General features: G+C 49.3%; 1 protein-coding gene across 1 annotated transcript; it reads right to left on the minus strand.

Moving 5' to 3' along the window:
* Nucleotides 1-21,961: 21,961 nt before the first annotated feature.
* On the minus strand, nt 21,962-55,898 carry Cd9 (CD9 molecule). Its single transcript, XM_036180319.1, has 8 exons — nt 55,682-55,898; nt 33,454-33,556; nt 25,826-25,923; nt 25,315-25,389; nt 24,059-24,157; nt 23,822-23,911; nt 22,907-22,990; nt 21,962-22,428 (listed from the first exon to the last, which is right to left on the minus strand). Exons 1-8 carry the CDS (start codon nt 55,745-55,747, stop codon nt 22,363-22,365), a joined length of 681 nt encoding a protein of 226 aa, XP_036036212.1. The 5' UTR covers nt 55,748-55,898; the 3' UTR covers nt 21,962-22,362.
* Between the last annotated feature and the right edge of the window lie 15,425 nt (nt 55,899-71,323).

Consider the following 71,323-nt stretch of genomic DNA (forward strand, 5'->3'; position numbering starts at 1 on the left):
GTAGGCTAGGCAGGCTGGCTAGAGAACTCATGGATTTTGCCCATTTTGCTTGTTTCCATTTCCTTGATGCTGTATTAGAAATATGTGCCACCATATGGGCTTTTTTACATAAGTTCTGGGGGATCACATTCATGTCACCATGCTTGCAAGGCAAGGACTTTACCAACAGAACTATCATCACAGACTGCCCCACCCCCACAGCATTATTTTGAGAAAAAAATTGCCCAGGCTGGCCTTGAACTTTCAGACTTGCCTCAGCCTCCTAAGGAGCCAGGGTAGGCTGGGCCAACCACCAGGCTCTGACTCTACTATTTCTTATCTTTATCTTTCGCCCCATCCACCCGGTCTTGTTTCAGGAACACTCTGGTACCTGCTGCTCTCTCTGCCTGGAGCTTCCTCTTCTGCTGTCTGCAGTGAGAAGCCCTCTCCTGCCGTAGAGCCTTCTCTGAGGCTGGTTTCCATTACCACACAGGCACTTTGGACCACCTTTAACTGGCCTTGCGAGAGTGTTCATGGCGTTTATCACCTCCTCACATACTGTGTGACGTACTTGTGCACTATTATTGTTTTTTGTGGTGATGAGGGTGAAGCCTGGGACCCTACACATGTTAGAGAAGCGCTCTACTGCACCCAGCCCTGTACTATTAGTGTTCATCAGGTTTATTATCCTCCTCCACTAGCAGGCTGCAAGGTGCAGAAGAAAAAGGAGCTGGTCTGTCTTGTTTACTAATGTTTTTCCATGCCCAACACATGACCGGATGGACAGACAGCAGGTGCTTAAGTGGTATCTGGTGACTTAAGGAGGGAAAAAATACATCTCCAAATATACCTGACACTGAGGACGTCAGAGCTGACAATAATCCAAGACCAGACACTCCTCACTGGAGGCAGCAGGGGCAAGAGGAATCCTAGGTTCCATGGCCAGCCAATGAGCTCCGAGCCAGTGGGAGATGTTTGCTTAAAGGACATGGGTAGCATTTCTGAGGATGACACCTAAGGTTGTGTTCTGACCTCTACATGCATTTGCATCCGTGTGTGCACATACCTGCACACTCATGCACACACATATCAACACACATACACATATACACACCCATATATATGACACACTCGCATTTACAAAAATAAAGCCAAAACATTTCTGTTTGCACACTGGTCAGTCAGAATAGGGTGTACTATGACTATTGACCAAAGGTCTTGCAGTAATAGGTGCGGATAAAATGAGAAGTATATGACTATGACACTGAGGGAAGACAGAAAAGGGAACTACTGAGGGATATTGTTGTTGGTTGTTTTCTTACTCTTTGTCTCTTTGGGGGCCCGCCACCCAGCTCCCCAATAAATCACACACAGAGGCTTATTCTTAATTATAAATGCCTGGCCTTAGCTTAGCTTGTTTCTCGCCAGCTTTCCTTAACTTTAACTTAACCCATCTGTCTTTTGCCTCTGGGCTGTTACCTTTCTCTATTTCTTATACCTTTCTTTCTTACTCCATGGCTGGTTGTGCAGCTGGGTGGCTGGCCCCTGACGTTCTTCTCCTTCTCTTGCTCCTAGACCTCTTTGCCTCCCCCACCTCCCAGATTTCCCCTTTTATATATTTTCTCTGCCTGCCAGCCCTGCCTATCCTTTATCCTGACTGCTATTGGCCATTCAGTTCTTTATTAGACAATCAGGCCTTTTAGACAGGCACAGTAACACAGCTTCACAGAATTAAACAAATGCAACATAAACAAGAGCAACACATCTTAAAATAATATTCCACAACAGGATATGGCTCTTCGGTAAAACATTTTCTTAGTATGCATGAGAGAGTTGGATTAGAGCCCCTACTATGAGCAACTAGTAGTCTGGCTTTGTTGTTATGGGGAGCTCATAGAGATGACTGCCCAGACAGAGTCTAGAGAAGTCTTTATTCCAGCTGGCCAGGACCCAAGAGGAATGCCAAGTGTTTAGAGCAAGGGGGTTTAAAAGGCAAAAACCACATCCTGGTATCTAGCTCAGCAGCTGGAGGGGGAGGTTTTGTGCAAGTAAGCAGTTTAACAGAAGCTAAGTTAAGTTAGCTGGAACATCTTGATCTCAGGTTCCTAGAATAGAGTTGGGTAATTTTCCATTGGGCTTTCCGTCAAGGAGATCGAATTCTAGATAAACCTAAAATGGCCCCAGAAAATTGAATATAAGATGGAGGAAACTTTGCACTGTCTTGACCTATCTCATTGTCATGCATATTATTTTTTTTAATCCTTTGGATAGTTTGAGGAATTAGGTGTCATGATTCCTTCATCAATGAAGACACCGAATTTCTATGAAGTTCAATGTCTTGCCTAAAGTCATAATTGCTAATGAGTGGCATGGGTAGAAAACCCAGGACTTTTGATCCTATGTGCTTACTGTGTCTCTGTTTTTTTGTGTTCTGGATTACCCCAAACTGACAATCTTTCACCACCGCTAGAGTTTTGGCAAAGGGGGCAGGACAGAGCTGAGGAGAGGGACAAGGACCTTTTGCAGCCAGGTGTGTCTGACTGTGAACCTTCTTTGGAACAAAGATCACAGTCCATTGTATCCTGGCCTTTGTTCACCAGAACACATCTGGGAGAGGCAGTGCTCCAGGTCAGGTGAGGCCTGAGGAGGTAAACATAGGCTCCAGAATCCATGGTGTCCTGGGGCTGTTTGTGTACTGCAGTGTGACTACTCTGCCTATAATCATTTTGGGGAGAAACTTTGTAGGCTTTTGGCAACTGTCTCTAAGGCCTGCTTTCTCCTGTCCTGACCTACAACTGGCTGCTTATACAGGATTGGATGCCAGCCAAAAGGCAGCCTGACAGTAGGCTGACAGAACCATGATACAGATTTGATAGCCAGGGATGTGACCAGACAAGAGAGTAACAGTGAGCCTAGCCTCTTGGCAAAGGGCAGAAGCAAGAAGATAACAGAAAAAAGGAAGAAAAAGGCCACCTACAAGAAGGATGACCATATCCAAGGAGTTCAGGGTCCTGACCCCCAGCCCCCAGGCCTTTATTCTGTGAATCCCTGGAAGAAGTCCCCTTATGATGTAGTTTAGTGATGGAGCACTTGCCTGGCATGCATGAGACCTGGGTTCAATTACCAGCAACACATACACACAAAGGAGTTTGCTCATCTTAGAGCTCAGTTGTGGGGTACCTTAAGTAATCAGCTGCTTGTAGCATCAAGCACTCGTGTGCATTTTATATTTACTCCTTTTTTTCTTTCTCTCTCCAATGCTAAGGATAGAACCCAGGGCCAGCTAGGCAAGTGCCCGCCACTGAGCTGTATGCCAAGCCTCCGTGTTCCTTCTTCAGCTGTTTCCAAAAGTCCCAGAAGGGAACACACTGGAATGTCTCCTTCCTTCTCTTCTGGCAGGCTCTCTTCCCCGAGGCGACCGTCTTTACAGATTTTGGAGGCATCTTTCCATCTAAGCAAACAATCACATCCTGTCCCATTCTTCCCGTTTTTCACACAAATCTTAGCACACTATTCTCATTGTTCTGTGGCTTATTTATTTTTTCTTTGTGGTTGTGGAGGATTAATTAACTTTTCCTCTCAGTGAGAGCAAAGATTTGTGATGCCCTCTGTAGCAGGATTGCCATCCACTTTCACACTCCTTTGTTTCTTCCTGGGTGGAGGTGAGGGAGCTGGAGTGGGTGGGTAGCCATCCCAGCCTTGGCCTGGAAGTTCTAACACCGATTGAGGCTTGGGTAATGGTCACGCCCACAAGGCGGGGCGGAGAGAGGACGCTGAAGACCCAGGATGCAAAGGAGAAGGATCTCTTGGTTTCAGGACCCTGGACGCTGGAGGTAGACTGAGGAGAGTTCTCCAGAGAACACTGCCGGACTGCGCCATACCTTTCCCAGACCCTTCAACCTACCCCTTCATTTGTAAGTTACCCCACAAAATAAACCTCCCTTTTAACTACGTGGAGTGGCCTTAATAATTTCACCAATAGGGAGGGGCAGCAGAGGCCAGGACCCTTTGGGATGTTGTGCATTTGTATCCATGAATGCATGCACCTGAGTGTCTCCAGGAGGGGCTCCCAGAGAGCTCTACTGCGGATGCCTTTGTGAGTCAGCTTTCCATCACTGTGACAAAATACATGGAATAATCACCTTAAAGAAGGAGACATTTATTTAGGCTCATGTTTTTGTAGTTTTCTTCTGATGTCCTGGTCCTGACTATTGGGTCTGTAGTGGTCCATCACAGTAGGGGGTGTTCACCTTGTGATAGTTAAGAAGGGAAGGGAGAGGAAGAAGAGGATATTGGTTGGGGTCCCATTATCCTCTTCAAGGGTCCATCCCCAATGACCTAATTTCCTCCTATTGGGTTCTGCCTCCTGAAGATTCCATTTTAGCTCCAGGTGCTGGAGACCAAGCCTGCAATCCATAGGTCCTTGAGAAACACCTCAGATCTGGTTGAAAGGCCAGTTCCAGGGCTGAAGTCTCACTGACAAGCCTCAAGGCCTGACCCTTGCTTCAGTTTCTGCTGCACAATGAGGGATGATAAGAATATTTTCTGGACGTGTTGAAAGGATGGACTGAGGACAGGCCGAGCAGCTCTTTCGTGAGTTCCCAGGCCCTAGGCAGTCACAACCTAAAGGATGTCCTGACCTCTACTCCCATGATCATTGTTCACTGAGAGCAAGTCCCTATCCCTACTTCCTGGTGTAAATAGAAAGCATTCCCAGCTTCCTACCACTCAGGAAGCTGAGGCAGGAGGATTGCCTTGAGTTTGAGGACAGCATGGCTACACAGTGAGTTCTAGTTACAGTATGAGATTTGAAACAACAAAATGGTGTCTGAAGTGATATTTTAATGAGATCTGTCTGAGGAGATGGAGGGTAAGAACGGGAAGGTGGTGGTTTGGCCCTAGAGAAACCAGAGGAAGAAGGGAACAAGTAGATACCTGAGGCTGGGGAAACCCTGGTGGCCATGTGTCTGTGTCCTCCAGTGCTTGGGCAGGGGGCAGAAGTGTCTGGGTCCCCAGGTGTGGTGGGCCTGGTTCCCACCCTGGCCACCTGTGACCTCTGTCCCTCATCTACAGAGTGAGGCCTCTCTCGGGGCACCTCCATGTTTTAGTCACTTTGTCTGTTAGACTTTTTGCGTAGTTTGCCATCAGAAGCATGTGGACACAATGGGAACGTCTTTCTCTGAGTGTGAAGATAGGGCTATTTTACCTTTCAGTGATGTACCCAGGAGTCAGTGTGCCAGTGTGCCCCAACCAGTAGAGGGGCAATTAGAGAAACTGTGTGTCTTGTCTTATTCTTTTTTTTTTTTTTTTTCTGGTGGAGCTGAGGACCGAACCCAGGGCCTTGCGCTTGCTAGGCAAGTGCTCTACCACTGAGCTAAATCCATTACTACTACTACTACTTGTACTTCTTCTTCTTCTTCTTCTTCTTCTTCCTCTTCCTCTTCTTCTTCTTCTTCCTCTTCCTCTTCCTCTTCCTCTCCTTCTCCTCCCCCCCCCCCCCTTTTATTGAGAGAGGGTTTCTTTGTGTATCTGTGGCTGTTCTGGAACTAGGTCTGTAAACCAGGCTGGTCTCGAACTCACAGAGATCATCTCCTTACTTCTGCCTTCTGAGTGCTGGGATTAACTGTGTCCTTACCGGACACACCCCTTTCCACCACAGCCCCTCCAGAGCTGCTCGAGGGCTGAGGTGTGGCTCAGTGATAGGGAACTTGTGTGAAGCCATGGGTCTCACCAAAGAAAGCTGCTTGAGAACCACACTGAAGTTGGAAGGGACAAGTCTTGGCAAGGCTTTGTGTAAGGCATGCCGTTGACAACATTGAGAAGCAGTCTCGATATAGTGTGATGGCTGTGAGGCTGTATTAGTCAGGGTTGTACAGAGGGTAGATAATAGGAATGTGTAGGTGGGTGTGGGTGAGAGAGAGGAAGAAAGAGAGATGGCAGGGGCAGGGTGAAGGAGGCCTTTTAAAAATCCTTTTTAATTATGTCTCGGTGGGAGTATGTGCTCATGGGTGCAGTGGCCATGGGGACCAGGGGGGTCAGGGCCCCTGGTGCTGGGGTTAGAGAAGCAGTTGTGAGTCATGTGGTGTGGCTGCTGGGAACTGAACTCAGGTCTCTGGAAGAGCATTCTGTCCTCTTAACTGCTGAGCCAGAGAGATTGACTCTAAAGTATCTGACCTTGTAATTAGAGTTTTAGTGAGTCCAAACTGCAGCTGACCATCAGGGCAGAGACTGAGGAAGGGTCCATGCTTCAGTTCAAGTTTCCCCAGGTTCTAGTCAGTTCTTCAACAGACTGGGTGATGTGGATGATACCCACCTACTTAACCTGCTTTATCCAGAGTATGCAAATTTTAGCATAAATCTCATCCAACTAAAGGTTTGACCAGTTGAGCCCTGTTTTCCAACACAGATGATACATAAAATGAACAATCTCACACCTGTAATCCATCACTCAGGAGGTGGAGGCAGGAGGATGGAGAGTTTGGAACTAGCCAGGGCTACACAGTGAAACTCTCTTAAAAACCAAAACAAAACTTGGCACACATCTTTAATCTTTAAAGAAATCTTTAATCCCAGTACTTGGAAGACAGAGACAGGCAGATCTCTGTGAGTCCAAGGCCAGTCTGGTCTAGAGAGTGAGTTCCAGACAAGGCTAAAGACAGATTCTGTCTCAAGGGTGGGGTGGGGGGAACCTAACCAAAGACTGGGAATGTACTTCAGCGGTAGAGCATTTGCCTGGCAGGTACAAGGCTCTGGGGTCAGTTAAAAACAAAACAAAGTGAACCTCCAAGCAGGCACTAGCCTGAGCACCCACCCCTCAATATCTGGGTAAGATTGTCTCATTGTCTCATATCTTTGAGCCCCACTTTGTGGAAAGCCTAGAGACTTTCCCCAGATTTCAGAGACCATCGATGTGAGTGTGTGTCGGGCTGCGTTTTCTCAGTCTGTCTGGCCCCTGACTTCTACTTGTATCTAGGCAACCATCTTAACACTTTCATCATTTGTATTTGTCAACCCAGACACCGTCTTCCTTTATTTCAAAATCCACCCCCTCACGACCTCACCCAGAGTGGGGTGGGGTGTGTGTGTGTGTGTGTGTGTGTGTGTGTGTGTGTGTGAAACTTTCCAATGATCTAACAAGATGGGAAGAGTAGGCTGCAGTGACCATAACTTGAAAGTGGGTGTCAGCTCACAGGGCTTAGGAGCTGATTCTTGCCTGGTGTGTCCACCATTCCCGTCCTGTTGCTGGGCGTCCATCTCTTTTGTACCCATTCCTTCTTCTTCCGAGTTCTCTCATTACTACCTAAAGTTCCCCAGATGAAAATCAAGTTCCTCCATTTTCTTTGGCAGTGAAGTCCCGCCCTCTCTTGCCCCAAATGTCTGTCCTGGCTCCCAGCCTCCTTTTGGGTGCTCAATTATAGGCATCAAATGTCTTCCTTGGATGCCTTTGGGAGGGTGAGGCCAGAGTCCTCCCACAGGGGCTGGTAAGAGGTGACACTTGAGGCCACCTTGAACACTGGCCTTCGCAGTCCTTGGCTAGGTGAGAAGGTCACCTTCATTTTAGCTCATGGCAAGTGATTTGATCTTGTGAGGACAGATGCCAGGCCACTTGTGAGGACAGATGCCAGGTCACTTGTGAGGACAGATGCCAGGCCACTTGTGAGGACAGATGCCAGGTCACTTGTGAGGACAGATGCCAGGCCACTTGTGAGGACAGATGCCAGGCCACTTGGGCTGCAGACACCAGGCTTGACTTCAAACAACTTAATGATAAATCTATCCACCTCTGCGGTTCATCCATGGGGAGGGTGGCCACAGGACAGGAGGGTCTGGTCTGTAGGTTGTCCTTGATGTCTCTGATGGCCACTAGGAAGTCACAGTCCTTCTGCTGGGGTAGATGGACTCTTGTGCTCTGGTCTTTTGTGCCGCTGAGGTGTCTGCTCTCTGTGATGGCCAGACATCCTGAATCCTGGAGTTCAGATCCCAAGCTCTTAAGCCTTTGGGTTCCTGAGAGGTGTGCAGTGTGATGCTGTGGGTTTGCTAGGTAGACACAGACAGGGCTGCGATCCTGACTCCATCTCCTGCTTGTGGCTACTGAGTGCCGGTGGCATCATCAGAGATTGAGCCCCTGGGGAAGGCCCCAGTACACCAGACTGCAAGCAAAACCGGAGTTCCTTCCAACAAAGCTGCACAGTGACCTGCAGAAACTCAGTGGTAATCCGACCTCCCAAGAAACCAAGGCAGGTAAGAGCCAGAGTTCTCAAGCGGCCTGGATTCAATGGCCATGATAATGAAGTCTCTCTGCTTTCCTCCTTACAAAAAAACTCACCTGAAGCAACCTGACCTTAACCAGTTATTTCCTGTCGCTCTGTCTTCCTGTCCTGCCAGGCAAGAGAAGTCACTTTGATGTGGCCCTTTTCCATTCCTTCCCATTACTCCTCCAGACAAATCCTGTTTGACAGGATGAAGTGTGGTCTCACTCTAAAATCTCAAATAAAGCCAATTTAAGATCTTTACGTTTATTATCATTTGTTCGGGGACACTGCATTCCTTTTAGTGCATTCATCCCTTCATTTTAATTAGTATTGTGTGCATGTGATGTGTGTGTATGTGTGTATATGTGTGTGTGTGCATGTGATGTGTGTGCGTATATGTGTGTGTATGTGTATGTGTGTGTGTGTGTGTGTGTGTGTGTGTGTGTGTTGCCGGGATGGGGGTGGACATGCTCTGGGATGTGTGTGGAGGTCAGAGGACAACTTTGTGGAGTCAATTCTCTCCTTCCACCTTTCTGTGGATTTGGAAGCTTGAGCTCAGGTCACCAAGCTTGCACAGCCAATGCCTTTACCCACTGAGCCATCCTACCTGCTCCTAGAATTTATGTTTGTTTGGTTATCAAGACGGAGCATTGCTGTGTAGTCTATGCTGGCTTCCAACCCATGATCCTCTTGCCTCAGCCTCTCCAGGGCTGGTGTTACAGGCATGTACCGCATGTCTGGCTTTTCTGTCTTTTTCTTTTCTTCTTCTTTTTCTTTGTCTTTTGTTTGTGAGACAGGGTTTCTCTGTGTAACAGCCCTGGCTTCCCTGGAACTCACTTTGTAGACCAGGCTGGCCTTGAACTAACAAAGCTTCTCCTGCCTCTGTTTCGTGAGTGCTGGGATTAAAGGTGTGCACTACCACCCCCCAGCAATGACGGCAACTCTTATAAAGGAAAACATTTAACTGGGACTGGCCTACAGTTCAGAGGTTTAGTCCGTTGTCATCATGGTGGGCAGCATGGTGGCCCCCAGGCAGAAACAGTGCTGGAGAAGGAGCTGAGAGTTCTACATACCACAGAGAGCAGGAAGTGAATGCCACTAGACCTGGCTTGAGCTTCTGAGACCTCAAAGCCCACCCACTAATGACACACTTCCTCTGACAAAGCCACACCTACTCCAACAAGGCCACACCTCCTAATAGTGTCACTCCCTATGAGCCTATGGGGGTCATTTTTATGCAAACCACCACCACAACAAAATCCAGGGTGAAATAATGAAAAGTCAGGACAATGATTTTCAAATTGAAAGATAAGGCCCAATGGTGACTCATTCAATTATATTAGTGAGTTGCAATCAACATCTCTAAATGGAAAATAGTGTAATATATGTAGCAAGGGTAAGTATGATATAGTTGTTTCATTTCGTTTATGTGTGTGTAGACAGGATGTTTATATGTTGTGTATTTGTGTGTTCTGAGCCACACCTGTCTGGCTGGGTCATAAGACCCAACAAAGGTTTAAATGCCACTGGCTATGAGAGCAGGTGAGGAGATAATAGATGGGAAGGTCAGATCACTGGAAAGATCTTTTTTGGGAGAGAGGACAGGTCTCATGATTTGCCAGGGCTTTGTACTTGCTAAACCCATGCTCCATCCCCTAGAATGGAGCTACATGCTAGGCTACATCCCCCAGAACCCACTGGAAGGATTTTATTATGAACCCTGAACTCTCTAAGATTAAATAAGATATAGTGCTGGAAAGAAAAGTATTTTTCCAGGACCAAAACTCTCTAAGAGTTGGGCATGATGGAACATATCTATAGTCTTAGTACCCTGGAGATAGAGGTCGGAGAAAACCTCAAATTGGAGGCCAGCCTGTTCTATATGGAGAGATCCATCCAGCCAGGCTGATATAACAAAACCCTGTCTCAGAAAAAAATATAAAAAGCAAGGGATAGCGGAGGTGGCTCCGTCAATGAAGAGCTGTGCAGGCATGAAAACCTGACTTCAGGTCCCCAGCACCATGTCAAAACGTTGCTGGGTATGTCTGGGGTGTGTTTCTCACCCCAGAGCAGGCCAATTAAAACCAGCTGGGCCTCATTTCTGTGAGCTCCAGATTCAGAGAGCGACCTTGTATAAGGTAGAGAGTGACTGAGGAAGACATCCAGCGTTGACTTTTGATGTCCACACTCAGGGGTACACATCCACAAGACCATGACATGAACACACATATGACACACACAGAGAAACATAAGAAAACAAAAATAATCCATAAGACATGTCACAGGAGCCGGGAGAGAATTACTTCAAGGTGCCTCTAGTATTTGCTCTGGGGCTGACTTTCAACTGTTGTATCTTTTACATCGGAGCCTGTTGCTGGCTCTCTGCTCCTCGGCCATTGTAACCTGTGTTTGTAGTCATCACACCGCTATTACAATTCACCTCCAACCTACTGAGTCCAGCCTCATGCTGGATTCCTGGTTCCCCCCCCCTGCCCTCCCCTGCCCTCCCCTCCCCTTCCCTCCCCTCTGTTCTCTTCCCCTTCCCTCCCCTCTCCTCAACTTGCCTCTCCTTCCCTCTCTTCTCTTCCACCTCCTCCTTTCCCCCAACACCCCCCCCCCCCAAGGTCTCATGGTGCCAGGCTCACCTAGAGCTTGCTATGTAGCCAAGGATGACCTTGACCTTCAGCTCCTATTGCTTCCACCTTCCAAGTTCTGGGATTACAGGCAAGTGCCACCAGGTCCATTTCAAAAATGTAAATATTTTAATTATGGGTATGTGTGAGGGCATGTGCACATGAGTGTATGTATCCCGAAGGGCCAGAAGAGGAATTTGGATACCCTGGAGCCAGAACTACAGGTGATTTGTGAGCTGCCTTTCATGGTTGCTGAGACAGAACTCAGGTTCTCTGCAAAAGCAGTATTTGCTTTTAACAACCGAGGCCATCTCTCCATCCCTGCTGTCATGGTTTGATAAGAATGGACCCATATGCCCATATGTCTGAATGCTTAGTCACTATGGAATAGCACTATTTGAAAGGATTAGAAGAATAAAGAAAACGAGGAAGATGAAAGGCTGGCATTCAGGAGGCAGAGGCAGGCAGATCTCCATGAGTTCAAGGACAGCCTGGTCTACAAAGTGAGTTTCAGGACAGCCAAGGCTGTTACACAAAGAAACCTTGCCTCGAAAAACAAGAAAACAAACCACCACCACCAAACAGAGAGAGAGAGAGAGAGAGAGAGAGAGAGAGAGAGAGAGAGAGAAGGAAGGAAGGAAGGAAGGAAGGAAGGAAGGAAGGAAGGAAGGAAGGAAGGGAAAAGTGTGGCCTTGTTGGAGAAAGTGAGGTTTCAAAAATTCATGCCAAGCCCGGAGTCTGTCTGTCCGTGCGTGCGTGCGTGCGTGCGTGCGTGTGTGTCTCCCTGTGGACCAGGATGTAGCTGTCAGCTACTGCTCCAGTACCATGTGTGCCGCTATGTTTCCCTCCATGATGATAATGGACTAAACCTCTGGAACTGTAAGTAAGCCCTCAATTAAATGTTCTCTTGTACAAGAGTTGCCTTGGTCATGGCGTCCCTTCACAGCAATAGAATAATGACTAAGGCATCTGCTATGACTGGTTCCTAGATGAAATACTGGAGACTGAAGCCAGGGCTTCATGCTTGCACTCCATCAACTAGGCCACATCCCTAGTCCTTGGATTTCCTTTTTTTAAAAAGATTTATTTATTTATTATTATGTATACAGTATTCTGTCTGCATGTATCCCTGCCCACCAGAAGTGGGCGCCAGTTCTCATTACAGATGGTTGTGAGCCATCATGTGGGTGCTAGGAATTGAACTCAGGACCGTTGGAAGAGCACACAGTGCTCTTAACCTCTGAGCCATCTCTCCAGCCCTGGATTTCCTTTTATACCCCCACTGCTTATCAGTGACAACAACAACATGGAAACCAGGGTGGCCAATTTGTGCTCAGTCCTTCCCTGGGCTCTATTTAGTCACTACCCTTTAGCATTGAACGTTTTCCTATTCTACGGAGGAAAGCCAGGAGTTCGGAGTTACCTGACTTACCCAAAACCACTTTGTGAATGGCCCAGGCAGGGTTTGAACTTGAGTCTGCTCTGTGCTCACAGCCTCCCTCAGTAGCAGACTGTCCTCACACTCAGTTGACCAGTCCATTGGACCATCACACTGTATTGTGTGGGGGTTTTCTCCCAGCTGGAGTGTAAACACTTGTGAATGGCCACTCTCTTCACTGCAGGTCAACCCTATACCCAGAGCCGTATGTACATGGAGGAAAGGCAAAGACCAGGCTGCTGGCCTCGGGAGAGTCCAACCTTCAAGATTAGACAAATGATAAAAGTGTGTCACAAGGCAGGGACAGGTTAAGATCCTGACAGTGAGCAGTCAGGAGTGCCCCACCATTTCTTGATGTTTTTAACTCTCTGTTTTTCAGTGGTGGAGATGGATCCCAAGGCTATCACTGAGCCATACACTAGGTCTGCTTGAAGATTTTGGCACCTGTTAAAATATCTGTCTCTCCAACATGATTGTATAAATCCTTTTGTGGTGTTTGAAAGGAAATGGCCCCAAAAGGGAGTGACACTATTAGGAGGTGTGGCTTTGATGGAGGAAGTGTGTCACTGTGAAGGCGGGCTTTCAGGTCTTATATATGCTCAAGCTACATCCCGTGAGATAGACCACTTCCTGTTGCCTGCAAGATGTAGAACTCTTAACACTATGTCTGCTTGCATGCCACTATGTCCCACTGTAATGATAATGGACTGAACCTCTGAATTGTAAGCAAGTCAGCACAATGAAATATTTCCCTTTATAAGAGTTGCTGTGAGCCAGGCGGTGGTGGCACATGCCTTTAATCCCAGAACTTGGGAGGCAGAGGCAGGCGGATCTCTGTGAGTTCGAGGCCAGCCTGGGCTACAGAGTGAGTTCCAAGAAAAAGGCACAAAGCTACACAGAGAAACCCTGTCTCAAAAAACAAAACAAACAAACAAACAAAAAAAGAGTTGCTGTGGTCATGGTGTCTCTTCTCAGCAGCAGAAACCTTAACCACAACACCTTTCTTATTATTTTATGCATATATGTGGTGTGCATGCATGCATTCATGTTCACATGTTGTTGGCACATGCGTGTGTGAGTGCATGTTTGTAGGCCAGAGGTCGACATCAGGTGCCTGCCTCAACCACTCTCCTCTTTACGGCGGGATGGGTCTCCTGTTGAGGCTGCAGTTTGTGGATTCCACTAGTCTAGATAGCCAGCTTGCCTCAAGGGTCCTTTTCTACTTCCTAAACACTGGGATCAGACATGGACTGCCATGCCTGCCCAGCTTTTACCTAGGTTCTGGGAATCCAAACTCTAGTCCTCATGCTGGCATGGTAAACTCTTTAGCCTCTGAGACATCTTCCCAGCCTAATTGCTACACATTCTTGAATAGAGACATGTTGCTTAGCATTTATACCTTTTCCAGGCTGAGAATGGAGGAGGATAATAGTGGACTGGTGTATCTGACCTACAGGCAAGGCCCTGCCCAGGTACCGTGTCCTTTCTGGCTCCAGGTGTCCACAGGCCCCATGCCTCAGCTGAAGTCAGACCTTCTTCAGGCCTGGGCCTATTTAGTCCATCGAATCCAGTCGCTTTAATCCCACTCTCCTCCATTTGTCATAGAAAACAGCCACGTGGCCAGTTCTGACCAAGGAGATGTGATAGGATATCTTCTGAGAGAATCCTGGGAGTAATTTACGTATTTTTAGAAAGCTACATTTTGGGGGGTTGGGGGGGTGAGAGAGTGCTATACCTGTAATCTCAGCACTTGGGGAGGTCAAGGCAAGAGAATTATGAGTGTGAAATGACTTTGAACTTCCTGTCTGTGATACAATTTCCTCATTGCATAAAAGTCTTTGACTTGACTTGATGCGAGAGTATGAAGGCCTGGATTTGACCCTTGGAACCCAAATGGAAAAAGCTGGGCTTGGTGGTGTGTGCTTGTAATCCCAGAGAGGGCAAGGCAGGGACAGACAGGCCCCTGGGGCTTGCTGCACAGCCAGTCAGATCCACTTGGAGGCATGGCTTCTGGGGAATAATACCCAAGGCTGATTTTTGACCTCCACATGTACGTGTATAAATACCTGTAGACCCACATGCACACACACACACACACACACACACACACACACACACACATACACACACACCCTCATGTGCACACCTCTGACTTTGAGCTTCTCTGCTAATAAGTACTGGAGGGAGGATGGACAGAGAAAGGGGTACAGAGCCAGAGGCACAGGCTGGCTGCTGGAACAGAGACGCGAAAAACTTAGTGTGTGGTAAATATGAAGTCAAATAGTCCTCGCTGCTTTGTTGTCCATGCAGTCTCGCCAGCATGACGTTTGGGGTCTTTCCAGGCCCAGGGTACATGGGCGTATCTTCTCCATCCATGAGCTGTCTCTGTTGAGCCAGTGGATGGGGAGGCTCAAAGCTCCCTCAGCCCTCTGTGCTGCTAATGACACTCATCATTTCTACTTCAGTCTGCTGGCCAGAGGCAGTTACATGGTCCCTCCACATGAAGCCACTTCCTGTACGATGGTTGCCTACCCAAGAGAGGGCAGGGACCTGGAACCATCAGTTGTGGGTGCTAAAGATTTGGTGTCATGCGCGCACATGCACGTGAGAGGCCAGAGGCTGGCTTCAATTGCCTTCCTTAATCACTCCTATCTTGCCTTTTGAAACATGGTCTCTTACTGAGCCTGGAGCTCCCTGATTGGCTAGGCTGGCTGGCCAATGAGCTCCAGGGATCCTCCTGTCTTCACACTCTCAGCCCTGGGGGTTTCAAATGTGTACTGCTGTGTCTGGCTTTTTATGTGGGTGCTAAAGATTTGGTGTCATGGCCTCATGCTTGTGCGGCAGGCAGGTTAGTGACTGAGATATCTCTCCAGCCCTGGAAAGGGGGGCTTTGAGTGGGTGGTGGGCTCAGCGGGTGTTGAGGCTAGGTATTGATCCAGGGGAGAACCTATTGGGTGGGGTCTGCCCTCAAGGTGGAGAGGTATATAAACATGGTTAAGAGAATAGAGAGCCTGGAACTTGTGTCAACCTACCTCTGCCCTGAGTTCTCATGGTTAGGAGCTATGGTGTGAGCCGGGCTGTCTCTCATCAGTTAAGCACCTAGGACTCAGGATGAATTCACTGGATCCCACACTGGATCTTACACCCTGGGTAGAAGATAAGGCTCATCCCTTTGAGGGTGAGGCCTAGAGGAAGGAAGAGTCACAAACCCAGTCAGCAAGATGAGTTGGTTAAATACAGGAAATGTCATCGTTATCTTGCTAATGAAAGGACTCGTAGTCTGCTTTCATCCTCTGGGTTTGGGTATGCTAGCTCAGGGCAGCTGTGCAGAACAGTCCAGCATCTGTAGATCTCTGCTGCTGGGAAGTTGAGCTGGGGAGAGCCCTGCCCACAGAGCGGGGGAATTCCAGGTCCTTTCTGAGCTTTGGGGTGTAACCCACAATGAGTGTCCAGTGACTTCAGACAACCCTGCTTTCAGCTCCCTGGAACCTGAGGACTTTGTAATCTTTCAGGGAAGTGTGTGTGTGTGTGTGTGTTCCTAACTATCCCCCTACCCCCAGTTCTGGGGACTGAACCTAGGGTCTCATACATGCTGAGCAATCAATTTACATTACAGGCAGTAAGGTATTGCAGGAGTGGTCAGGACCAGAGATCCCAACTAGGCATGGTGGTGTCTGCCTGTAACCACAACACTCAGGAGCCAAGGGGTGGGAGGTGGAGGGGGGATCAGGGCATGTTTGAAGCCAGCTTGGTCTTAACATACTGAGTTCCAGACCAACCTGGGCTGCACAGCAAGAACTGGAAAACAAAATATGAAGGGTTGGAGAGATGTCTCAGCAGTTAAGAGCACTCACTGTTCTTCCAGAGAACCTGAGTGTGGTTCCCAAGCACCCACCCTGGGTGGCTTACAGTTGTCTATAGTTCCAGCTCCAGGGGATCCACTGTCTCTGACACACACACACACCCCAAACACTCCCAAAACAACGACAATGAACCAAATGAACTTCAGTCACAGCCTCATCATTGTGTGGCTGTGCTCTCTTCACATTTGCATACAGTGGGCCAAATCAGCTGGGCCCACAGTTGCCCAGGATCCACATGTGGTGGTCTCAGATTTCTCCAGTCACTTCCAGGTGAAGTCTTGTGACAATTTTGGGTAGCACAATAAAGTCTCAATTTCCTTGTTCAAAATGACCTTTGTCACAGGGAGTCGGCAAAGCCTCTAATTATAGTTAAAACAATGGCTGCTGTCCCTGTTCAGGGCAGGGACCACCTTAGGGAAGGGAGCTGGAAACACTTTTTCTTTTCTTTTCTTTTTCTTTTTTTCGGAGACAAGGTTTCTCTGTGTAGCTTTGTGCCTTTCCTGGAATTCACTTGGTAGCCCAGGCTGGCCTCGAACTCACAGAGATCTGCCTGGCTCTGCCTCCCGAGTGCTGGGATTAAAGGTGTGTGCCACCACCGCCCGGAAGCTTTTCTTTTCTTGCTTGCTCATTTCTGTTCACCTAACTGCATTTATTGTTTTTTATCAACATCTACTAACTGGACATGTTAGCGTGGTTCAGTGTGATGTATCTGTGTGCACACAGGTGTACTGACCACATCAGACTTCTCTCCTACTCCTTCCCCACCTTTCCCTGTCCCGTACAGTCACAGTTTTACCTCCAGGACAACCTTTAGTTTCCACACAGGACAAGGGACACGGGAAACTTGTTTTTTCTGAAACTGGGCCCATTTCATGCAATACCATGTCCTTCAGTTCTGTTGTGTGACAGATGGCAGATCTCTTTCTTCTTTGGGGCCAAATAATACTCTGCTGAGTATGCATACCACAGCTTCTTTATCCCCTTACCGGCTGATGGACATCTAGGCTGAATCTGCTTGTCGACTGTTTTGAATAGTGCTGTGATAAACACAGACGTGCAAGTTATCTGTGTAGCAGGCAGATTACATTCCTTCAGGTATGAATCCAGGAGTGGTATGGTGGGATCATGCGGTAGTTCTATTTTTAGTTGTTTTGAAGGAGAGTGCTGATTTCCATAGTGGCTTACATTCTAACCAGCAGTGTATGAGAATTCCCATCAGCACAGCCATTCTAGTGGGAATGGGGTGGTGCCTTGTAGTTTTGATTTGTGTTTCCTCATGGCTAATGATATCAAGCATCCACCCCACAAATATTTGCTGGTTATTTGAGCCCTCAGGGAACTAGAAATCACCAGCCAGCATTCAGAGAAGTGTGTGGTGTGATGGGTAATATTTCACGTGGACTCCAACATTCTGAGAATTAGCCTCTCCCAGTCCCCCTAAAGGAACCTACAGCTGGAGGAGCATGCCTTTCCTCCAGGCTGTCCTGCTCTGCAGGGCACCAGCCACAGGGCTGGCAGCTGTTTCTCCATCCTCATTACTGTCTTGTTCTCTGGGAGATCCCTCAGTCTGCCAGGACTTAACCAATTTCCCAGATTAAATTTATCCTGATGAATGACCTATTTTACATTTTGTTTTCCCGGCTAGACCCTGACTCCTCTGGTCATTTAACAATTCCCAATCAACTACAATTGAAAGGAGATATAAATTATATACTGCATACAGTGGCCGAACTGCTTAAGGAGAAAATGATTAATCTTTGCTCTCTTCGGTCAGAGGCTCCCAGGTGACCTACACTGAACCACTTACCTTCACCTTAAACCCAGCAGGTGGCCGAATCACTCAGTTTGACCTAAGGCTGTTCTGTGTGCTGCTTGGGCATTGCCTGGAGGATGTGGGGGGCAGCAGTTGGTGGGAACTTCCAGTCTTGCCCAGAAGGAAACAAGAGGGTAGCCGGATGCAGAGGGTGTGGTCGCTGACCTTGGGCTGGGTTTTTCCAGGTCTACTTGAGGCCGGGCCTTTGTGGGAAGGGCTGAAAGTTCTCTTACCTCAAAAACATTTTTTTAATAAAATATTTTTATTTACGTGTATGTGTGTATGACCTCTGTGTAAGGCAGCTGGAGTTGTGTTACAGGTGGTTAGGATTCTGGGACCTGAGCAAGAGCAGTGTTCTTAACTGGACTCAACTGTCCCGGCCCCTGCTGTCTCTTTGGTTGCCACAAGATTATTTTCCCAGACAGTCAGGGGAGTCCTACCTTTTTCAATTTGTGTATTTCATCAGCCCCTTCTCTTCATCCTCTTAGCTACAGCAGGAGAGCTGCTCCATGTGGTCAGCAATGTTTCTGTGCAGGTGTGTGTGTGTGTGTGTGTGCGTGTGTGTGTGTGTGTGTGTGTGTGTGTGTGTGTGTGTATGTGTGTATGTGTGTATATATGTGTATGTCACGTGGGTGCATGTGTCCTGGCTTTAATTCGAGGATGCTTTCTCTTTCTCCTTCCTTTGAAATGCCTTCAGTGTACTATTTTATTTATTTTGGTTTTTTGAGACAGGGTAACCCTGGCTATCTTGGAACTTGCTCTGGGACTAGGCTGGCCCTTAAACTCAGAGATCATCCACCTGCCTTTGCTTCCTGAGTGCTGAGATTAAAGATGTGCATCATCATACCTGGTTTACTTATTTATTTTTGAAACAGGGCTGTGGCCCAGGCTCATCTCAAACTTACTTCCTAGCCCGAAGCTAAATTCCTTGATCTGCCTGCTTTGGCTTCTCAAGTGCTGAGATTAAAGGTGGGTACCATGATGCTCTGGCTTAAGTATATTCTTTAATTGTGACAGCAACCTTAATCTAAGCCATACCCTCTGACACTGTGGTGCATGCATGTAATACCAACACAGGAAGCTTACACAGGACTGTGAGTTCAAGGCCAGACTGGGCTAGATATTGAGATGCCATCTCAAAAAAACAAAAACAACAACACAACAACCAGAACCAGCTTTGCCATCCCACGTGTCAGATGCCAAGACTCATCCTGACAGAAATTCAGGTAAGCCACTGCCTCCCACACTCCCAGGCTACCTTCGGGGCTATGGAACCTAGTCATCAGATGAGTCCTGGATTTCACACCTGTTGGGCCTTGATGTGTTGAGGCTGCCATGTTGCCACCTGGCTACACACAGTTCATACACCCAACCATGGCACACACAGAAATGCTCATGACTGTTTTTCTCAGTACTAGGGATTAAATCCATGGCTTCACTCAAGACATTCATTCAAGCCCTCTACCACCGAGTCACACCTCAGCCCTGGAAATGCTTATTCTAACTACTGCCCTGATGTCTCATGACAGGCGACTGAACATGGATCCAGGGTCTCTGTTCCTGCCACGAGAACAATGCTTTTCCAGGCTTTCCTGAGTGCTGTGGTCCTGTGAGCCCACAAGCACCTGTGAGTCAGTCTGGAACCTATAGGTGCTAGAGACTGTCCAGGTAGGTAGAGGTTGGTAGAATACACCCTGCCCACACAGGGGAAGGAGTCCTCAAGGTCTTGCCTGGCCAGAAAGGCAGGTCTGGCTTAGGGGCTTTGCAGAGTGGAGGTTCTATGGCAGGAGAAGAGCTGACCTTGCCTGTGTTTCCATAAGGGAAGCAGATGGTTTGGGAAAATCCAATTTAAAAGGAAAGAAATTGAATTAGTTTTCCAGGGGTCTGATGGCCAGGACTTGAGTGGGGACAATTGCATTATCTGGCCAGGACTCACCAAGCCAGCATGAAGGCTGGGGGTGGCTGCACCCGCCCCCCCTCCCCGGTCACTGTCACTTAGGCCTGCAGAGTGAGGGTTAGAAGAGAACAGCTTCTGTGAGGAGTCCTTATATGGACAACCCTGTCATGTGACTTCTCCTTTTTCCTCAGACCTGTTCTGCAACTTACACAAAACTAATGGCTGACCTGTTTCCACAACCAGAACCATACTACTGTCTTCAAATGCTTGAATGGAGAAGGGATCTGGGGCCACAGTGAACTGTGGGATTTGAGAAAGCGAACTTGACTCGCTCTCCTTTTGGCTTGTCTAGCAAAATATACCCAACATACAACATGCCATTTTCACCATTTTAAACCATACAACACATTAGCCCTGTTTCTTCCTATTTATTTATTTATTTATTTATTCATTCATTCATTCATTCATTTACTTTTGGTTTTTCAAGACAGGGTTTCTCAGGTTTCTCTGTGTAGCTTTGCGCCTTTCCTGGAACTCACTTTGTAGCCCAGGCTGGCCTCGAACTCACAGAGATCCACCTGCCTCTGCCTCCCGAGTGCTGGGATTAAAGGTGTGCACCACCATCGTACGGCATTAGCCCTCTTTCTTTACACCTTCCCTAAACTTTGTTATCCCAAACAGAATCTCCGGACTCATTAAACTCATTAACTCCTGGGCCAGCAAGATAGATGGACGGCGGCTCAGTGGTAAAGGCGCTGGCCACTGGACCTAAGGACTTGAATTCAGCCCCTGGAACCCACGTGGTGGGAAAAGAAGTAACTCTCACAAATTGTCCTTTGAGCTCCACACATGCATGAGCTGTGGTATGAATTCCACTGAGCCATCTCTCCAGCCACTACTCTTTTCTTATTTTTAAAGAATGTTAAAAAGAATCTAAACCAAATCAAGGAGTGGGAAATGACAGCGTTTCCTACGCTTCTTCTGTTCCTCACCTCTCTGCACTGCCCGTGGACCAGACTGTGCATGGTCTGAGTTGGAGTCACTGCCTGTACTGTGGGGCTCTGTGATCTCTCCATCTCCATCTGATGATGCTGAAGCACACCTCCCAGAATTCCCCATCCTGGTATTCCTGGTTTGGAGAGGACTGAAATAGTAGATTCCCTGGGGCCTACATTCTGCCCCTACCCACCCTGGCCACACCTCATATTAGCTCTAGACCAACTCAAGCTCAGCTTGCTCAGCCCTCTTGCCGAGGACCCAGCCCAGGCAGGACTCTCCCAGGGTCAGAGAAAAGAACTGGCACAGTTGCCTGCCACTGGGCACCAGCGGGAGCTTATGGTTCTCCCCTTGACATCCGTCAGTCTACTTGACCAGCTCCAGGGACCGTGCTGGGACAGATTTCCTGTGATGAAGCCACATATAGGAGTATCTTAGAGTGGTTCTGTTCCTTTGACTAAATCCTGATGGATGTGTACACTCAACCGTGAGTATAGAACAGACTCATGAGACCCTAAGACACCACCCACTGCTGAGTTGGGGACTCATCAGTTGTGTAACATCAGATCAAAATCTCTCAATCTATTATGCCTCAATTTCTTTACTAGTAGGCCAGGAGACCCACCTTCCAATATGCTTCTCATTTAGTGCCATTAGAATACAATGTAGCTGGAATAGCTGGATGTGGTTGTGTACAAGGACAACCTCAGCACATAGGAGGCATGGGGGCTTCCTGGAACCCGAGGCCAGGCTGAGCTACAAAGAATTCCCTGCCAGCCTGGATTACAGATTTCATTTCATTTATTGATTTTTGGCTTTTCATTTCATTTATTAATTGATTTGGTTTTTCGAGACAGGATTTATCAGTGTAGCTTTGAGGCCTGTCCTGGAACTCACTCTGTAGACCAACCTGGCCTTGAACTCACAGAGATCTACCTATCTCTGCCTCCTGAGTGCTGGGATTAAAGGTGTGTGCCAACAGCACCCAACCAAGGACTACAGATTAAAAAAAAAAAAAAAAAAAAGCTGAAAATACCTTCAAACTAAGCAGCTCCAAAAACTAAATTAAAGAAAGCAATACCCCAAGCAGTCCTAGACATTGTTATAATCTTTTATTATGTATCAAATTGTCTTCAATATAACTTACAACCTGATTAAATCTGATAGATACTTTTATATATTTAAAGGCAAAAAAATTCTCTTTATGTACAATATCTTCTGTCTAGAGTCTGGCAAATATAGTACCTTTCATTGCAGGATTTTTCGTTTAACATAACAAGCAAAAAATAAACAACCAAAAAAAAAAATCAAATTGAACCCCCAAATCCCTCGACTACAAATGTCAGTGATGAACAGAGCATTAAAAAGACAAACACAGAATGACTTTTGTTTAGAAATGCATGGTAAATACTACTGTTAGTGGCAAAAATCCAAACAGCCCAGGCGACAGTGTTCAGGGGCCATCGTTCCTGCTCGGGGTCGGGGCAGACTCTAGACCATTTCTCGGCTCCTGCGGATGGCACAGCACAGGATCATGCTGAAAATCATGCCGAAGATCTGCAAAGACAGGAAGAGCCGGGGTTTGCCTGAGTGAAAGGGGAAGAGCGGCACAAGAGACCAGGGCAATGAGGTCCAGGAAGGGCTCTGATGCGGGAGAGATGCAGGCAGGGATAACAGAAAGGACGGCCGACTTGGATTCCAACCGCCAGCCAGCCGCTGAGCCATTTCCTCAGAGAACATTCAGCTTTAAATGCTCAATTCAGCGTCTCCAACACAATATGCAGATGAGGACACTCCCCACCCTCTTTCGGTGCTGGGAATGAAACCCAGGGCTTTGCCCATTTTAGCCAAGTGCTCTACCTCTGAGCCACAGTCGCAGAGCTCCTACTTCTTAGTAGTAAAAAGGAAATGCTGATAGCACCCACCTCGCCAGGACAGCCAGGGCTGCATTAGCTGTTGACCCCACAACACTCCTGACAGTGCCTGGGCAGGGCTTAGGAACAGCGTTTCTTCCGTGGACCCACCCACCACTTACCATCACCACGGCAATGCCGATGCCCACGGCTCCAATGATGTGGAACTTGCTGTTGAAGACGTCATTGATGGCTTCTGGGCAGGACTTAGGGAGGCAAACAAGACACAGGTCACAACCAGCTTTCACTTTGGGAGTGTGTACCTCTTCTCTGCTGACTCGTTGACTCCTGTCTCAAGGTGGGAGGCCTGGAGGCCAGAGAGCCAACTGCGACAGGTGTGTTTGGGTATAAGGGCTGTCCTGGATGGACAGAAGGGGAAAGGAGAGATACGGGAGGTGTGGGTACCTCAAACGTGAAGACTTCAGAGCAGGGGGAGGTTTGAGGTCTTTCTTCCTTTCCGTTTACTTTTACATGTGAGTGTTTTGTCTGCATGTGTGCGTGTGTGCACCACGTCTGTTCCTGTGTCTGTGGAACTCAGAAGTGGGCACGGGATCCCCTGGGACTGGAGTTACAGATGGTTCTGAGACACAGTGCTGGGAATGGAACCTGGGTCCTCTGGAAGAGCACCAAGTGCTCTTACCAAGGGGTCAACTCTCTCAGCAGCACCCCCCCCCCACTTCTTTCTCTACTTGGCAGTACTGGAGATGAAACCTGAAGCTTCAGCCCCCAGGCGAGTATCCCTCTGGGGTCTCTTCCCACGAGGCTGGAGAATCACCTATTATTCTGCTTCTGGATGAAGGAAAACTGACCCACCAGGACCTATTTCTTTAGAAGCAGGCTTTCCTTAAGGCTTGGGACTTGGGCAGCAGTTGAGTGGTTCCAGGTGCTAGAGGACCTTGTATCTCTGATCTGGACTTTGTCTTGCTGCCCCTTGGGGAAAGAAGCCCCAGGGAAGAATGTTGCTAAATTCACCCTTGCCTTTGCAGTGATTTGCCTAAACAGTAGGTCTGGGTGCCAGAAGTTTGCTCAAACTTTACCTTAACCTGGATGGATTCAAAAAGTTGCTTTTTGGGGCAAGTGTCCGAGATAAACTGTTCCACGCCGCCCAGTACGCCACAGCAGTTCAACTGAACAAAGAAAGCAGGGATGGGGATGAGAGGGGAAAAAAAAGATAATTAAAAGAGGCATGCCAGCCTGGTATAGAAATACCAGAGTGTGGCTCTGTAGGGGTGTAGCCGAGGGGTCAGTGGTTTCCACTACAGAGGTTAACCTACCGCCATGTGGATGGCTTTGAGTGTTTCCCGCTGGGGCTCATCCTTGTTCTTCAGCTTTTGGTAGGTGTCCTTGTAAAATTCCTGGACTTCCTTAATCACCTACGAGGGACAAAGAAATCAGTAGTAGAGATGAGTTTCTAGAAAACTTCTTCACAGATCTCTTTCAGTATTTGGTTAACTGCCACCAGTAACAGCTCTCTCAGCCTCATTCCTGCTTCAGCCTCCAGACAGCTTACAGGAGTTTACCATCTTGCCTGGCTAAGTTTCTTCTGAGGTGGTGGTGTGGTACTGGGGATCCCCAGCCCCTATCTCTCCTTAAATTCTTTTATCAGTTGGATAGTTTCTTGAAACAGGGAAACTGCCTCAAGTGTCCATGTTCTTTTCCTCGGTCACCAGAAGGTGCCCCGCCTTCAAATACTGCACTAGTCTGGGCCAGCCTGGCCTACAACTCCTTAGACCTCACCATAGAACCTCAAGCTCAGACACGCTCATCCCAGCAGTTCCCCCTTCCATTCCCCCCACAACCCTATATCATTCAAGTCCATATTCCCTTCTCTACAAACCAGAAGAGACCCCCTGTCCAACCTCACCTTTTAAATCTCAAGGTACTTTTGGTTATAAATGACTTGCGTGACATTTGTCAAATATGTTTCTCCCACACTAGATGGCAAAATTCCTGAAAGTGGGCATCTGGAACTCAGATACTTGGGGACCTGGCAGCATCTGGTGTAGCACTTGTGGTGTGTAGTTACAGATTAGAGCTTTCTTTCTTTCTTTCTTTCTTTCTTTCTTTCTTTCTTTCTTTCTTTCTTTCTTTCTTTCTTCTCTTTCTCTCTCTCTCTCTCTCTCTCTCTCTCTCTCTCTCTCTCCTCCCTCCCTTCCCCTTCCTTCCTTCCTTCCTTCCTTCCTTCCTTCCTTCCTTCCTTCCTCCCTCCCTCCCTCCCTCCCTCCCTCCCTTCCTTCCTTCCTTCCTTCCGATACACAGATGGGTACATATATACAAATGGCTTCCAAAATGAATAGTTCTTGAATGTTTACTATGTGGTACCCACACAGGGCAGGCTAAGCTCCACGTTCCCAGCCCTGAGGAGCGCCTGTCCTGCTCCTACGTGGAACCATACTGGACAAAGAGGTGTGTTCTGTGGAAAGCCCAAGCCAGTGACTAGCCTAGGCCCTTCAAGTCTTCACCAAGCCCCTTCCCAGCTCTGAAACGCCAACCCCTGCGGGACCCACGGGTTCTTTTGGGAAACTCTTACCTCATCCTTGTGGGTGTAGCCCCAGACGGCTGCAGCTATCTCAATGGCGAATATCACCAAGAGGAATCCGAAGAACTAGAAGACATGTGGGTCGGGGTGAGAGGGGTTCCAGCAGGTCAGTCAGAAGCACCAAGGGGTGTAGAACAGGCAGCATGTAGGTAGGTGCACAAATCAACAGGCAGGAGGCGGGAGACAGGGAAAGCGGAGCGTCCCATGGCATTCTGGGGGAAATGTGGGCTCAGTCCACTCTAAACTGCTATTGGAAGGGTGTTAGTCTGGAGTTGGGCAGCAGTATGACTCCACTGCCTAGGGCCATGGGCAAGATGGCGGTGGGAGCCAGGCAGATGCTATTGGGGCTGAAGTGAGGGCCCAGGGGAGGCTGAGCAGAGCCCAGCTGTCTGGGCGCCTTCGTCACTTGACCTGTCCTATGCATTGGGTCTGGTGACTTTGGGGAAAGGACTAGGATTAAGGTAAGACCGACTTGATACTGGGAGTAGAGAAGAATACTCACCAATCCCAGCATGCACTGGGACTCTTGCACAGCTCCACAGCAGCCCAGGAAACCCACCAGCATCATGAGGGCCCCAGCTCCAATCAGAATGTACACTCCTGAGGGGAGGGTGAAGGACATAGGTTTGGAAACATCAGTTTGGAGGCCCAGGCCTCTTCCTCCCTGAGCCTCCATGTTTATTGCCCTCACTCCAGGGAAAGAGCTCCCTTTCTTAACCAAACAGCATGCTCCACCTCTGCTCCTGGTTCTTCTCTGCTCTCTCTTCCCCAGAACTCCGCTCCATCATGTCTCTACTCTACCTGATCCTTTGTTTTCCTAGAAGGGGTCCGAGGACACGAACGCTCTGTTCTACTTAGGACACAACTCTGGTTCAGTCAGTTCCTTCCCATTAGCTTCCCACTTGAGCTCATTAACTCAGACCCCTCAAACATGAGTCGCCTTAGAAACCCCTTCTGCACGCTGCCAGACACATAGTAGCCAAGTGTCCACGTTGGAAATGCTGTTTCTTGTTCTAGTGCAAAGGACACACATGTGGGCATCAAATCAGAAGGTCCTGTCTTAGCCTCTACACCACTGCTAACTGCTGTGTGACCTTTAGTTAAGGTTTGTTTCTTAGGGCTGGAGAGGTGGTTCAGTGGTTAAGAGTACTTGTTGCTTAAGGACCAGAGATGGGATCCCAGTACTCACGTTGGGCAGGTCACAAATGCCTGTAACTTCAGCACCCACGATCTGATGTTCTCTCTTGGCCTTTGCAGGCACCTCGTATTGCATGCACATGCACACTCACATGCACACGCACACTCACACTCACATGCACACGCACACCCATCTTAGTTGCCAGGAAGAAATGCTATGGTTGGAAGGAAGTTACTCTAGATTTAGGGTGAATGGATTCGTCACGCTGGGGGACAGTGAGTGACGCCATGCCTAAGTCTTCAGTGGGAGTGGCTAAGGGGGGGAAGGGGTAGGAGGAGAGGGCAATGAGCCTTTAACTCTCACCCACACCCAGAGAATGCAAACCCCCGCATCTGGAACCACAGTGGAGATGTATAGATGTAGCCGCAGTCCTGTATACATGTAGCAGTCCAGCTCATCATGGCTATGCCCATAGAGGCCATCATACAGTGACATTCCCAAGGAGCCATACAGCTGCTGAGCAGGGACTACACCTGTGAAGCCCCCTTCTGTCCTAAGTCCCCTAGGAAAACCAAGGAAGGTTGTAGTGCCTCCCATAACTAAAGAAGAGCATATATGTATAAAATTTTTGAAAATGTATTTTAAAATTACATGTGTGTGTGTGTGTGTGTGTGTGTGTGTGTCTGTTGGTGTATGTGCTCATACATGCAGTTAGTTGTCCTTGGAGCTAGAGATACAGGCAGTTGTCAAGCCACCTAACATAGGTTCAGGGAATTGAACTTGGGTCCTCTGCAAGAGCAGCATGCACTCTTAACCCACTGGGCCATGTCTTCAGCCCCAATACCTCCCATCTTGCTACCCATGTTCTTCTAGCCAACCTTGGGAGGGCTACTGTGGCATGCCAAGAGTCTCAGTTCTACAGCCCAGAACACTTGGTTTTGAAGGCCAGTTTTGTAATCCCAGAGAAATTTATCCAGAAAAAAGTATATTTATTCTATAAAATTATATATATATATGTATATATATATATACACATATATATATATATTATATTATTTTGAGACAGAGTCTCTTCATGTAGTTCTGGCTGGCCTGGGACTCTATGTAGAACAGGTTGGCCTTGAATTCATAGAGATCCACTTGCTTCTGCCTTCTAAGTATTGGGTTTAAAGGTGTACATGACCAGTCAGGTGTGCTGGCACAGTATTATTCTTTTGTGTGTGTGTGGGGGCGTGTTTTTTCGAGACAGGATCTCCATATGTGGCTCTGACTGTCCTGGAACTCTCTCTGTAGACTAGATTGGCCTGGAACTCACAGAGATCCACCTGCCTCTGTTTCTGTGCTGAGACTAAAGGTGTGCACCATTATGCCTGGCTAACACACCTTTAATCCCAGTACATGGAGGCAGAGGCAAACAGATCTCTGTGCATTCCACGTCAGTCTGGTCTACAGAGTGAGTTCCAGGACAGCCAGGGCTATGTAGCAGGGGTTGGGGAAAGGTTCGGTGAGACCCTGTCTCAAGGCAATGATCTGGGGCACAAAGAGGAAAACACCTGGCTTTCTCTTTTGGCCTCCGCGTGTCCACCCATGAATTTAAAAGAAATGGGGTGGATGGGACATGGGACAGGGGTATATTTACTGTGTGTGAGGCACTGGGTTCCACTTTTAGTACCACAAAAGGGGTATGGCAACAGTGTTGTCTCCTGGAAATATGAGGATGTAATCCACACGTTCACAGGAAGTGCCAGTGGTTATTAAGCTCAATGATGTCAGGACTTGGTAACCATTTCAAAAACATGTGGTGACTTTTACGTCCTTGATACTCTCTCCCTAGTCCCCCACTGGAGCCCGAGAGACTTCTTCAAATAGGGGCTGAAAACGAGAGGGAGATAGGATGCTTTCTCACAACACATAGCACGCTCCATGACAAGAACTTTTGGCAGGTGCCACAGTGACTTCATTGTCCCCCATCTGCAGCACCCAGCGTAGGGCTGGACTTTGCAAGCAGGAGACTGTGGGACTGGCCTGCAGCTGATGCTCGTAGGCAGCACAGAGCAGAGCACACACAGTGGCCATTTGTGCCTCTCTTGCCTCCTCCCATCTGCCGTGATGTGAAGTCACGTGGGGTTGCTGGCAAACCCCATGGTGGATGAATATGGGTATTGTTTCTGTGCATGCCTGGCCTAGACCGAGCAAGGGGACAGACGCAGCTTGTCTTCAAGTCATCTTTCTAGCCAGTCAATGTAGTGGGGCCTGAACTTGGGAGGCAGTGCAGTCCCGTGCATGGCCCCTGGGGAGGGGTGCCAGCTGCCAAAGGGATACCACGGAGTGAGGCAGTAGTCCAGTCCTGATTTCTGACTGTCACATCAGGGCAAGACAATGAAGGATGAGGTCACTCCTTTGAGCTGCAGAGCAAGGGCTGAATAAATGGGGGGTGGCATTAAGAGATCAAGAGGATTTATGAGCACATGAAAGAGAATCAAGTGCAAATAGACGGATGTACTTTTCTGAGTCCACACCCCAGTAGCGGAGCTTGGACCCCCTGGCAAAGCCAGAGCAGTTATGGTAGCAGAAAGTGACTCTAAGAGGAGAGAGCATTTCTCATGTAGAGAGAGAGTGCTCCCCTAACGGGCCTCTCGGTTCACATGACAGATTCACCCCAGGATTTTAAACGAAAGAGTCTGTTGGCTTTGAATCTGGCTCCGACAGCTGCAGCACTGGAGCGTCTGCTAGCCTTCTCTAGCCGGGAGAAAAGACAGCAACCCTTGAAGCAGCCTTTAAGCTATAGTGTGGCCCATCTGGAACCAGGTCTCCCAACCCTAGTGAGTCACAGACCCAGTGTGAGCCTTGGATCGTGTCCACTCCCCACTGTGGTCCTCCAGGGCTGGAGCTCAACCCTTCAGGGCTTCCTGAAGGCCAGGCGAGAGCGTTCACCTCTGAGCTCCACCCCAGCATTTGGCTTGTTTTTTAAAAGAACTGTCCACAGCTTCCTTTCGGGAAAGCTGCTCACAGCCCCACACCCCACACTTGTTAGCAAGGGCTGGCAGTGATAAATGACAAAGTGTTCCCTTTCGTAAAACAAGTGAATGTTAGCTTTCTGTCTGACTCATGGAAAAATTTATTTGTCAGAGGGCCTTCTCCAGGATCTCCGCACTCAGCTGCTTAAGGGCTGTTTATTGTACTTTTTTCCCCTTGGGCTGGCATTATGGGTCTATTTAAATGGGGTGGAGGGAGGAAGGACTGGCATGGCAGTAGTTTATGTTGGGGTGTCCTCTGCACAGGAATTAGGGTGTTGTGTCCCCACCTGTGTATTAGGCTCTGGCTCGGGCTAGGGAGGACACAGCAGCCCCCCCTGAAGGCCTCAACTCTGCCTCTTAAGCATTTCCCTTTGCCCACTTGTGTGGAGGAGAAGCCAATCTCTAGGCTCATCCACACTTGCTTGAATATCCCCAAATAACTGGCCCCCACTCCACTCTCCCACCCCCAGCTCATTGCTTTCTTCCCTCCCATGGCCGGTTCCTCTCAATTCAGAGGAGACTTATCGCCATTCCGTGCGCCGAGCATGCTAACTCAGAGAGGTGTGGGTATGCACACCATGCCGGCTTCAGGTGGGAGAAAACGAGGCAGTGAGCAATCATGGATCAGAGCAGGGAGCCCAGCATACCGAGGACATTTACATCCAGAATGTCCCAAGGAGGGGTGGACATTCATGGCCTCCGGCCATGGTTCTAAAAAGACACCATATTAAGAAGAGCTGTGGGTGTGGGACCAGAAAGAATGCAGTTCTGTGACATGTTTGACGTGTCTGTTAGCCTGGGACGGGGTCCTGCTGACAGGGTGAATCTACCAGGGCCTGAACTAGAGAGAAAGCTCATGGAAAGCTATCAGCCGTTCTAAAGTCCTGCTTCTTTGCTTCATTACACATGCTTTTTTTGACTGTACAAGCTATGGTCTCCCCCAAGAAAACCTGAGAAGGTTTCCTGAAAAGTTAGTTGCATAATTAGGCTGGCCTGAGGGTGCCCATGTGCCAAGAAGGTTGGCCACCACAGGATGCCAGGGATGTCAGCCTGGGTATAGCTGGCATCCGTACTTCATGTGCTGGGAGAACTGTGGTCCACACAAAAGACTCATCTCACAGTCCAATGGGAAAGGGGACATGGAGGACAAAGCCTCCTTGGCCCTTTGCCTGGGGACAACAATTTCAGTTTCCCAAAATGTAATGGTTGTGCAGGCAGGGCCCAGACCTACATACCACTTGGTTCCCTGATGTTTTAGTGGCTTTGACAATAGCCCATTGTCCTGGAAGCAGAATAAAGTGTTCAAAGCTTAACTTTTAGAAGGGTTGGTGGCACAGGCCTTTAATACCAGCTACTCTAGAGGCTGAGGCAGGAGATTAGACATCAGGGCCACTCTAAGTAGGTTCAAGGGCAGTGTGAACAACTTTGTGAGACCCTGTCTCACAGTGTTAAGGGAAAATAGGGTCAGGGATACAATTCAACGGTAGAGTCTGCATGCTGCAAGCCTCGGGTTCAATCTCCAGGAAGCCCCTCCCCCCAAAATCAGACAAATACCCTAAAATCAGGGTCCAGTGCAAAGGGGCTGAGTACTGACAAAGTCAAGGGGCAATGGATGCCAGGCTCCACAAGGGACTGCTCGGTTGGTTTATTTGTTCTGTTTTTCGACAGGGTTTCTTGGTGTAGCCCTGGCTGTCCTGAAACTCACTCTGTAGACCAGGTTGGCCTCAAACTCAGATCCACCCGCCTCTGCCTCCTGAGTGCTGGGATTGAAGATGTGCCCCACCACCGCCCGACTGGGACTGGGTTTTCAATCCTCTTCCCGTCTCTTCATGGAGGACCACTGGAGATCACTCTGACTTCATCATAACCTGCAGGATTATAATGCTAGGAGGTTCCCAGAGCTGGGCTCATGTGGTCACCACTCTCTTGCCTCCTTGCATGATTTCCTTATCTGTCTCCAGCTAACCAGGGCCACGGGTGCAGAGGCTTTTCTCTTAGCCTCCACTTGTGTGAACTCAGAGAGCCCTACCCTGTCCCCGACAAGGGGGTGCGATAGTCACTTCTTACAAGCGGAGCTCCCCTCACGACCTAGCACAGGGAACTCCAGGAGGAGCTGGGGTTTATGATCTAAGAATGCAAACTTGCTCAAGTGCCCGGGCTCTCTAGGTTATGAGATGGCAGGTATACCCTGTTTCTTGTAGTGTTTCAGGGACGGAGCCAGGGAACTACACCAGGAAGAGCTCAGACTTGGGAGCGGTTTCCTCCCAGGTCCCCCAGCCACCAGTGAGAACCTTTCTTCCCAAATCTGGAAATATACAGAATTAGCCTGAGTCCTGGGCGATGGAAGAATGAGTAGGTGACCAGGAACAGTCAAAAGGACGGGAGGCTGAGGACTCAGGACTCTCAGAAGACATACTGGGACTGTGGGGCCCTTGCTCAGGAGATCAGCCTGAAACAGTAACTATTCCTGCCCGTGAACCTGCTAACCCCAGAGAGTGATCTCACAGCTCCCTTGTGTGCTAGGGCATGGAGTATGAAGGGTCCCCCTCAGCATTCTGCTGCCCGCTACTCTGTGTAGTGTGGCCCTCTGCTCTGGCGGTGGCATTCCTGCTGCTGACTCAAAGCTCTGTTGCTAAAACAAGTCAGGGCACTATGGAAACCTGTTCCCTAAAAACTCTGCTTGTAGTTAAAAAAAACCAAAAAAACACAAGACAAAACACAAAACCAAACAAAAGGCCAAACCATAAACTACAAGCGTCCCTTCTCCCACTTTCTTTTTAACAATAGGGTAACCCATTCAGCCCATCCCCACCCCACTGCCAATGAACAATAATAAAAAGCAGGACAGCCAGGAGATCTGGACAGAGAGTTCAGGTGCTTTGCGACTTAGAGACCTCCCTGTTCCCCTACCTGGCCAAGTCTGGCCCCAGGGAGGAGGGTAAGGGAGGCTGCCTGGAGCCCTGGGGAGGGTGCGGGGCGGGGAGGCTGTCTGGAGCCTCAGCCCCTGGTGCCTGAAGCCTGGGAGATGATGACCATGTCAGACCGCTTTCTTGTCTTTTGTAAAAATAACTTTGGTGGGTGGGAAGGAAGTGACAGCTCACGCTGGGTCCGATGATATGACAGGGTCACTCTAAAAATAGGGGGCTTTCTACTTCCAGACCAGGCGGAGGGGAACCAGGGGCTGAGCTTACTTAAGCCAGCCACTGTATGAGATGATGGTGCTCAGTGCCATCTCCTCTTACAGAGGCAGAGGAAGGGGCTGAACGGAGGCAGGAAGGACCAAGAAACCCGTGGAGACAGAGGGAGCAAGCTGCCTCAAGCTCGGGTGATCCCAGCCATATTGGAAGTGGAAAGCCTCCCCTAAGGCAAAAACAGTCTTCACAAAGGGCGGGTGGCCTCTTGAGTCTCTCCTATAACCTCCTTTTTCTTTTCTCTCCCTTCCACATTCTCTGTCTCCATCCCTCACCTCTTTATTTTCTTTCTATCACTTGACTCAGTTTCTCTTTTGACCTCCTCCTCAGGGCCTCATGCAAGCTCCCCACCAGAGGCCTCCCCCCACATACCCCCATTAATCTTAATCTTGACTGTACACCCAGGAAGCTAGTCTGAGGCGGGGAAGGGAGTCCCTTCTCTCCTGGGCTCTGCAGATCCACGTAGGACAAAGGTTTCTGACTTAAGATTATGATTTAGTTTGGAGACATACTGCGTGTGAACTGAGGCTCCTGAGCCCTCAGGGGTGGTAGCAGCTTTGCCAGACTCAGCTTCACAGAGAATGGTCAAGATGACAGACCCGGCCGGCGAGGAGAGAAACCACATCAGTCAGACGCAGACGCATGGACACAGTTACACACACACTCACAAAGCCACCTCACTTGAAAGGGACGGGGCTGGCCCATGCAGCCAGCCTCTCCCAGGCCCAAGTCCTCAGGTCAGCTTGGAGTCTCCAGAGCTCAAGTGCCAACCCCCGTGTCTCACCTGTGTAGAAACTGGAATGATTAGATTCTTGCTCAAAGATGCTCTTGGTCTGAGAGTCGAATCGGAGCCATAGTCCAATGGCAAGCACTGCAATTCCAGCAAGCTGCAAGACACACAATGCGTCGGTTGGCATTAGTCCCGACGGCCTGGGATAACACAGCCAACACATGCTGAAGAGACTTGCAAAGGACGCTGGCACCCTCCTTTCCTTCTGCCCTCCAAGTGCATCTGGCAGCAGCAGAAGGCAATGGGAAGTGTGTGATCAACCCCTGTGCCAAAGTGATCAGTAAACTTGGATGAACAATTCCCTACCAAGGGTGATGATGATGCCACACATTTAATCCCAGCACTTAGAGAGGCAGAGGCATCTCTGAGTTAGAGGCCAGCCTGGTCTACACAGTGAGTTCCAGGACAACAAGGGTTATACACACAGAGAAACCCTGTTTCAAACCCTTTGCTCCCCCAAAAAGAAAAAAATACAAACAATTCCCTACCAGAAGTAATACAGCAGGAGGGTACAGAATACCATAAGCCGTGAAGATTCATCATGATGGCTACAAGCTACAAGTATATCTTACAATGTTTAACAAAAGCAGGAACCACTGAACTCATAAACTAGGAGTCTATATAGTTAAATACCGGCATGCTGTTTAAGCTGCACGCATATAAAAATCTATGTCATAGAAGTGATAAAGGAAAAGAAAAAAAAAAAAGCAATTAACATAAACTGAGTGATGAGCTCCAGGTAGGGGAGGAAGTGCTAAGCAGGGTGAGTGAGTCTCTAGAGTGCTTAATAGGACGTTTAATGATACTTTTAATGGCCATGCTGTGTTGTCCAGGCAAGTCTTGAACTTCTGGGCTCAAGCGATCGCCCTGCTACGGCCTCATGAAAGACCAGGTGTATACTACCACACCAAGCACAAATTTGTGACTTTTACCTTGAGCAATGCTAAACACATGCATGGGGGTTTGGGGCAGCTATGAAGTGCTCAGCACATGACAGACATATCAGAACTACTCCTCGATCAGCCCTTTATTCACCAGCTCACCCCTGTTCCTGCCATTGTGGAAGCAGATGCTGTTGGGGAGGCCATCTGCCAAGCCTCTTCATCCCTCACTCCCCAGCTGACCTCTCATCCCTGGTACCAGGGATTGCTGGGGGAGTGACTCACAGTCCTCCAGTATAGTGGCCAGCTGGATGAGGGGGACAGACCTGATTTTGCTGGTCTATACCAATACCACCACCTTGCTTTTTTGGGATCTTGATTCTCTGCCCTAGAGCTGTGAGAGTCTGGGGTGTGGACAGCACCCCTTCCCATCCTTTCTCCCTGAATTTACCTATGAAGTAGCAATTGGATTAGGTGCATTGAGTGCTGAGTGCACATGGTGACAATGGCTAGGGCCGGCCAGGGCATCAGCCTATAGAAACCACCTCGCCTGTACCCACAGAGGTAGAGGCTGATTCAACCCCATCACGTACTGAGTTCCTGCAGTGTGGGCTCTTTCCTGGCTTGCCTGTTCCTCACCAGTTGGCCGGAGAATAAAGGGACTTATATTAGAGCCCGTATTCCTAAAAGAGGAGCTATCCACTGGGCTTTAGGAAAACAGCTAGACCTTCTCAGCGCAAGGTCACATGACCCAGTATCCTCTGTTCTGTGGATGGTCAGCCGGCATCTTCCCACACTGCTCAGTCCTCCTCTTAGAGAAGACATTGCTGAACACCAGTGAGAAGGTCCCGAGGCCGAGAGCCCCTGGCTGCACACTGGAAAAGTTCATGAGTGGCGGGCTCGATGGTACAGGAATTATAGGGTTCACATGAACCCAAGAACTGTGTGTTCAAAGACACAGGTCAGGTTTTCCTCCTCAGCAAGGGAGTATCTTTAGGCATAGTCCAAATAGAGCACGGTTTCATGCTGGAGAAGGGAGAGCCACGCTTGGCCAGAGGCTAGCTCATCTCCAACAGAGTGCTCCCGACCACAGGGAGCACCAGGATCGGGGCTGGGGTGGATGGGCTCGGCAGGGCCCTGAGCTAGACTCTGGTTTAGTATCAGAAATGATCCGTACACATATTTGACAAACCTATCTACCTTAGGCCACAAAACTTTTTTTGCGGTGAAAAGGGGTGGAAAAATGTGAGAAGCCCTGCTACCCTAGTCTGTGAGTACAGGTGGGAAGAAGAAATATGGGTCAGAAAACAGAAACTTGGCAGGAAAGACTAATCTCAGGTCTGATCTGGGGCCACGGCTGAGGGTAGAAGTCGATTCTACCTGTGGGCTGCCCACACCACAGGGCCACACAAGCCGAGTGTGGCACCGCTGGGCTGTCTATACCACAGGGCCACACAAGCCGAGTGTGGCACCACTGGGCTGCCCACACCACAGGGCCACACAAGCCGAGTGTGGCCACCGAGTGTGGCACCGCTGGGTATGTCCACACCACAGTGCTGCTTACCATGAAGAAGCCAATGCAGACGGCTGCAGAGACTTGGAAAAGGTCACCAAGCCCCAGGTATTTTGTTGAAAAAGTCACCAGGGAGGAGGGAGGCTCAGAAAGTAGATGACTGGCAGGCTGAGGGACGATGGGGCAGCATGTCTGTTGAGTTGTCTTGTTCCGTTACCACCCCTGCCCCCAACAGGGTTTCTGTGTAGCCCAGGCTGTCCTGGAACACACAGAGATGTGCCTGCCTCTGCCTCCCAAGTGCTGGGATTGAAGGTGTGCGCCACCACCGCCTGCCCTGTTTTTGTTAATTTTTGAGACAAGGTCTCACTGCGTTGTCGCTCTGGCTGGCCTCTGCCCCGGCGGCTGGGATCAAGGGTGTGCACGACCACCCCCAGCTTTTGTGTGATCAGTGAGACAAGTTGCAGTCTGGTTTGTTTTGAGAAACTTGCTGTGTAGACCAGGCTGGTCTTGAACCTATACCTGCCTTCTAAGTGCTGGGGTTCCAGGCATGTACCTCCTACCGTGTTTGTTGATCTCCGGTGCTAAGTGGCTGGAGGGGATGCTGTGAAGTCCTTAGCTGCCTTGTTCCATTAGCTACCGTTGTCTAGGGTGGTGGGGCTGTGAAACCTGAAGAGCTCAGGCTACTGGGCAGTATTGTTTAAGGAGCTGAATGCTTCCTGGGGGCACTTGCTTTTGGTGGCAGTAGTTGGGGTACTTCCATAGCCCCCTTCCTTCCTCTCACCCCAGCCACTAGAAACTAAATAAGAAGAGATCAGCTGCAAGAACCAGGCAGCTCTGGCCTTTAGAAAAGCATCCTGTCAATCAAATACCAAGGGACTCTGCAGGTTCGTGTGCAGTGGGTAGTTAGGCCTCTCGTGTTGCTGTGTTGAACGTGTATAGCCCCCCCCCCCCATTATTCTCTCAACACTACTTATACAGCATTTATATAGAATGAGGACATATGTGGCTTACATGTACATGCAATACCATCGTATTTAAGGCATCCTTGGATTTTGGCATCTGCAGAGGTAGGGGTGAGGGCAAAGAGCTCCTGGGTAAGGGTAGGAAAGAGCTCCTGGGTAAGGGTAGGGTAGGAGTTCCTGGAATGGAGACCCTGGACACAGCAAGCAAGGAATGGCTGTATGTATGTATCTGTGAGGCAAAGAGATTGACTCCCCAAGCTGCGACCCCACTACTTGTCTCCCTTGATGGGCTGTGTCCTTCAACTGGAGCCAAAATTCACCCTTCCTCTCGAGTGGATCTGTCAGTATTTTATCACGAGAAAAATAACTAATAAAAGTTTCCTTCCAGGCCAACTAACCGACATTTGGCAGTCACATCAGCTACAGAACTGCCCAGGCCACTGCTCTGGGGTCCATGAGCACATGACCCAGGCAGGTTTGGACGCGGATGCTCAGACAGGGCCCTTAGAACGGGCCCGAAGCGTGCCCGATCACCAGCTGGAGAGGAGACTGAAGACAGTCCGGAGGCAGCATTCCCAGCCAGAGGCCCTGCCTGCAGTTGGCCTTATTACCTTTTTTGTTTCCAACAAAAGCCAAATGGAAACAGTCTGGTTTTGCTTCGAAAAGCTCCTTTGCCATCTGGCCTCAGACGGTTCCATCCATGTGACAGTGAAGGAAAACAGGAGTTTCTCCCATTGTTCCACGGGGCCTTGCTTTGTTCTGTCACTCATACGGATTTAAGAGAAATTAGTATTGTAAGATGGGCCATAAGGAAAATGGGACAAATCTACACTGTATACAGTTTACAAAGAACCTTGACCAGAAGTTTTCTCCTTTTCTGTTTTTTTTTTTTTTAAACTCTGTATGTGCATGTGTGTTTTTTAATGTACACTGTGTGTGTGTTCTTTAATGTACACTGTAGCATACATGTAGAGGTCAGAAGGCAACTGCATCCCACCCTAAGACAGGGTTTCTTATTTGGCTAGCACCGGGAAGCTTCTGGGGCTTCCCTTCTCTATCTCCCTACAAACTCCAGTGCCACCATGCCTGGCTTTATGTGGGTTCTGGGGACTGGGATTCAAGTCCTTAGGTGTCCTGGGAAAGCATTTAACCCACTGAACCATCTCCCCAGACCCCATGCTTTCTGTTTTGGTTTTTGAGACAAAGTTTCTTGACGTGGTCCATACTAGCTTTGAACTCTCCTCCATCTACTTCAGCTCCCCAGGGCTAGGTGACTGGTACCTTCAAAAACTCCAGTTGGGATCATGAGGAACAAGCAAAGTCAGAGGCTGTCTGTATTCAGTGGTTTTGAACAGCACCGCTGTGTGTGGGGTCCTGGGTGAGATACTGCATCAGAAAGGACACTAATGGAAGCAGGTATGGCACTGGTGAGCAGTAATGTGTAGTGATGCACGCCTCTGCTCCCAGAACACGGGAGACTGGGGCAGAAGACAGGAGATCCGGGTTTCGTAGTGAGTTCCTGGATAGCCTGGGTTCTAGCATAAAAACTTATTTCACAAAGCCTCCCACAAACTCAAACCCTAAACAAACAAGAATCCAGTAACGCTGTGGGAGCAGAAACACAGTAAAGGTTTGATGTGACGGTAGAAGCCAGCGAAGGCTACACTATCTTGGCAACTGCTTCTGTACTAAAAAGCAGCTGCCGCCTGTCTGTCTCTCCTCCACAAGGCTTCCATCTCTTTCAAGGACTGCTCAGTTAATTAGCTTCTTTACTGCCTCTGTGTTCTGTCTCTGCCAGTGCTACACTGGCAGGTTTCTCAACCCTAAAAAAAAAAAAAGAAAGAAAGAAAGAAAGAAAGAAAGAAAGAAAGAAAGAAAGAAAAGAAACAGTAGAATGGAAGCCTAAACTCCCTTTCTCCAACCTGGCACCTCGACACTGTCCCTTCAGTCCTGAATCCTCAGAGTCAGGTCACTCACTATTCAACTGTCCCAACCTGCAACTGATGCCCAGGAACCCAGGCTCCTCCTCCTTTGATGGAATCTAAGTTTCCCAACTCAGCACCTACCATTCCTGCCTCTGCTCACCCAAGTCCCTCCTCCTGAAGTGCCACCATGGACACCTGGGCTGCTCTTGCTCCAGCACTCACCTCACCGGGGCACACACTCCTTAAGATCAGGTTACTCCTTTTCACATCACCTCACTCCCCACCCATCCGTTCTTTGGACGGGACCACGACGACTCCAAGGGAACCCTTTCCTAGTATCTCACAACAGCTGAAGCTGGGCACAGTGGCTCCTGCCTGGGATTCTAGCACGAAGGAGGCCAGGCACTGGTGGTGCACGCCTTTAATCCCAGCACTCAGCAGGCAGAGGCAGGCAGATCTCTGCGAGTTTGAGGCCAGCCTGGTCTATTATATCCCCTACCCCACAAATAGGTGTGGTGGGTCACACCCATAATCCTAGCATGTGGGAGACTGAGGCAGGAGATCTTTGAGGCCAGCATGGGCTACATAGTAAACCCTGATTCAAAATCAAAACAGAGTAGCTCAGTGGTAGGGCACTTGCCTCCCTTGGAAGGGCCTGGATGAGAGGAGGGGCCAATCCTTATTAAGTCTTTACTGCCTTCCAACAGGATCTCTCTATGCACAGCTGGGGCAGATCTCAAATTTTTGAACCTCCCATGTTTTCCAAGGGCTGGGATTACAGGCATGTATTGCCACACCCAGCTCCTATAAAATTTTCTGAAAAGCCAAGTTTCTGCAAATATGCCATTCTCTCTGTAGCCCCGCCCCTCGAGAAATCTAGCCATACACTCCAGCTTTGGGTGAACTACACAGACAACCTGATCATGTAAGGCTTAAGCCAATTTTAGAACCACAGCACCTCTCTCCCCCTGCCTTTGCTTTCTGGTGTTAATGCTGGAACCGAACCCTGGCCTTGAACTTGTGAGGCAAGCTCCCAAGCCCTCCACCATCGCGCCATATCCCAGCAAATTTTCTGTTTTCCCAGATCCACAGAAAGTGCAGAGCAGGGTTTTAGTGAGTCACATCACAAATCTCAGTACAGGGACAGTCTCACCCTGAAACATGACCGCAGCCAATGGAAATACCTCCAATTCCAAAGGACTATTTAAAAAAAAAAAAAAAAAAAAGACAAGGTGTAATAATGGAGCTTGGGGTACCGGGCTGCTCAGTTGTTCCTAGCCAAGCTTGCAAAACTGGATTCAGCCAGATCCTGTGAAGATAAGCACCCGCTGGGGAAAGGGGAATTGTTAGAAACTCAAGTCTGGGCAGATGGGCGACGAGGCTGGAAGCTGCATCCGGCCCCTCAGGTGGGAGGCTGCTAGCATGGGACCTTCTGGACAGAGCCCAGTCAAAACACACTGGGTATACTAGGTCTTCTACGCTGGGCCATCTCCTGTACTGTGGCCCTGACGGGCCATACTTTTTTTTTTTTTTAAGGCCAAAATTCTTAGCATGTTTTTCCTAGTTGGGGTTAGAGAATCCAGAAAACAGAGAGGTTTTGAAACAAGGTTTCATGTAGCCCAGGTATAAACTTTACATGTATCCTCGACAGTCCTAAGATTGCAGGCACATGCCACCAAGCCTGGTTTATGCGCTACTGAGGATTGAACTCACGGCTCTGGGCATGTTAGGAAAACATTCTACCAACGAACTCAGCTACACTTCCAGCCCACTCTGCATGGACTTGAGGTAGCCTTATCTGTCATCCTGGGAGGGTTGGAGGTGGGTTGTGGGGAGTGGAGGAAGGTCTGGGAAAAGGAGAGGGTTTTCTTTCCTACTTCCTGTTGACCTTCTGGAAAAAACAATGGCTATTTTAGGAAGGGTGGTGGCATAATAGAAATAAATGTAGCAAGCAAGAAGCAGGAAGCCTGTAGCTGCCACCTGTCACATACATGGCTACTCCACCAGTTCATGGCTGTACTTGGGGAGGATCCCAGAATCACCTGAGGAATTCTAAACATGCGTTTGCCCTGGCTCTACTTGGGTGCCAGGTGATGGACCGCACACCTCTGTTGGGAAGGCCTCTGTGATTCCGGCAATGCCATCAGGAGCGCGACACAAAGCACTTTCCTCAATTCCCCTCACCTTACCCTAGCTCAGTGATACATAGCTAGGCTGGCCTCAAACTTGTGGTAGTCTTCCTGCCTCAGCCTCCTGAATGCTGCTGGAGTTACAGGCATGCAACACACACACACACACACACACACACACACACACACACACACACACACTCCCTCCCCCCCCCCCCCACAGTTTCACTTTCATAGGTGGAAGGTGAAGGTAAGGTCAAAGAAATCCATAAAACCCTCTGGAAACTGTAGGGTGCTGTGGCCACCCAGACTCTGTAGGGAGGAGATAGCAATGAAGACAACAGTAACAGTAATAAAGCTTGAGAGAGACAACGATGAGCGGGGCGGTCGCGGGCATTCCGCGGCCTTCCGATGTCCTCCTATGACCCCAGAAGGTAGCTGGCAGAAGCAGGATCGTTTGGGACACTGGGTTTCTGTTTTCTGAGACTGTGTGTCTTGGGTGGTGAAGGAAGATGGATAAATTTACCTTCCCCACACCCACAAAACGCTTGCCAGGGCCTGGGAATTGGATGGAATGGCAGACATGGGGTGGGAGCAGAGGAGAGGCTGGAGAGGTATGCTCGGACCCCAGGCTATGGCCTCTCCTGGAGTTTCAGAATGAGCGGGGAGCAGGCAGGGAGGGGGCTCTCCCGGGTGTGCAAAGGTCAAGACACCAGCTCTTAATTCTCTCTCAGCAGACGCCCATTGCTCTGCTTTATGTTGAACTCGGTGACTTGGGCACCTGTAGGCACAGCTGCTTATACCGTCCCGTCAGTCAGTAACAGACCAAATTACTAGAATGCAGTGTGCTCCATCAGCCTTCTTTCCAGGCCCGAAAATATCAGTCAAGCTTGAAGAAAGCTGTCGTGAACGAGATATGGCAAGCCAGGCCACTCGGACCTGTGGGCTCCGGGCCTCACGCATCCCCATGGCAACCTCCTCTCGCCAACAAATGCCAAGCCTGGAATGGGCTGAGTCACCAGTCAGGAGGCTGGGCTAGACAATGCCAGCAAGAACACACAGGATCCCAAGTTGCAGCCTCCTCTAACCCTCTCCTTGACCCCTCCCCCAGGAACAGTTGGCTGAAGGGCAAGGGTATGGGCAGTGCTGGGGTGGGGGTCCTCCCACAGAGGGCCCCTCTCCCCAGTTATCAACAAAACCCAGGTCCACTCCATGGCTGCCTTTCCTTGAGGATCACAAACTATGAGCTGGTGGTAAAGTTTAAAGAGCATAGGATGAACCTGAGTTTAATAGAAGGACTGGCCAGCAGCCCCAGGCCAAGCCTCAGACTTCTGCTTTCTCAGCTTCTACCAAGTGAGCAGCATTCACATCTACAGCAAGCCCATGGGGACACCTTCAACAGCCAGCGCTTCTCAAGGGATAGTTCCCAGAACCCGTCAGACAGTACGCCGACTGTTCCCTCCTAGACCTGATGTCAACCAGCCAGGAGTGGGGGTTACCCAGGATCCTGTGTTTGAGCACATGCCCTGGGTGATTATACTTTCACGATCATAATCACTACCCTGGGCTTTTGTTTAAATACTGCACAGAAGGATGACAGGAAATAGCTTTCTCTGGACTTGTGAGCCCAGAGGAGTGTTCCTCATACCTTTGCTGAAAAACACCAAGAGGGAGGTGGTGTTTCCTGGGCGCATGCTCTGTGTCTGAGCCTCAGCTGAAAGGAGCAAGGACACAGACATGGGGAGTGGGCCCCCAGCACTCTCACCAACCCAACCCCAAAGGCACAGGAAGTCCACCTGGACTGCTGGCTGGTACCAGTGAAGGCCAGGGTGGGAGTAGAAGCCTGAGAGGCAGACTCACTGGCTGAGCAGCTCCACTGAATGATCAAGGCCAGGAAGCTGAGGCCAAAGGCTCAAGTTGGAACCTGCATTTGGCTCCCAAAGGTGCATTTAGCTCTACCCAGCTCTTCTCCAGTGACTCAGGGGGTGTAAGAGGCTCCCACGGCCAGCCAGGGCTGAAGTTTGGTGAAAACCACTGTCGATTTCCCTGGGCCGAGCAGCTATCATGCGTGAGAGCAGACACGGGTTTCATGCTATCCCAAACTCTTGAAAGGATTTCGTTTTACACAAGAAAACACACAGAGATTGTAGCCAGGGTGCAGGTTCTCTAGCTTTAGCACTGACTCAGTTTCTGGCAGGTTTTCCTGCCAGAGGCAGGTGATGGTGAAATACACAATGGCCACAACAGAGTCGGGCAGTAACAGCAGTTCCCATCTGTGAGGACCCACGCATGGTGGGATGTGGTTTATTCTGCTAGCGTACTTCTTTTTACATGACTAGGGATCCTCAGAGCTGGTAGGAATGCGCTCAGAACCATACAGTCAGAACAGAAAGGACTCCAACTGAACCAAGGTCATAGAGATTAAAACTGTACTTCTGAGAACTGCCCAGATGGACCTGGGAATCCCCAAGTCAGGGATCAGTGGCCTGGGCAGGTTAGACTTGGAAAAATACTCTAGCTGGGACCTTAGTGACAAGGATTTTTCTTCTTGCCCAGGCTTGAGGATGAAGTGCCAGTGAGGGAGGGCAGAGGCCAGCTCTTCTCTTGGGTTCACTTTTCTTTCCCTCTGCTGAGGCTGGAGGGAGGTGGTCCTTGGAAACAGTGCCTCAGGGAGCTTCACCAGGCACCCCTGGTTTTCTGTCCCCAATGCCGGCACAAAAGCAGTGGTGACTCTGGCCTGACACTCTCTAGGACAGTGGTTCTCTGCTATGGATATAGTTTGTAAACAATGTAAGTTTCTGTGTGTTTACTTGGTTGGGTCTGAGCATCTATGGGCCTGGTGGGTGAGAGAGATTTGTCCTGACTGTGGGCCAGGCAGGAAAACTCTAACTACAGTTCTCAACTATGGGTCAAGACCCCTGGGGTTGTCCAAAGACCCTTTCACAGGGATCAACTAAAGACTATTGGAAAACACATTCTGATTCATAACAGTAGCAAAATTAACCAGTAGTGGTGGTGCACGCCTTTAATCCCAGCATTTGGGGAGGCAGAGGCAGGCAGATCTCTATGGATTCTGGTCTGGTCTACAGAGGGAGATCCAGGACAGGCCACACACACACATAAACAAACAAACAAAAACAGTAGCAAAATTAAATGAAGTACCAATGAAGATAATTTTATAGTTGGTCACCCCAACATGAGGAACTTTATTAAAGGGTTGAAGCATTAGGAGGGTTGAGAACCACTGCTCTAGGATATATGTTTTTTTTTGGGGGGGGGTCCTTATTGTCCAGAAGGTTCTAGATAAGAGTATTCAATCCTCTCTTTGGGAAAGTATATGGGGTGAACTGGAGGGGCAGGGGCAGAGGTCTTAGACTGGGGTTAGGGTACAGTAAGATTGCTTTTTTCACCTGCCCCCATTCATTTTGTTGTCTTGAGGCAGGGTCTCACATAGCCCAGGCTGGTCTCTAACTTGCTACAGAGCTGAGGATGATCTGGAACTCTGCCTGTGCATCTCAAGTGCTAGCATTATAACTGTGTGCCTCCATGCTGAGCTCATGAACTATTGGGAATTAAAACCCAAGTTAATTTTCATGAGGTGAGCCTTGACTATGGGGTTAACTTCACTACCCTTCCCAAACTGGGGACTAGCTCAGCATCCTGTAGATGGAACGATAAGCTCTGTGACATAAGTCCTGGAAGGGGCTGGAGCCGATTTCGGCTCTGAGCCTCACTGTGCTGTGATTCCACAGCTGGAGGATGGGAGACTGCGCTGAATAGAAACGTTTGGGACCAGCTCTGGGCCCCAAAACATGTATAGCAAGCTAAGCGGTGCTGTGACTCCAGCCATGGCTGCCGACATTAAGGCTAGCTAACCTAACCCCTGGGCTCTTACTGTGAGCCAGGAAAGTGAGAACAGCTTGCATCAAGTGCTGCTTTACTGCCCCCATTATGCAGATGGGGAAAATGAGGCTACGCCACTAATTTGCCACCTCCTCACAGAAGCCTGTGCTTTAACAAACCAACTCCCCTAATAATTACTCGGGTTCATAAATGGCCCCGGCTATTAACTTTTGCTCTTTTTTTTTTTTTTTTTTGAGGCAGTTTTTTTTTTTTTTTTTTTTTTTTTTTAATGTTCACTGGCCTTAATCTCACTATGTAGTTGATAAGAACCTTGAACCTTTGGTTTTTCGAGACAAGGTTTCTCTGTGTAACATCTCTGGCTGTCCTGGAACTTGCTTTGTAGACCAGACTGGGCCTGGAATTCACAGAGATCCACCTGCCTCTGCCTCCTGAGTGCACCACCACCTGGTGAACGCTCAACTCTCTTGATTCTACTGCAGACAATGTGGCACTTGGCCCAGGTCCCAAATTTTGAAAAAAAAAATTATGATACTCATATAAGTCAATGTTTAAAAAAATCCAATTGTAAAGTACATAAGTTAAAGAAGGCACCTGTTTCCTTGACTTCTCAGGCTTTTGTGTGTGGCTGGCAGCCTGAGAACACGGTTGGCCTGCACAATGACCTGACCAGAGCTCTATCTTAGGGTTCTAGCACTCTTGGGTGTCTTCCATAGTCAGGATCAGTCAGTCAGTCAGTCAGTCAGTCGAGACGAGGAAACAGAATCAGCTGAAGCAACTTGCCCACGCCACAGCAAGTTCAAGGTGACTCAGCTGTGGGCTCCCTCTGTCACCTGTATGACCCAGGCCATGAGAGAGAAATCTCATTCTTGGTAGAAAGGGTGTATATGTGTGGATTTACCTCTCTAGGGCGTGGAAGAGAATGTTTTCTCAGGGTATCATCCTAATAATGAGGCAGAGACTCGGTCTGGACAAGTTCAGGAATTAAGAAATCCCTTCTATAGCCGGAGTCAGCATCTAAAAACCAGAGCCCTTGGGGGGTGGGGGCAGTGTCACTTGGTAGCAGAGTCTGGTCTTGCATGCTTGAGGCCCAGGCTAACCTCTTTCTTTCAAAACCAGACATCTCGGTTGAAATTTCCACTGCCTGCTTGCCAGACACACAGCATCTCCCGGCCAGTTCATAAATAATCCCTTTCTGCTGAAAGCAGGCACTCTGACCTTAACCAGACCATGTGACATGGGGGGTTTCTGGGGACGTTTTGCTTTAGATTCCAGAACACCACACGTTTTCCATGGTGCACATCTCGCTCGCTAAGGTGTCTGGTAATTAGATGTACGCACACACTCCTGCTTCCCCATATTTTATTGTGTGGAATAGCAGCTCCCATCCCATCTGCAAAAGAAGTGAAGATGGGCTGGCGTGGATGGTCCGAGAGGTGGGAGGTGACCTTTCTTTCACAACTTTCTAACAGAGCCACGGAGCATGCGCAGTGGCAATGTTGGCCAACGGCACTCACCGCACTGCTTGGCTGAATCTCCTCTCTCATCCTGACATAGTTTGAGTGCTAAGGCAGGCAGGTTTTCCAAATTTCGGTGTCTCACCTATCATGCCTTGACCTTTGCACAGTTTCTTCCTTCGTATTTTAGGTCTCTTAATTTTCACACATCTGCCCTCACACCCACACCCTACCCCTAGGCAATCAATTCACTTAAACTGTTTTCACAATGGGTCTTTGGGTAGAAAACACTGACTACCTTTCGATGTGTGTGAGAAGCAGCATCTCATACAGCCCAGGCTAGCCCATTAAGTAGCCTGCCTCCACCTCCTAGATGCTGAGATATCAGGCTGGGGCCACCATGATCTGTTTATGTGGGGTTGGGAAGTGAAACCAGGGTTCCACACATGGTAGGTAAGCATTTTATCAAAGGAGCTGTATCTAGACTCCATTTCCCTTCTTTTGATATGGGAAAACTGGGGCAGAGAAGGTGAGTTACTTCTCTGAGATAGTAACACAAATAAAGTATTGGACTTGATTCTGATTGCAAAGTGCATATTTGGAATCATTTTGTCAAGCTGTATCTCTTCTACCCCCATTGGGAACTGAATCCAGGGACTCCAAGGTTACATTCTCAGTCCCAGAACTGTTGTGTCTGGCTTGAAGTGCTCCTGAGCCTGGCCTTCTTCAGTGAGCTGCCAATGGACAGCCTAAGCAGAACCTGGGCTTCCTTCCCTGGGCTGCTGGCCTCCGAGCTTTGTCCATGCAAGCAGGGCTCTGGGAAGCAGGGCCCTGAGGGACTTGGTGCCGGCTTCTTCGAAGCTTAGCTTTCCTACCACTGCAGCAGCTCACTCACTGCCCACTGCCTCCACGGGCCAGGGCTGCCAGGGCAGTCAGTTTCCTTATCTCTTAGAAAGCTGACTTCTGAGCTCCAACCTGGAGCCTCTGCTTGCCTCTGAAGCAAGGCAATAACACCAGCTCTGAAGTCACACTGTGGGGTCCTAGAGGTAACTGGCATGAGGATGATGTAAGCTTCTCATTACAAAGGACTAAGGGCTCTCCATCCCCAGCACTGGAAAATAATCTAATTTCTGTTTGCAACAAGTTTTCTGGGTCACATAAAGGTTATGTGCCTTAGACCTAGAGTCACAATTTAATTACTGGAAAGCAGAGTATACAAGACTATCCCAGGCTGGTCAAGGAGGTCTTAACATTTGAATGTTGCTAGGTGTGGAGCTTTTTGGGAGTTTGAGGCCAGTATTGTCTACACAGAGCATTCTGGGTCAGCCTGGGCCACACAGTCTCAAACACACGTCTGAGTGTGAGGGTAATAGATGGACACTTGTAGCATCATAAAGGTGTTGGTATTCAAACTGCAAAGGGGCAGTAGGAAGCCACCTTAGTGGGGAGGGCCCATTTCTGGGGTGCACATTCCTCTTTAGGACTAGCAGTGGCGGTTCCCCAGACTGAAAACACCCATCAGAGGCAGGGTGCGAACACACGTGATGTCTGTGCAAACTGGCCCCCTGCCAGTGCTCACTTAGAAGTGACATGCACCCCAATACCTAAACCTCTACCCACTGGAAAAGTTACCTGCTGGTGAGCCCACAACTACTCATGGCTTTGCGATCTTTTCATTTGGTTTTAATAAAGCCACCACGTCACTTATCATACAGACCCACTGTAGGTGGAAAAGAGATGAAAATTAGCATATTGCAGAAATCTGTTTGACTTTAATAAAATGGTTCAATTTACTTTCTGGTATTTTTAGCCCAAGTCTAGGACAGGACAGCTCCAGTGAGCCCCACAGGGCTGTGTTGTTTCTGATCTGGACATACTGGCAGTTCAAACCGGGCCATGTGTGAGTGAACAGGGGCTGCCTTCTGATGCTGAGAAGCTGTCTGGAGGCAGGGAGTCAGCCACTAGCCTTCTCTGGGTTGAGTAGTGTTCACAGGACCCCCGATGGGCACTGGGTCCCTGTGAAGGCCACTTCTGTCCCTCTGTACAGTGCCCACTGTGTGTACTGAGCGAGAAGGACTCAGCACCCAGGCTGTTGATACGTCTCCAAGTCATCAGTCCCGAAACCACAGAACCTTCCTTAGAATCCAATGAACACGGGCAGTCTCCAAGCTGGACTGTTTTGTCTGTTCCTGACATTCAACCAGGTGGCATGTTAACTCTCTGGAGACCCAGTCCTACCCCTGTCCAACAAGACATCCTGCCTTTCTGGAAGTCCCCAGAGGAGAGGAGGAGATAAGGCTGGGCTGGGTCTCCCAAGCTCCATGGGAGAGGAAGAGGAATCACCAATGAGCAAAACCTGCCTGGAAGCTTCTGAAGGTGGATTCCTTGTGTGGACTAGATAAATTAAGCTAGTGTTCAATCATTCTTTCAGCAATGAGGATGGGTGGGGGGGATGGCTCTACAGCCCAGACTGCCCTGGATTATCCCTGGAGTTCAGGATTCCACTCCTCCTCTCTCTCTCTCTCTCTCTCTCTCTCTTTTTTTTTTTTTTGATACTGGGAACTCAGCATGTTATATCCCCAGTCTTTAAAAGTTTTAAAAAGAAGCTGGGCGGTTCTGGCGCATGCCTTAAATTGCAGCACTTGGGAGGCAGAGGCAGGTGGATCTCTGTGAGTTTGATTGAGGCTAGCCTGGTCTACAAAGCGAGTTCCAGGACAGCCAGGACTGTTACACAGAGAAATCTTGTCTCAAAAAGAAGAAGAGATTGATTTTATTTTATGTGTATGGCTATCGTGCCTGCATGGAGATCAGAAGGAGGTATTGGATCCCTAGGAAGTGGAGTTATAGACAGTTGTGAGATACCATGTGGGTGTTGGGAACCAAACTTCAGTCCGATGCAAGAGCAGCAGGTGCTCTTAACCACTGAGCCATCTCCCCAGTCCCCACAGAACCAGTCCTGAACTTACAATTAATTTTTTGTTGTTTTGTTTTTGTAAAGATATACATGAGATAGTTATTGACAACCATGCTGATTAAGCCAATTGAAAGTTTTAAATCTTTTTTTATTGATGGTCAGACCAAGAGCAGACTTGAGCCCCTGGAAAGTCTCTTGGTGTCTAAGTTCAGGGACACAGCATTATGAAAGGTAAAACCCACAAAGATACATCCAAGTTACACGATGGTCAGTGTAACCTTGAACTGTTCATTCACAGCAGAGCACAAGAGGTATTGTAGACATAACTTGCCAATCATATTGGTGAATACATCTGGACCATCGTCAGAGTCATGGAAATTTCACATGTGTTGCCAAGGCAGATGTGGCTGATGTGGGGAGAAGGGTGGAGGGCTGGGAACTGTCTAAGCAAACCCCAAACGGAATCAGAACAAGAAGGCACTGCCTTAGTCATTTCAGCCTTTTCCTTATTTATTGATTTTTGAGGTGGGGTCTCACTACGTAGTTCTGGTTGTTCTATGTAGACTAGGCTGGCCTTGAACTCAGAGATCCACCTGGACCCCCCTCCTCCACTGGGATCAAAGTCATGCACCACCACGCCTAGCTAAATTTAGGGTTTCTAATATCACTTTTAAATACCCTCTATTATTCTCCGATTCCAGGAAGTCACTTATGTCAGAAACATGGGATCCAGGACATAGCAGAAACCTGGAAACCAAGAGAAACTAATAAATATGGGGGCCATCTATGATCTCAGGTTCTTGTGCCTCCAGGACAAAAGAAAAAAAAAAAAAAGAAAGAAAGAAAAGAAAACAAACAAACCATGTGTAACATTTTTCCCCTTGGAAGAAAGTCCTACTAATTTCATGGGATTCCCTAAAAAGGTTATGACCTGGAAGTCTACAATAACATATACATAGTACTTATTAAAATTTAGCCTGGAGTGGAGTTGGCCCATGTCTTTAATCCCAGCACTTGTGGGGTAGAGGCAGAGGCAGGAGAATCTACTGAGTTCAGAGTCCATACTGGACTACATAGAGAGACCCCATCTCAAAAAAAAAAAAAAAAAAACAAAAAACTGTCCACAAAAACAAAACCCCAAAGAAACAAACCGCTTCCCGAATTAATCCATGACTAAGTATTTTCTTGGGTGGATGGGGTAGGAAATTACCCGGATGGATATAATTTTTATAAAATTGTCTCATCTGGGGACAGGATGTTGCTTTCCACAGCTGCATGCCACCACTTGACGGAAAATGAAAATATCCCTGGACCAGCCTGACTTTTTCCACAGCATGGAGAAGCCAGGTGACGTGCAGTCAGACCTCCAAAATACAAAAACATACAAAAAATACTAAGACTGGCCTTTAAAAAGAAAATCTAGAATTTCTTTAGTTGAAATACAGTTCTTCTGGTGGTAGTCAGGGTCAGGCCGATTTCTCCACCTTTGAAACGGAGAGCTTTTTGCTCTTCTGTGTGTAATAAGTAAAATGCATTTTTTGCAAGGCTTTGACTGGAAAGCAAAACAACCCCAAAACTTTGAGGGCTGGCAGGGCTGCAGCTCAAGGGCAGAATGCTTGCCTCCCATGCATGAGGCTGCGGGTTCAGTTCCCAGCACCAGAGATGGAAGAATCCTTCTGACCCAACCAGGACAGGGAGGAACTCAGAAGTCACAAGGCCATTTCTTTTCTCATTGTCACCTGGATTTATCCAGGACAAACAAGGCCATAACAGAGATGCAGAAGCCACCAAAACCCCGAGATCTGGGCCCCCTGCCCAGCCCCCCAAGCCAGGAATACCCAGGCAAAAGCCATCTATCTACCTCGGTGTGTTACCAAAGAAAAGGTGTCCCCTCCCACCCCACCCCACCGTAAATCCAAGGTAATTTTAGGTCCCAAACTGTGTGGTGACCAATCTCATGGCCACATCTCCTTATAAAAAATGAACTGAACCAAAAAACTAGACAGAACCATCCCAGGACACACAGGCCTATGTGTAAGATTAAAGGTTCATATCCAACACACTTCCCAAAGGGAGGGCCAAGAACGGCAACTTGGGAATGCAGAAGCCAGGCAAGGCTCATTTGGGGGAGCTAGCACTGACCAGCCACCCCAGATCCACTCCTATAAGGCTGCAGATCAAAGCCTGTCCAAATTTGGGGAGTAACCAGTAACTGGCAGCCAGCAGCCACGGCTTCTCTGGATCCATAGCAAGCTCTGGAATGTTGCCACCGGCACTTTGAAAACAGGGGCAGAGTCTGTGAGAGGATTGTGGGTGTGTGTGAGAGTGAGTGTGAGTATGTGCACATGAATCCAATTCTCACCACCACCCAGAGATCCGGATTCCTGATCTTGGTTGTTGGTAACTATGGCTGGGGTGGGGGTGGGGGGAACCAAAGATCCAGGCAGGGGCCAGGTCCTATTTTTCCATCGCCGTGCCGACACTTGGCCTCAGCTCATCCTCTCCCCAACCTGCCAGCTCCAGTACAAGCAGGGCAGTGTCGCCCCAGCCCAGGCGCTCTGTGGGAAGCCATTTTATGCAACAGTTCAGTCCACCATCCAAGTCAAACAACTTCGGGAGGCAGCGAGCTGGGTAGGGAGGGGCTCTCGTTACAGCCTACCCCTGTGTGGCCTGCCCGGATGCCTTAGAACCCCCCAGAGGCTCTGCGCCTTTATTTTCAGGAGTGGGTGTCCCTTCCCCCCTGAGTCAGATAGATGTGTGGCAACAAACAAAATGGAGTCAGTGTTTTGCTTTGGAGAATGAGGCTGGCTCAGATGACAGGGAGGTGTGGAAAAGGTGGAAGGACGAGCCACGTGGGAGTGTGGGCCAATCTGTGGTCTAAACGTCCACACTTACCCAGGGATCTACTATCGAGGGTCAATAGCTACAGGTGGAGGCTGACCTGCACCTTCGGCCAGACCCCCATGAATGCACAGCATACCCTCAGGGGATGGATGGGGATGCTGAATCCAGGTCCATGCTTGGACCACTATAGTCTATGACCACAAAAGGCCTAGGCAGTGGAGCACTCACAACAGAACCTGAAGATAAGGAGACCACCCCCCCCTAGAGCGAGGGAAGATGAAAGACAACAAGATTCAAGAAATGGGTTTGGACGCCGAGGTCAAGGTCAAGGGAACAATCCTCAGTATCCATCAGAGATTTCCTGACGCCCAGCCAGAGGTGAGGATGGAGTATGTATGGGGTGGGTGGCAGGGGTGAGGTAGGAGGACTGTGTATGCAGTAGTGGGGGGGGGTTGGGGGGTTGTTCTACAGGCTGAACTTGAACAGACCTTTGAGATCATTCGAATCAGCTCACGGATTTTGTGCTGAGGAAACTTTCGTGTGGATCAGGAAAGTGAGCTCCCTGTAGTTGCAAAGTAATCTGGGGACAAAGCTGCACTCAGTCAGGCTCTGAGCCCCCATCCAGCTCTCTGCCTATGTTCCTAAGCAGCTTCTACGACCTCCAGAGATGACCAAGGCCCCTCTGCCATTTCCATTCTTTAGGATGGAGAAGGGACAGGAATAGCGTCGAGGCAGGCAGAGGGGAAGCAGGGTCTGACCTCTCAGTAGAGCCCATCTGTCCCTACCTTTGCCTAGGCCAAGGAGGATAGGAAGCCCTCACTGTGCAGGCTCAGGATCTGGGGGGATGGGTAGGATGGGGAAAGATGAGACAGAGGCAAGAAGTCTGGCGGCAGAGCAAGACCCCAAACACACAAACAAACAAATGGAAAAAGGCACATTCCTGGCCTGGCCCAAGGCTGGTCACCACATTACAGCCTGAAACACCCCTATCATCTGTCATCTGGACATTAGAAAGATGCTTTCCTTCTCAATCCTCTCTCTCCCCACCTCTTTTCTTCTTTAGAGGGAGGGAAGGGATAGACATGAGGTCTGAGGGAAATTCAGGAACAACCAAAATAGGCCGGGGAGGGAGGTTTTGGCTCCGAAGATATTGGAAAAACAGACCGATTGCTGGCGTGGTTGTGGGCATGAGACACCCAGTGTCAGGAGGGTAGGCTGGGAAGGCTCAGCTGTCACTGAGCAACCCACAGGGGACACCACGCTCAGGCTTAGGAGAGAGGTACAGTCCCTTTTCCTGATCCTCCTTCTCCTCCACTGTCCCACGAAACTGAGGCTGGCTTCTCTTTGGATCCCGCCATTCACTCCTTCGGCATCCTCTGCACACAAAGGTGGCCCCTGCTTTCCAAAGACCATGTTGGGTTCCAAATGTCAAGTTCATAAATCACTGGCCTCAAGAGAGTGAAGTGGTGACATCATAATAATCCCAGCAGTCCCCTGAGACCGCAGCCTGTCATAAAGGATATATTGAGGAGCTTCATCTCACCTGCTTCTACTCCCACCCAATCAATAGCGAAGCCCAGTCGGGCACCTCACTTGATAATATCCTGTTACTTGACCCTGGGTATGTCACTTAACCTTTCATGGACTAGATTTCAGGTCATCAGTAGGTAAAATGGGGAAATACACTTCCTTCTGTGGTTGGGGCTAGGTGAGGCCTTTGCAGACTGTAAACCCTTTCACAGAGACTGTAACAGACCCCAGGGTAGGACAGGTACAATAGTTAACTTAGGAAATTGCTCACCCCCCCCCCATGTGGAAAGAGAGGCAGAAGAGGAAAGAGAGAAAACGGGGGTCGGGGGATGTGGTACTAGCTCAGCTTGCAATCTTGGGCAACACTGTCCCTGGCACTCGTTTCCCACTGTGAACAGGGGGGCTGGCACCTACAGTTGGTGCATAATCTCTAAGGCTGTTCCCAGCCCTAAAACCAAACCCTTCCAGAGGGAGACTGTTCCTTTTCAGGAGGCACCGGTCAACCAGCAGTGTCTAGCCTGGGCAGAGAGCTCTGGATAGGATAGAGAGGCAGGCGGGAGACAAGTCGGACAGACTGCAGGCCAGCAGGCAGCAGACTGAGTAGACATAGGGTGGCCATGGGCACCTCCCCTCAGCCCCTTGCATACACCATGGGTGCAGATGGGGGATGCAGACATGCTGTGGCACTATGTGGCTCCCCCTAGTCCCAAACTTTCACCCCGACTAGGCAGACAGCTGAGGACTAACCAACAGACAGGCAGGGGAGAGACAGCCAGAGGGTAGGGTGAGGAAAGCTCCCCAAAGGACAGGGCGGGGTTGGGTGGGGTCAGCTGTCTTTAGACTTTGTTTTGTGCTACTCAGTCAGCTGAGTGGGCAAGCCAAGCCTGAGAGCCGGCCTGCCCATCTTCAGAGCTGGGGAAGCACCAGGAGGGAAAGCCCCTGTGACATCCTCTTAAGTTGTATGGGTGTGGTGACTCCTGGAAACCCAGGGCAGTCTCTGTAGGCTGCAGAACATTTCCAAGCAGCCCTGCAGAGTGTTACATTGGTTGGAGGATGGTAAGCATCCCAGCCGCCAGCTCCAAGGGAATAGTGCACTTTTTTTTTTTTTTTAAAGTTAAAAGTCTCTGGTGGCACATACTTGTTTCTACCGTCACCACTCTTGAGGGTGGCACAGGGGTCGTCTGGCCAAACCCTTTCCTGCTTGCCTGGGGTCAAATGATGTCCATTGGTGTGTAAGAGGTGTGCCCTCTCAGAAGTAGGACACAAGGGTCGTCCTTGTATTTCCTTGCTGCTATCCCTTAGGAAGCGGACACTCTGCTGCTTTTCCCAGACTTCCAAATGCCGAGAGGTAGGGAGGATCTACTAGAGTTCCTCCCATCCCCACCCCTGTCTAATCCAGGTGAAAGGCCATTCCCGGCGGCCCCGCCTGGCTAGATCTAGGAGGGGTGAGGCTTCAAGTCCGCAGGACCTCACTACCCGAGAAATGCAGAAACACCCGACTTATCCCACCTAGAGGCGCCAACAGGCACCTTCCCCTCCCTCCTCTCCCTAACTCTCCCAGAGTCTCTCCAGCCGAGATAGTTATCGCTCTTGAAAAAGAATCAGAACAATCTAGTCTTTCAGGTAGCTTGGAAGCATGGACGTTCTCACCGGGACCGAGAGTCCAGACTGTAAACACAGAAAGTCCGTCCTCCAGGTGCAGAGAGGACTTTCCCCCACCCGCTTCCTCTCCAAGAGTGAGGGTGCCAGGAGCCCCTCCCTCGTGGGAGCCCCTTAGCCACTGTGGGACCACCACCGAGGTGGGAGACACTCACTGCCTGCAGGAGGTCCTCGACTCAATCGAAAAGGGGTGCTCCGCTCCTCCCTGCCACCTTCCCCTCTAGCAATCGGGGGTGGGGGGTGGGTGCTCCGGGTGGCAGCGGACACAGACCCCATCTCGAATCCTCGGCGGCAGAGGGACCCGGGAGCGGAGTGCACAGCCCGGGCCACCAGGACCCCCGCTTCTCCCGCCCACCTGCCCGTCCCGCCCGCGGCCAGCTGGCAGCCGCCGCGCCTTTCTCTTCTCCGCCCGAGTCCCCCTGGCGCGCCCAGAACCAGCTCCCCGGAGCTCACGGCCACCCACGGCCACCCACGGCCCCGGACGCCGTCCCGAGCTCGAGAACAGGTGGCCTCCGAGACGAGCGCGCGACAGTCGCCTCTCACTCACCCAGAAGATGAAGTTAAATCCGAAGAGTAAGTATTTGATGCACTTGCTACCCCCTTTGACCGGCATGGTGCAAACTGGACTTGCGTGGGACAAGAGGCACGCACGGCTGGGACAGAAGAGACGCGGCAACGGACTGAGACACGCTGAGGCTAGGGGCTGGCCTTCGGCTCCACTTTTAAAAAGTGCCACTCCTTACGGCGCCCGGCCAGCTGCGATGCGCATGTGCCGAGGGATGCCGACCCCGCCCCCGGCCCACCTGCCCCGCCCATGCCTCGTCCGCTCCCCAGGCCCAGGTTCTTGGACTCCCGCTCCACTGCAGTGCGGAGCCCGCCCTGCGCCCTGCTCTTCCGGGCCGCGTTTCTGAAACCCCCTTTCCTTTCATCGTCCTCCTTCCCACCGTCTTGGGGTCTTTTCCAGACCTCCAGACCCGGCTACTTTTGTCCGGGAGTAAAGTATACGCCTCGCCTTTCCAGTTCATTCCGGGCGCTGCGCCGAAGAGTTTACGTTGGAAGACCCCCGAGGGTCATCTGATCTAAAGGACCTTTTCTGATTCCCGTAGCAAGTCTGCCGGCCCGTTTGCCTGGTTTGCTTTCTTTCCAACACCTCCTTGTAAACCTTGTAAACCTTTCCGGACCGAACAGACTTATTTGAGCACTGTGCCATTAGAATGCTTCAGGTGCCAATCTGAGCATTTCTCTGTGCTCAAAAAATTTCTTCATTCACAGACTTAGTCTAGTTGAAATCCTGTATTCACTCCTCGCATTCCCTGCCGCACCTGGTGCCACACCCTTACTCTGACCCGCCTCGCAGTCTGCAGGTGGTGTGTGGCTGGCTGCCCCTGCCTCCTTGACCTGTGGAAATTCTGTTGTGTTTTGTTTTTTATTTACATTTAAACTTATTATTTTGAGACAGAGTAAACCAGGCTGGCCTCAAACTCATAGGTGTGTGCCATCGTGCCTGGCAATTTCATTATTTCTAAGGCAGAGTCTTGCGGTGTGGCCCTGCTGACCTGGAATTTGCTTATGTAGCTCGGGCTGTCCTCAACCCTGGATCCTCCTCAGCATTGCTAGTGATGGTGTCTCAGGCTTGGGGCTCTGTGGCTCTTTACATTCTTTCTTACATTTTCTGGCTGGGTGAGGAAGTCCTTCTCAACATCCTTTGCAGTATTCAATCCCTCACCCCTGCAGGAAGTTCCCTTAGAGCTCTCTATTGCAGAAGTAAACCATACTCATTACAGAAACATCAGAAAATACCAAGAAGCAGAAAGAATGCGAGTTAAAATTTCACCCTGGTTACACAGTGCGTTGGAGGCCAGTCTGGGCTATGTGAGACCCTGTCTCCAAAAACAAAAAACAAAACAAGACAATTTTTCACGTAGCAAAACCAGCCTCTGTTAGCTTAGCACAGCTCTCGATCTGTTATTTATCAGTGGACTGGTTTCATTAATCGATCTGCTTACAAAGATTTTTTTCCTCTACATTCCACTTTAGAAAGGAACTTCACTGGGGGCATGAGTTGAAAGCAGTTGATTCTCTCCTTCCTTCTCTGAAGCAGCTTAGGAGCCTGGGAGACAGGCAGGAGGCTGGGGGTGGGATGGCATGTTCAATTTAGGGGTCTTGAAGAACTCTGAGGAGAGACCCTTGATCTTCCATTTTAGGATGAGTATCCCAACTATGCCAAAGAAAGAGCTACAGTCAGGGAAGCCTGGCCACACTGGGGCTGGGGATCCCAATGGTCTCAGGGAGAGAAAATGTGAGGACTCTGTCCTCAGAGTGAGGGTGAGTAGATGAACCTTAGGGGTTCCAGGTGGAGCCCTGTCCGCGCATGGGCAGGGCCAGAGGGCAGGCTGAAAGCTCTGTGAGGCTAAGGACCATTGCTTGTACCTCTAGTCCCTGTTTTAAAATTTTGGGGCATTGGACAGAAAATGTGGGTGAGCCTGAGGAAGTGCAGTTAGGTAAGATGAAGGCTAGCAGTGCAGGGAGATGAAGGATGAGCTGGGTACAGTACAGAGATTTGTTAGGAGATGTGAAGTGTTTAGGACAAATGGGAAGGTAGGGGCATCAGGACCTAAAAGATCTGCTGAGGAGACAAGGTGGGAGCCACATGGGGAAGTCGGAGCTGGAACCAGATCTCTAAAGGCTGGCTTCATTTTTCCTAAATTTTCTTAGGTCTTACCTCATCTTCTTGAGTGACATGCCATGACACCACCTCTATCCATGGATACGTGGCATGAGAGACCCTAACAGGCAATTCCATGGATGTCCCTGTGTCAGTCTAAGATCCCCCTAAGCAGGGGTGGTGGTGGTAGCAGACTCCGGAAGCCAGGGGCATCAGCAGTTTGGTGGAACAGGGGGAGCAGCAGTTCGGTGGAACAGGGGGAGGTGTGTGTGAAGTCACAGGAACAAAACCACTCAGCTGTCTGTGCCAGCAAATCTACCGGCAGTCGGGGGAGCTGGGTGGAGGACAGAGAACAAGGAAGGAGAGGCAGAAGCTGAGTCTCTTACCAGGAGGAACGGATGCCAACTGAAGATGGCCATCTCTGTTATTATTTATACCCATGGAACAGCTCAAGAACCCCGTTACATATAGACAGAGATTGTTTGTTTGTTTTTTAAATAACAGAATCAGTCTGCTCTTGAACTGGAAACCCTCCTGAGATTCCAGGCCCACACAGTGTGGCTGCCTTATATGAGAGCACCGGACCTGAGGAGATCCACTCTGGTTTTGGTCCCTCCTCTACGGTTTATTTGGACAGGTCAGCTCCCATCCTTGGACCCTGGTCTTCTGTGGTGCAGTGACATTCTAGGCCAAAGTGTGTTTGTTATAGGAGCTCAACGCTACAGGCGACCAGGAAAAGGGAGGGATGGAAAAAATGTGGTTTGCCTTAACTGGAAGAGGAAAATGTGGGTAAGCCCTTGAGTCAGAGATCACATGGTGCAGCCAGGCCTTCCAGCTTTTATGGAGTTGGGACTGGGAAAACTTTTTCTGCATTCCCTGAGGAGATGCTATTTCTGGAAAACCCCCTCAACCCAGGGGTACGGGTTGGCTCTTGTACTCCCCCTGGTGGTAAATTTTTAACACATACGGCCAAGGCCAAGTTGGCTTTGTCTTTGTCAAGTCTTAGAGACTGCTCACCATCTCAACCCAGTATGGGCACCAGCACATGCAGCCACAGGCAAGATCCTTTTCCCTGTCAGGAGCCTCCCGTAACGGTGACATTTGGGTTTGTTGATTTCATACTCAAGGTCCGGCTGCTTCCCTTATTCTGGAGGCGGGTATGTGAGCCTTCTGCAATCACTCTGGTCTCATCCTCAGGGATTTCCTGGTGTGATCCTTCCACTGTCACCATATTCCTGTATTGGTACGCATGTTGGTGGTGACCACCTTCAAAGGACACTGGACTTGAGGGGGATGCTCAGCAGTTAGGAGCTGCTCTTTCAGAGGATCTGGGTTTCATTCCTAGCACCCACGTGGCAGCTCACAACCATCTGTAACTCTAGTTCCAGAGGATCTGATACCCTCTTCCAGCCTTTGTGGGTATCAGGCATTCACATGGTGCCCAGACCTACATGCAAACAAAACATGCATACACATACAAAATAAAAATTAAGATAAAAAATTTAAAGAGAACGGTTGCCTTGGTGAATTCCCATCATTTGCTGGCCTTCTGTGCACATGGTCCTCTGTAAACATCTCTGGCATAAGCTGGGGGAGAGATGCCGCGCTTGGGCGTTGGCCTGCAGGTGTCTCGGCTCTCATGTGGATGTGGTTACTAATGCTCTCACCATCCTCTTTGCTTAGCTCACGCCTCTGTCCACTGAAGCCATCGTGTTTGTTCCCGGCAGTCAGAAGGTCTCCCATCCTAGTCTCTGGAACTTGTGGATGTACCACTGTGCCTAGCATAAGCGACTCTGTAGATGGATTACGTTAAAGGATCTTGAAACGGGGATTATTCTGGTGGAACTTTGTAACCAAAAGAGGGTTTTGTTGTTTGCTTTTGGTTTTTGACAGGATCTCACTGAGTAGCCCAGGCTGGTCTTCAATTCTAGATCCTCCTGCCTCATCTTCTTGAGCACTGGAATTTGGAATCCCCCCACCCACCCGAGACAAGGTCTCTCTATGTAGTCCTGGCTGCCCTAGAACTCACTATGTAGACCAGACTGGCCTCCAACTCACAGAGAGCCTTTTATCTCTGCCTCCCAAGTACTGGAATCAAAGGAATGCACTACCACACCTGATTCGAGTACTGTAGTTTTGGTAGTGTGCCACCATTCCCAGGTTTGCAAAGAGTTCTCTCTTTAAAAGTATTTTATCTTATTTAATTTACGTATACGAGTGATGAGTATTTTGGTGTGTGTGTGTGTGTGTGTGTGTGTGTGTGTGTGTGTGTGTGTGTGTGTGTATGTACCACTTGCATGCCTGGTGCCCATGGAGGACAGAAGAGGGTGCTGGACTCCCTGGAACTGAAGTTACAGACAGTTGAAATTTGCACACAGACAGTTCTGGGAATTGAACCTAGGTCCTCTGAAACGTAGTTACAAAACAGTGCATTTAACTGCTGAGCCATCTCTCCATTCCACCAGAGTTCTTAGGAAAGAGAAGTAGGAGTTTCCTAGCCAGAGAAGTGTAGTAGGTAGCTGTTCCAGCTTTGACCTGGAAGTACTACCCCAGTGAGGCTTCTGGTAACTGCCACTCCTACCTATGATGTGCCCCTGGGGTGGGGCTGAGATGGGAGCCCTTAAGATCCAGATGTGCTGGCGCCATTGGTTTCTGGTGATCCTGGATGCTGGATTGCAGACCGAGTTAGAGTTCTTCAGAGAACCCTGCTGGACTGTACCTCACTTCTCCTGGATCCTGTAACCAACCCCTTTACTGGCTGTGTTACCCCAAAATAAACCTCCTTTTTAACTACGTTGATAAATCCCCACATGTGAGGACAGAAGCCCAGATTGGGATGATGTGTGGTGGCCATGTGCCAAGGACTACAGGACATCTCTAGAAGCCAGACCAGGTGAAGAGACAAGTTCTCTCCTACAACTGTCAGCAAGAACAAATACACCACTGCCCGCTTGCTTTAGACCTCTGGCCTCTGGAATGGTACAATAATTAAATGCGTTATTTTAAGCCACTACATTTGTCATAATTTATTACAGTAGCAGAAGAAAATGGACACAGCTATTAAAATAAACGCTGGGACCAGAGTGCAAATCTTGGTGGGATCCTACGTGCAAAATGAATTGTCTCTTTTCCAGTCCTCCTATCTTTCCTTCAGCACCCAGGCCCCACCTCACCTCCAACTCTCCTCCTCTTTCCCGAGTCTCGGAATAGGGGTTTTGTTTCCTGACATCTCTCCTGCTGTTGCCAATGGGCATCTCAGGACTACCCGGTGAAGAACTGTAGTAGTCAGGGCTCTTGAGAGGAATAGAAGCTATGGTTTGAATATATATTAAAGAGGATTGATTAGATTGGTTCACCAGATGTGATTTGGCTAGTCAACCCAACAGTGACTTTCTTTACACCGGAGAAGCTGGGAACTGTAGCTGTTCAGTGCATGCTGAGGTCTTGGCAGCCCCAGACCGGTGTGCTGAAGGCAGGAAGATTCTTGGAGAGTGACGGGTCTTCAGTCCACATTGGAAGTCTGATGAAGCTGGCAGCAGTGGGGGAAGGCATCAGTGGGGGAAGGCATCAATGGGGGAAGGCAGCAGTGGTGGCCGCGGTGGCGGCAACAGAGCCGATGAACTTGCCAATGGGATGCGAAGGCAAGGAGGCAAACAGCAAAGCTTTGCCCTTGGATCTCCTTTATCAGGGCTGCTACGTGGTCAAGAGAACCCTCACAGGTGTGTCCCACATCTTATTAGTGATTCCAGACCCTGTCAGTTGAGATGAAAAGACTAAACCATCCCAGGAGCCAAGTCCAAACAGGGTCAAGTGATAGAGGTGAAGGCAAGACCTCAGGCTTTGTGATTCTGACTCAGCATTGTTTTCTCCTCTGCTCTTGTCGCCTCCCATAACAGGGGTCACACCCTCAAAACTCGGCACCATCCTCCCCACTGTCCTGGCTCACAGCTCTCCAGCTTTCTAGTCTACACACCTCAGGGGATGGATTATGCAGGTTATGATCTCCAGCTTCTAGTCTACACTCCTCAGGGGATGGATTATGCACGTTGTGATGGCATTGAGTAGAGTGCTCATGCGTAACTGTTTCCGTTACATTGAACACACACACTCAACACAAAATTCGTCGGTGTAGGGTGTGATTTTGATCTCAGTGGGTAGGGTGGGTGAGAGGGCTACAGATGCAAACACTCTAAATATTGCCTTCGGTCCTTCCTGTCAGCTGCACAGATGCTGAGAACTGGACCGGTACAGGAGAAGATCAGCTTGGCCTGTGCAAGGATGGCACGCAAATCGGGGAACTGTTTCATAGCGTGCAGCAAGATGGGGGAAAGGGCTGAGGAAGGAAACGGACATGGCCAATGAGAACAAAGTATGACGATAGGGATGTAAGAAAACGTCACCGTGAAACTCCTCCATCAGTTTGTATGCGGACGAAAGCCCAGTGGTTAGGGGCTGGGGAGACGGCTCAGCGGGTAAAAGGCACTTGTCATGCAACTGCTGAGGACCAGAGTTTGGGTCCCCAGCACCCTGTGAAAAGCTTCTTGGACTGATCTGTAATCTTAGGGTGTGGAGGACAGCTGTGGCAGAGCACGCCTTCAACACCAGCACTTGGGAGGCAGAGGTAGGTGGCCATCTGTGAGTTCAAAGCCACCCTTGTCTACAGAGTTCCTGTGCAGTCAAGGCCACAGAGTGAGACGCCCCTCTCGACTGATCAAACAACCTCCCCAAATATCTAAACCCTCACCAACCAAATGAAGAAATATATGGGTGGCAGAGACAAGGGATCCTCAGAGGAGGTCAGTTAACTAGACTAGCCAGTTTCCTGAGCTCTGGATTCAAACATGAAACTACCTCAAAATAAAAGGTAGAGAATGATTGAAAGGGAAGACAATGGACATCAACATCTGGCCTCCAGATGCACCTCCACACCTGCACCTCCACCCCAAACATGCATGACCATATGTAAGTGCGCACACGCACGGGCACGCACACACACACACACACACACTTAATTACAAAAATCCCTTTTAAGTATCTCTTGGTGCAACAATCCCATTTCATGGCAGACATCCTTGTCTCCCGCCCCACCCCCAGCCTCTGTCACCTCCTGATTGATCCTCATCACCTGTGAATCTCTGCACACGTCCATGCGGAGCAATTTAGCTCTTGCTGGGCATTCCAGTTTGTATCCCTCTCTGCTCCTCCCTCTTGCTCAGCAAGACAAATTGTTTATCTCAGGATGTCCTCCTTAGAAGGTGGGGGGAGTATGAAGAAACCAGTGTTCGACACTGTCCATTTGTTGTGCCCTGAGGCTTGTTTCCCCCTGTTTTGCTCATTTGTACTCTTTGAAGACTTCCCAGTCCCTTACTACCTCTGAGTGGTTTTTCTGTAGCACGGCTCCCCTCTTATAGAATGAAGAGATGTCTTCCGATGTGTATTATTATCTACTTAACTATTTTAGCTAAAAAGTCAACTCCATAAACGTGGGACGACTTGGCCAGTTTTGGTGTGACTTATGAGCTTTGACCAGGTCGGGCACAACGTTGTCATGTAGTAAGTATTGAATGTACAAGAACCCGATGTCCTGGATCTGAGATGGACAAAGAGGCTCTTTGCGATCCCTTTGCGTGACTCCCTACAACTCTGCTTGCTCTTTCAGGATGTGAAATGCATCCCCATGTCTGGGTTCCTCACTCCCTTCCCCAACCCCAGTTCTGGTCCTTCGGCATTTCAGCTCAGCCCTCTTTGAGGCTAGCTGAGCTGCTATGTTCCCGGCCTCATCAGCCATCAGAGGTTGCTCTTATCCACTCTCATAGCACATTCCTGTAGTGATTTCTGTTTTATTTGTTATTTACTTATTTAGACTTTTTTTTAAAAAACAGGGTCTTAATACATAGTTTTGGCTCTTCTGGAATCCACTCTGTAGACCAGGCTGGCCTCAAACTGATGGAGATCCGCCTGCTTCTGCCTCCCAAGGGCTGGGATTGAAGGAGTGAGCCACCATGACTAATTTTGAGGGACAGGTTCTTTCTCTTTAGTCCATGTTGACCTGGAACTTAGCATGTAGCCCAGGCTAGTTCCAGTACCTGCAGCTATCCTCCTGCCTCAGTCTTACAAATATTAGATTTGCAAACCTGAGTCTTCATGCCCAGTTACTTCTTTCTTTTGAATTATCCACTAGCCTCTTAAAAGGTTCAGTCTGGGCTGTGAGCTTATACCTTATGCATTTACACAACAAACAAAGGTTTCCAACTTTGGTCCCCAGCTCTGTCATTGGCAGCTTCTCAATGCTGAAAGCAAGACTCTAGAACTAAACATGGTTGGGTATCTCTTACACTTTCAGGCATGATTCTCACTGATCTCGAGGAGCCCATTTAATTTGGAAATGTTCTTTGATGTTGAGGCCTTGTCACCGCCTATAAGCAAAGAAAACAAGTCACAAAAGTTTATTAACTTTCGAGGAAGTAGCCAGCCTGGATTCGAATGAACTCAGGTGGCCCAACCACAGAGCCTCAGGCTAAAAGACTATCTCCTGGGGCGTTGTTATTGGCGCTGCATGGTGCCTTTTATTTCTCATTGATTGATTGAAAAGGGGTCTCACTATGTTGCTCACACTGGTCCAGCTCAGCCTCTGGAATATCTGGGCTTATGGGGATGTGCCTGGCTCTCGGTTTCCGTCCTTTGATTTAGAGGGTGAGTGAAGGAGCTAGCGGTGGTGACCTGGGATTGTGCTACCCAGAGGTTACCTGCAAACAAACCGATTCTCAGGTGAGTTTGCACATTGTCCTTTGTCTGTTCCTCCTGAGCCTTTCTTCCCACAGCAGCATCGAGATCACCGTCCTTTCTGTACCATGCAAGGTGGGTAGGTGGGTGGAACCCTGGTGGACCTGCCCTTGGCTCAGTGGTAGGCAACGGCAATATAGCTTCTCTTCAGGGTACTTCTGGATTCGGCAGAAGAGGCTCTGGTGTGTGCGTGCGTGCGTGCGTGCGTGTGCGTGTGTGTGTGTGTGTGTGTGTGTGTGTGTTCTTTCTTTCATAGGAAGGAAGACAAGAAGGAAAATAGTAGCAGTCACAGGTCCGAACTCCAGGGCATTCACCAGGTTGCTATGACAACCTAGGCAAATAGCTTAGCTTTTCTGAGACTTCATTTCCTTATCCATAAAGTGGGCTGATATTCCTGTATAGTCACTGAGAACCAAATGAGCCCTTGGATGTGGAAGTGCTCTGTAAACTCGAGACATGCTCACAAAAAACCCTTTCAACTTTATCTATGCAAATGTGTGTGTGTGTGTGTGTGTGTGTGTCTGTGTGTGTGTGTGTGTGTGTGTGTGTGTGTGTGTGTGTGTTCAGGCCAGAATAGGGCACTGGATTCTCTGGAGCCTGAGACACAAGTGCTTGAGAGCTGCTTGACGCAGGTGCTGGGATCTGAACACAGGTCTTCTAGAAGAGCAGCAAGTGCTCTTAACTATGAAGCCATCTTTTCAGGCTAAGGTGTGGTGGCTAGGCCTGGAGCCTTGGAGCCATGGACTTTTGGCAAGAGGAACATTTTTACTCTTTGAAGAGATGCTCTCCTGAGCATCTCCATTCAGAGCATGTTGATTCCTGCTCACTACACATCTACCTCACATGTACACTGAGTGCCAGGCCCTGTGGGGTTACAGGCACAGGCAGGGTCTACATCCTGCTTAAAAGGAGTCTGCCACCCAACTGGAATGCAAAATATCGAGGGAGGAGTTAGTGGAGTGGAGGGAGGCAGGGGTGTGGGAATACACATCACTTGACTGACCTAGAGTAACCTGAAGCCACAAACCAAAGAGATGGGGTATGCTGGGAACAGCGGAAGGAGGCACCTCCCACTTCCACCCAGCTCAGTGGGATCTGCCTTGAGAAGGTTCTACCAGAGGGCAAGAGAAACCGTTGTGTTGCTGACACTGTCCTTGTGCCTCAGGGGCCATTTGACTAGATTGGGTAGCCCATTAAGTTCCTTGTGCTCTTCAACTGTGTGTGTGTGAGTGTGTGTGTGTGTGTGTGTGTGTGTGTGTGTGAACATGCGTCTGTCTGTACATGTGTGTGTATAAGAGTGTGAACCTTAGAGTGTGAGTTTAGGCAGATCTGGGAGGGTGAGATGCAGTCAGGATGAACTTGAAGGAAAGGCGCTGTCATGGATGTCTCCCTGGGACTTGTACATTATTTTCATGGAGTCATTGCCTCGAGACACTCAAGTCTGAACTCTTATCTTATGACATAGGGGCCCCTGAGCTGGCCTCTGCGGATGCCTGTCACCCGAGTTCCCCACATCTGGTGCTTTATATGGTCCTATGGTCCCCTCCCCTCCCCCCTCTTTTTCTCTCTCACTCAACTTTTTGTTTTTCAATCATTTCAGGCTTACAGAAAACCTTCCTAAAGTTAACACAACTGTGGTGTATTGATAAAAATGCCATAACATTGCCACAATGCTGTTAACTAGGCTGTAGATTTTGATCAGATTTCACCCATTTCCCCCCACTGATGTCCTTGTGTTGCAGAGTCCAATCCAAGTTCCTGCCCAGCCCTGAGTGTTTTGCATTCCTTAGACTCTTCTGGACTACTTGCTGGGCTCTGTCCCTGTCGCGCCACCTTTGGTCCTATGGCTCTCTTGTCTGTGTGGCTTTTCTGTTCCCAGTGAATCCCGGTCCTCAAGCAGCACCGCTCTCCGAGGACAGGGCTAACCCTGGGAGCTTGGTTAGCAGGGAGTCTAGAGAGCTGGCAGCACACCACTCAGCATCTCCCCTTGCACAAGGCATGTCATGTGACTCTTGCTTGGTTGTGTGCCTTCTTACTGTAGATCCCAACAAATGCTGGGTTTGTCAGTTTTCTGTCAACGCGACAAAGCACTTGTTTGTCCTCGGTTTCTTCTTTACTCTTTTTTTTTTTTTTAGATTTTATTTATGTGCATGAGTGTTTTGCCTCAGTGCCTGAGGAGGCCAGAAGAAGGTGTTGTATCCTCTAAAACTGGAGTTACAGGTGGTCATGAGCCATGACATTGGTGCTGGGAACCAAACCAAGGTCCTCTGGAAGAGCCATCTCTCCAGATCCCTTATTTTTATTTTATTATTATTACTATTATTATTATTATTATTATTATTATTATTATTATTATTGGTTTTTCGAGACAGGGTTTTTCTGTGTGTCTTTGTGCCTTTCCTGGAACTCACTTTGGAGACCAGGCTGGCCTCAAACAGAGATCCACCTGCCTCTGCCTCCCCAGTGCTGGGATTACAGGCGTGTGCCACCACCGCCCGGCCCTTATTTTTCTTTTTGTTTTCTTAATTAGATTTCTATGGCTGTGATAAAAGACCATGACCAAAAGCAACTTGGGGAGGAAGGGGTTTGTTTCAGCTTGTAGCTTCTAGTGCACCATGAAGGGAAGTCAGGGCAGGAACTGAAACAAAGACCATGGAGCTCACCACTGACTGGCTTGCTTCCAACGGCTGCTCAGCCTGCTTTGTTACACCACTCAGGACCACCAGCCCAGCAGGGGCACCGCTCAATCATTCATCAACAAAATGCTCTACAGACTTGTCTATATGTAATGGAGTCAGCCCTCCCTCCCTCCCTTTCCTTCCCTCCCTCCCTTCTTCCCTCTCCCCTCCCTCCCTCCCTTTCCTTCCCTCCCTCCCTTCCTTCCTTTATTTGAGAGTATAACATAATTACAAAACTCTCCCCTCCCCTTTCCTCCCTCTGGGGGCATTTTTTCCATTGAGGTTCTTCTTCCCGGTAACCCTAGCTTGTGTCAAGTTGACAAAAACCCAACCAGAACATTTTTCCTTAGCACACAGTTTGGGATCCTGCTGTGTGACTTGTCCATGCACCAGCAACAGACCAAAGAAACATCCTTTGTGAGTGGAGCTTGGTGAACCAGTGAGTTTTACTGGGGTCACTTACAGGATCGGGGGGCTAATGAAAGGCAGAGCGACATGGCTGACTCTCTGGAAGCTGTGGAACTGGGGTGGCCTTCGAAACTTGCAGGCAGTTCCATGCTGAAGTCTCCTTCCTTCCACAAGAGCCTGTGCGAGCATGGGTGAGGTTTTGGGAAATGTGTAACTTTCTGAGCTTTGTAAGTTTCCGCTATGCTCAGGGTCTCAGGAGCTTCCCTCTCCCATAGCAGGTCGGAACAGTAGAGCATGGACTGGTGTGGGCCCTGCGTCGGACGGCTGGAGCACAGGAGGCAGGGAAGGATGGCATGGCTGTACAAAGTTGAGAGAAGCCAGAGAGGGCCAGGCTCCGCTGGTGTAATGATCTCATTATCAACTAACAACTAAGGTCCTTCAAGAAATCCGTCAACCTTTTTCTTTTCCTTTCCTTTCCTTTCCTCTCCTCTCCTCTCCTCTCCTCTCCTCTCCTGTCCTGTCCTCTCCTCTCCTCTCCTCCCCTCCCCTCCCCTCCCCTCCCCTCCCCCTCCCTCCCTCCCTCCCTCCCTTCCTTTCTTCCTTTCTTCTTTTTTGACAGGGTTTCTCTGTGTACCCCTGGCTGTCCTGGAACTTGCCCTGTAGACCAGGCTGCTTCTAAGGCACACTCCCAATTGACCCAAGGGCCTATTGCTAGGCCCCACCTACAAAACCTCCATCCCTGGAGACCAGGCTCCCAACCCTCAAGAACTTCGCAACTATCGCGAGCACTAATACACACTACTTCTGATTCCCTCTAGCGGTGTCACCCAGGGGCCATGCTTACAGTGACTTTCACAAGGACAGGGCGGAGCTGGTGGCAGAACTGGAAGCCGCCTCAGTCCGCTGTTTTAACCCTGTGTTTTGCCCGTCGCCAGTGTCCTATGGTGGGTAGTCTCGGGTGCTTTGCTTCAGCCTGTGTCTGAAAGGGTTTCCAGGCAGTGGATGAGCCCTGTGGTTTCTTCCCATCCTGTATGTTAAGAAGGATCTCAGCATCCTTGGCTTTGGGGACTCTCCTCCAGCTACTTGGGCTGTAGGTCGCTGCTGGTAACTCACCCACTTCCAACCCACCTTTTTCTTTCTTTTTTTTTTTTTTTAAATTTTTCTTTTTTAAATATATTTATTTATTAAGATTTTTTTCATTTTACATACCAACCCCAGTTCCCCCTCCCTCCCCTTCTCCCGCCTCATTTCCCTCCCACTTTAACCCCATCCACTCCTCAGAGTGGGTAAGGCCTCCCATGGTAGTCAACAAAGTCTGGCATACCAAGTTGAAGGAGAGCCTAGCCCCTGCCCATTGTATCAAGGCTGAGCAAGGTATCCCACCGCAGGGAATGGGCTCCAAAAAGCCAGTTCATGCACCTGGGATAAGTCCTGGTCCTGCTGCCGGGGACCCCACAAACATATCAAGCCACACCACTGTCACCCACATTCAGCGGGCCTAGTTCGTTCCCATGCAGGTTCCCAAGCTGTCAGTCCAGAGTCAGTGAGCTCCACCTATCACGGGTCAGCTGTCTCTGTGGGTTTCCCCACCATGATCTTGACCCCTCTTCTTGTTCTCCTTCTCCTCCTCCTTCTTCTTTTTTTAAATGCTAAATGCCGTTTATTGAAGGAGGGAAGAGGTCTTAAACACAGAAGTTCGCTTCTGATTTTTTTTTTTTTTTGAGCTGAGGATCGAACCCCAGGCCTTATGCTTGCTGCTAGGCTAGCACTCTACCACTGAGCTAAATCCCCAACCCTGCTTCTGATGTTTACAATCTTGCATCTAAGCTGTTAACGCCTAATATGCTGGATACACAGACAAGGAGCATCCCTTAAGCCAACCCACCTTTTCCAAGCAAGCCAGCAAAACAGAATGCCAGAGCCCTGGGTATTCTGACTTGCCCTCCACCTGAGGCTTTGATGGGTGTCTCCGCTTCCCCATTCCATGCTGTCTGCACCCTGGAATCTCTACTGCAGGAGACCACCCTACACCCACCATTCTTTGGGGCCCCTTGAGAAGCCAACTCTCTGTTGAGCTGTAGCTTTGTATCTGCTTCTAATTTGAATTTTGAAATAATTTATTTTTTTCAACTAGTTAAGAAGCAAGGACACTTCTCAATGGATGGGCTTATTTCTTTGGTTTGTTGATAGTGCCCTGTCTGGGCTGACAAGGTATTTGTTCACAGTTTCCCCCAGAAAGTCACACAATAACTTGGTGTTGACTTCTGGCCTTTACATGCACATGTACGTGCCTGGACTCACTCTTTCCCTCGCTCGTGCATGTAAACCTGAAAACACACACACACACACACACACACACACACACACACACACACACACACACACACGCTAATGGTTCCCTGATTATGTACACACCTTCTGGTACCCGAGAAGTGTTATCTACCATGGCAAAAGGGACTTTGCAGATTCAGTTAAGGTTAAGCACTTTGCTGTGGGAATGATCTCTGAATTATTCAGAGGGTCTCCATCTAACTCCATATGTTAGAGTGTTTTCAGAGAGAACTGTGCTATAACATCTCAGAGAGATGTGACTATGATGGTTTCACAGCTAAAGAGAGAGGCTATAAGCCAAGGAATTTGATAGCTTACAGAAGCAGAAAAATGCAAAAAAAAAAAAAAAAAAAAGCAGAAAAATGAACTAAAAAAAGGCAGCCCTGCTTACCCATCTTATCCAGAGAGACCCATGCATCAGACCTGACCTTAAGTGCAATACACATGAATGGGTGTGCTAGATTTGTGGGAATCTGTCACAGCAACAATGAAACCTATACATTCTGCACAGAGATCTAACCCTATCACTAGGGAGATTGCTGCAGCACCAGTTGCTCATGGTTCTGCATGGGGTCTGGAGTCAGGCGGACCTGGGCTGGAATCCAGACCTAGCCACTAGCCACTTGTGCAGTCTTGGACAACTTATGTCACCTGTGTGAGCCTGTTTTATTTGCAAAAGGGAAATAAGAACACTTGACTCACAGGCTTGCTCTGAAGATGAAATCAGGTAACATATATGCCAAACATAGGCACGTAGTAAATGTTAGGAAAGGATTGCTTTGGCGCCATTCTGGGTATGGCTACAGTGACTATAACAGGGCTTTCTCTTGAGTTCTACGCGGCTCTCACTCCCCTCTCTTTTGACTCCTTACAGATCCAGGAAGCTACCTGTGAATCACCCCTTGGGTTTTCACACCCCGCTCCTCGGGTGGCGTGCTTGCTTCCCTTTATGAGGGGCTCTTTTTGCCTAGACACCGGCAGGCAGTGTGAGGGCCGGGCCGGGCCGCTGCTCCTGTGTCTTGGGAGCGTGTCTACAATGACTGCTCCATGAGTAGGCAGTGTCTTTCTCCCTTCACTCCTTACCCTAATGCCATTTCAAGGGCACAGTTGGACCCTGGCAGGCTTCTGCACCTCTCCTCCAAAGTGTAGACTCCCAGAGCGGTGGAGGCCTTCGGGTCCCTCTGAAGTCTGCTTTTGTGAGCTCCCTGCCCTTTGAGCTAGGCCTTTTTACTGCTGGGTAGATCTACTGAGCAGCAACTTTCCCTCCCAGCCTGGAAGCCCGCCATGTCCTGCCCTCTGGGGCCACCTTCAGTGGACCTGCTGC

The sequence above is a fragment of the Onychomys torridus genome, chromosome 3 (assembly GCF_903995425.1).
Source record: "Onychomys torridus chromosome 3, mOncTor1.1, whole genome shotgun sequence".
Lineage (NCBI taxonomy): Eukaryota > Metazoa > Chordata > Mammalia > Rodentia > Cricetidae > Onychomys > Onychomys torridus.

Coding starts and splice junctions, on each gene's coding strand:
- Cd9 (XM_036180319.1), bottom strand. CDS start 55,747: ATGCCGGTCAAAGGGGGTAGCAAGTGCATCAAATACTTACTCTTCGGA. Junction 33,557..55,681: donor GATTTAACTTCATCTTCTGG/GTGAGTGAGAGG, acceptor TGTGTCTTGCAG/CTTGCTGGAATTGCAGTGCT. Junction 25,924..33,453: donor TCATTCCAGTTTCTACACAG/GTGAGACACGGG, acceptor CCCTCCCCTCAG/GAGTGTACATTCTGATTGGA.